General features: G+C 37.2%; 2 pseudogenes; both read right to left on the reverse strand.

Annotated features, from left to right (window-relative positions):
- Nucleotides 1-37,266: 37,266 nt before the first annotated feature.
- On the reverse strand, nucleotides 37,267-38,735 carry LOC132229633 (prothymosin alpha-like; annotated as a pseudogene).
- Nucleotides 38,736-39,175: 440 nt separating this feature from the next.
- LOC132229634 (protein BEX4-like) lies at nucleotides 39,176-45,729 on the reverse strand (annotated as a pseudogene).
- Between the last annotated feature and the right edge of the window lie 26,360 nt (nucleotides 45,730-72,089).

Here is a 72,089-nt window from a genome sequence, read left to right on the forward strand (position 1 = left end):
ACTTAAAGTCACCAGCTACATCAATCCCTACCACAGAGTCAGCCTGTCCTTTGAAACTTTGAAGCTAGATATACTCCTTTCTAGCTATGAAAGCCTTAAATGGTATCTCCAGTATAATGCTGTTTCATCTACATTGACAATTTGTTGTTTAGTATAGCCACTTTCAATAAGTATCTTAACTAGATCTTCTGGATAACTTGCTGCAGCTTCTTCCTCAGTACTTGCTATACCTTGTACTTTTGTTATAGGCATGGCTTTTTCCCTTAAACCTCATGAACCAACTTCTGCTAGCTTCAAACCTCTCTCTTTCTTTTGCAGCTTCCTCACCTCTCTCAGCCTCCAAAGAATTGAAGAGACTTAGGACCTTTCTCTGGATTATCCTTTGGCATAAGAAGATGTTACGGTGGGCTTGATCTCTCCAGAACACTAAAACTTTCTCCATATAAGCAATAAGGTTGTTTTGCTTTCTTATCATTTCTGTGTTCACTGGAGTAGCACTTTTCCTTTTCCTAAGGAGTGTTTCTTTGCTTTCAGAACTTGGATAACTGTTTGGCATAAGAGATCCAGCTTTCAGCCTATCTCAGCTTTCAACATTCCCTACACACTAAGCTTAATCATTTTTAACTGTTGATTTAAATTGAGAGACATGCAACTCCTCCTTTTAGTTAAACACTTAGAGGCCATTGTACAGTTATTAATTGGTCTAATTTCAATATTGTTGTGTTTCAGGGAATAAAGAGGCCTGAAGAGTGGAAGAGAGATTGGGGAACAGCAGGTTAGTAGAGCTGTCAGAATACATACAACATTTTCCCATTGCATTCGCCCTCCTATAGAGTCATGGCTCATGGAAACTCAAAACAATTACTATAGTAACATCAAAGATCACTTATAACAGATAACCATAAAAATAATAAGGAAATAATAATAATAATGAAAAAAACAAATAATAATTTTAAAAAACAAGTACTATTTTAAAAATTTAAAATATTGAGAGAATTACTAGAATGTGACACAGAGAATGAAGTGAGAAAATGCTGTTGGGAAAATGATGCTGATGGACTTGCTCAACAAGGGTTGTCTCAAACCTTTAATTTGTATTAAACACAGTGTCTACAAAGCACAATAAAGCAAAGCGCAATAAAATGAAGCATGCCTGTGTAAGAAACCTGAATTTTCTGTAGGCATCAATTAATTCTTGTGGACTGGACGCTCTTATAATTTATTCACATGTGCAAATCTCAATTTGCTTTTGGTGATACAAAACCAAGCAAATGGAATTCTGTTTGAGTCATACTGGAATCAGTCATTAGGGCTGGTGAAAAGTTCATTTTTGAATCTGGCTGTGTGGGGGAGAGGTGGCCACAGCCCCTGTGATATGCTTTGGGGTAAGCTCACAATTGTGAATATCTGTGTAATAACCTTAGTTTTCCAAGAAACAATATTTTCATGAAATTTTGGCATTTCAAGCTATTATATCTTGTCTCTTTCTACAGTGTAGTTTCAATCCCATAGCTAAGAATGTCATTCTAGATAGTGAGAATTTTATGAGACTTCCTGTATCTTTTTGGACCAATTTTAGGAGCTGCCAAAGCAGACAATCCACCCTGTATTTAACCCCCAAAGGGCAGAAAGGTGGAAACATGTTTTATAACACGCTCAGCTCTTTTTAAGTTGGAGGCATGCTGACTTTCTGGCCTTGTTCCCACAGATAGAGACAAATGAGATGAAGCCTACTTTTATTCCTGTTCCCAATGCTCCCCCATCTAAGAATCACAAAAAAAGTAAACTATCCTGTTGGAAAGAGGCCCTGCTTCTTTCACCAGGTCAGAAGTTTAAAGGGAAATAATTGGATGCAGTCCTTAAACTGAGCATTTGCTTAAGAACAATGTGGCTGGTATTTATAATAAGAAAATAAGGAATTTGTGGTGGGGTTTAAAACATTTAATTAAAAAAGAAACTTTTGAAAGTTTGTATTGTTTGTTTTTCTATATCATTAACACATTATAGTGCAAATAGTAAAATAGTTAAATGAAGTATAAAGCATTTTCACCTTTTATGTGTTTGAAGTATTTGGCATGGACCTCCCTGTTGGCCTCCAAAAGTTACTCTTCAGTTTCAGAAATTAAAGGAAATTAGGCACATGGTAAAGTTAATTCTGTGAAGTATGGATGGAATGGTATTCTCTAAAGCTAACATGTGTATAAATTTTTGTGAGGAGTTATTCTGCCTCAAGAGTAATAATTTTGGGTTTGTTATCATGATAAGAAACAAGTAAAGTCAGGTAGAAATGCTTAATTTATTGGTGCCTCTTCAATAGATTCTATTTGCCTCTGGGGATTAATTGAATCTTGCACATTGGAGTCCAAATTAGAGTAGACATAGAGACTGCTCAAAAGTTGGATGAAGAAAACTCTTTCATTGGTTTATTTCCATTTAAAAGAATTCTGAGTAGATTGATTCTTTTTTTTTAACCTCTAATAATATTGATATTTTATTTTTCAAAGCAGTGTAAGGTTTATAGCAAACTAGAGGGAAAGAGAGAGATTTTTCATTTAGCCCCTGCCCTACATATACATAGGCTCCCTTATTATTAATATCCCCCGCAAAAGTGGTACACTTATTACAATTGATAAATCTACATTGACACATCGTAATCATCCAATGTTCATAGCTTACATTAAAGTTTATGCTTGGTGTTTTACATTGTATGGGTTTGGACAAATGTATAGTGACTTGTAGCCGTCATTATTGAGTCACTCAGCATATTTCCCCTTTCCTAAAAATCATCTGTTTGCCACCTATTTATCTCTTCTCCAACTCCAACCCAAATTGGTTCCTTTCTAAGTATTAATTTTGATTCTGTTGGGAGAGATTAAAAAAAAATCTCTATTGGGACACTGACTCAGTATGCCAGGCATGGCAGTATAGATTCCCAAAAGTATAAAACAACCCTAATGCCATTTGACCCAGATGATAGTCTTTCTTCACACCCTGAAGTAGAAAGACTTTTCATTCATTCAGTCCCCACTATGCTTGTGCCTCCCAATTATTCATCTCTCAAATCATCTGGATTTTTTTCCAAGGGCAAATCAAGTACAGTATACCTAAATTTATTTCTTATTTTCCCCCACTTTTCATAATAACCCCTGTCTACAACCACATGCCACAAACAAGATAAGATTAAAATGTCAGGTAATATCTTTTTTACATTTTTTTAATTTAAAATTTTTTAATTACAGTTTACATTTGATATTACTGTATTTTTATTAATTTTAGGTGTACAGCATTATATATTTTACAATGTGTTCCCCTTGATACTCCCAGTACCCAACTGGCACCATACATAGTTATTACAATATTATTGACTACATTTCCTATGCTATACTTTACATCCCCATCACTAATTTGTAACTATCAATCTGTACTTCTCAATTCCTTCACCTTTGTCACCAAGTCCCCAAACCCCGTCCCCTCTGGCAGCCCTCAGTCTGTTGACAGTATACATTTTTTAAATCTGATATTATGCTTTAATGTTTTATGAAGAGTCTGTCAGATATTACAAAAAGGCAGTGATGATATTAAGTAATTTTGGAGTTTTATAATAAAATTAAATTACTCAGGGGAGATGATGTCACATTTTCAGAAACTTTGATCATGACACAATTTGAAATGTAATATGCTGAAATAATTTTTAATATCACCTTTCAATTATATTATTATGATTTTTATTACTTTGGTATTAACAAATGCAGCTTGTACTAGTATATCCAGAATATTTATAAAATAATGCTTATTAATAAACTCACCACAATGAATTTTTTACTATGTCAAAATAAAAGGAAACAGAAAAATAAAGAAATGTTTCCAATTTCAATGACTTTGTTGAGAGAAAGTAAAAATAATTTTATGAAATGAAAATTATTTTCATCTCTCTATACCAAGTCGGATACAGAGAGAGGTTTTGTCATTTTTGCTTTGTATATTTATACACTTGCTTAAATAACTGTTCTGTATTTTAGACATAATTAGTTGGTCACTGGTTTTCTTATCATAGTGACTGCCCATTGAGCTTCTGGAATAACTACTGACCCTGGATCCCAAAGCAAAATTTTGAGTGACTCCATAATTCTATATGTAACAGTAATGATTCATTTAGCCACATATAATACTTCATACTGATGATAATAATAAGTTATTACTACATGACAATTTTAAAATTTGAAATCACAAGGAAAAGAATGACACTCCTGGCTTCATCACTCCTACCTGTGAATGATTTGATAAGTCATTTAAACTTTTCATTTACAACATTGGCTTTTTCAAAATATTCTTCTATTTTAATTATCTGTGTATAAGTATAAAATATTAGTATGAAAATATCAAATAAATCACCAACATTAATTTGTTCTTGAAATTTTGATAATTTAAATGAGTACCAATGATGATCTGCAATTCCTTCCTCTAATCAAAAAACAAACCAAACATGTCATGTTTTCTCTCAGCATATCAAGAAAGTGAAACAAATTTTTAAATACCTCCCAACCTGACCAAGAGTGTTTTTATATGAGAAATGTTATAATAAATAATTCTTCACAGAATTTTTAAGATGATGACATTAGCCTTATATATATCCAATTACAAAATACTTTCAAAACTTTTCCATTAAAAATATCAAAAAATCTATTTTAATTTGCCAGTTATACAAAAGTCTTCCAAATTCCTTTTGTTAATTGTAAGATAAATGGAGCAATAAATACATGAGAGATGTTATTTTAAAAATATTATGCAATTTAAATTTGAGAAGAATAGTATAATTAATATTCAAATGTACTTTTGTAAAGTATGAGAATATTATGAAATCTTTTTTTCTGATTGATATAAAATTTTTTAATTATAAAAGTCCCAATAACTTAATAAGACTCATAAAAAATTATATGCACACATAAAAAACACAATTTTGTTTTGTTTTTTTTTTAGAGGTGATCTTTATCATGGACCAGATCTTAAATAAACGTGCAAACTTATTCTTGGTATGTCTTCTTTGAAGTGAAATAACTATAAAGTTACTGAAGGTAAACACTAATCATGCCATAGTGTGTCAGTTTTGGTGCACTATGTGAGTCACTATTGTGTGTACTCTGTGTGTGTGTGTGTGTGTGTGTGTGTGTGTGTGTGTGTGTACAGGAGGGGGGGGGTGAGCAAATGAAAGGTTAACAAAAAAAGGTTCTTTGGGATATTATTTTAGCAATATTGGTACATTATTATAAAGGCCACACTTTATTCAGATTTCCCTTGTTTTTACCTAGTGTCCTTTATCTGTTCCAGAAGCCCATCCTAAATACTGTGTTACATTTAGTCATCATGTCACATCTCCTCAGGCTTCTTTTGGCTGTGACATTTTCTCAGACTTTATTTTTGATTACCTTATTTTTAGGAGTCCTGGTCAGTTATTTTGCAAAATATCCCTCAATGGGAATTTGTCTTATTTTTTCCTCAAGATTGTACTGGGATTAAATGTTTTGGGAAGAAAAATAACCGAGATACATTCTCATCACATTGTATTAAGGGAATATACTACCAGTATGACATATCTATGGATTTTAATTTTGACTACCTGGATATAAAGTCCTCCCCCCCCACAACTTTTCTTACTGTACTTTTTTTGAAGAAAGTCACTGTGTGCAGATCATATTTAGGGAATGAGAACTTCTGCTCTATGCCTTCAGGGGAAAAGTATGTATATAGTATTTTTGGAATTTTTCTGCCCAAGAAATTTGTTTATTCTATCCCCAATTATTTATTTATATTTTTAACTAGAGGCCCGGTGCAGGAAATTTGTGCACTGGAGGATAGGGTTCCCTCAGCCAAGCCTGCCCCTCAGTACAGGAGCCCTCAGTGAATGTCCTACTGATGGCCACAGTCTGGCAGCAGAGGCTCTGAGCAGGCGTCGTGTGTGTGTGTGTGTGTGTGTGTGTGTGTGTGTGTGTCTGTTGGGGCCTGCCCCCAGCCGCACATAGGCTCCGAGCAGTTGCCCTGTGTGTGTGTCCCCACTAGTGGTCTGCTCCCAGCCACATTGGAGGCTCAGAGCAGGCACTGTGTGTGTGTGTGTCTGCTGAGGGCCTGCCCCCAGCCACACCATGGAGGCTTGGAGCAGATGCCCCTCTCTGTTGATCTCTCAGGCTCCTGGCCTCCAATGCATGTTGTACTCTCCCTTGAGATGTGGCCAGGGTGGGGCACCTTTTTCTGCTGTGGGATTGCCGGGGCGACTCAGGGACAGGCATACAGGGGGGCTGGCTACAGGCCACCCTATCCTGCTGTGGGATCACATCAGTGATCCCATGGGCAGGCAGGTGCACACAGGGGCTGGCTGCAGGCCACCCTTTCCTGCTCTGGGATTGCCAGGGTGATCCCACTGGCAGGAGCACACAGGGGCTGGCTGCAGGCTGCCCTTTCCTGCTGTGGGATCTCTGGTTGCTTATCTAGGGCAGGGGTGGCCAGGGAAGAGGCAGGGGCCTGCCTCTTCCCTGCCCCTTCTCCAGCTTCTCTGATCACCGACAGGGGGGCCGGCAAAGGCGGCCCAGTTCTCTGATCCAGGGCCAGGGGCAGTGCCTCCCGGCTCTTGCCTGCCGCCTGTGTTTCCAATCACCATCCTTCCCCTATGGCCTCCCATCATTGTGCCTATGTATGCAAATGTATGGTTAACCGCCATCTTTCTTGGCAGTTAATTTGCATATCACCCTGATTAGCCAATGGGAAGCATAGCGGAGGTACGGTTAATTACCCTTTTTTTCTTTTATTAGATAGGATAATTTATGTTTATCAGTAGTGGTGACTCATGGAAATTTATTTTATACTTTAGATTATAGTCTAATATTACCTCATTTTGTTGCTCAAATGCTCCAGGTTTAGTATTTGGAGTTTTTTCAGTAGGCTCATTTCGACATGCATTGCAGATTTTCTTTTCTGAGCACTTCCTTATTTTCTGGCACTATACAATGCTTTAGGATCACCTGTGTATTGCCTGCCCCAATTCTTAAATCAGTCATTTCTCTAGGGAGCACTGTTTTATTTAATTGGAGAATGGTATTAGAAACTAAGATCTGATCTCTGGGTATACTCATTGTTCCTGGGATGTCATTAATTCTTGGCCTCCTCAGCTGACAGAAAAAGTACATATATAAGAACTCATGTTTATGCACATATCTATAAATATTTTAGGATGTAACTATCCCTATCTGTATTAAGCTAAGCATGAATTTATACTGATGATTCCATCTCTCTTCCATTGCCACATGGATCATTCTGTCCTCCTCTTGCTTATCTGTAACCTCCTACTCTAGCAGTGAGAAACCTGGCTCCCATCACGGCCTATTCATTTACTTAATGATTCAATTCCAGCATATGTGTACAGTTGTTTTAAAAATTGTTAAACGATAAGAGTGCACAAATTTGTGTTGTTTCATTTGCCTTTAGTCTTACAGATTTCACTTATTTCCAGAGTTACTGAGGTCAACACCTTTTCCCCATCCCCTTCAGAGAAGTCATTTAATACATATGTAATGCAGTTGGATTCTTTTGTCACATTCTGCATGCCATCCTACAGAGTTTCCCACGCTTCCATACAATTTTTTAAAAAATTTGTATACATTAAAATTTGCACTTTGTTCTTTAAAGTCTTAACAAGAACATAGTGTCATATATCTAGCATTGGAGTGCAATTCAGAATAGATACAGGACACTAAAAAACCCCTAGTCAATGTGCCCCGCCCCCAACCCCAGACTCCTAAAAAACACTGCTCTGTTTACCGTCTCTATAATTGTGCCTTTTCCAGATTATCATACAAGTAGATTCAGATATTATGTAGGCTTTCAGACTGGCTTCTTTATCTTAGCCGGGTGCTTTTTAAATGTATCCACCCACGTGTGACTTGATGGTTTGTTTTTTATTGTGGGATAGTATCTCATTGTATATATAAATGTACCACAGTTTGCCTATACATTCACTTATTGAAAGACATCTTCATTGCTTCCACTTTAGGAAATTATGAAATTGTGAACAAAGCTGATATGAACATTTGTGTGTAGGTTTTCATGTAAACATAAGTTTATAAATCTGTGTATTTTCATCTGATAAAAGGTAATTTTTATATATGACAAAGTGTTATGAAAATATGCACTGTTGAGTCAATTGTGACAGCAATATTTAAAATGCGTTATCATTTAATAAGTGTTTTATTGATTACTTCCAATCACTCCCAGTCTCTCTATAATATCTAATTTAAAAACTACTAAGTGATATATACAGTAATGTTTTCTAAATAATTTTATTTGATTGCTAATAGAAATATATACATTAATAATTTTGGGCTTGACAATTACATCAGAAACATGAGTTGCTGCTAAGAAATTCTCTTGGTAGGATAATTGTAAGTTTTAATCAGAAGATATATTTAAGATGAGCTTTTGAATATAAATAGCATATTCAAAATAGTTCTTACTGACAAACCTATGAGAAAAGTATCGAAACAGATATTGTTCAATATTTTTATAAGTTAGACAAAGATTTTGGTTTTCAATATGTGTGGAGTGTTAAAAATACTAAAATAAACAAAATGTGACTCCTTCCTTACACAGGTTTGCAATGCCACAGATAGGTCAACAGTTATTTGACAATGAGAGACATGCTGTAATAAAGGTAAGTAGGATATGTTACAGGAGTTTATAAGAAGGAATTAGCACTGGAAGGAATATTTGAATAGCATTCATGTTAATCAGAAGTATATTGGGCAGGGAAATAAAAGAAAAAAATGTGAGGAGTGGTAAAGGCATTCCAAACAGAACTAACATACTTTGAAGTAAATGGTTTATTTGTAGAGTAACTAATCATTTTATATGACTACTAGAGGCCCGGTGCACGAAATTCATGCAGGGGGTGAGGGGGGGAGGGGTGCGTGTGTGTGCCCCTCAGCCCAGCCTGCACTCTCTCCAATCTGGGACCCCTTGAGGGATGTCCAGCCTGTTTAGGCCCGATCCCACAGGAATTGGGACTAAACCGGTAGTAGGATATCCCTCTCACAATCTGGTACTGCTAGCTCCTAACTGCTCACGTGTCTACCTGCCTGATTGCCCCTAACCACTCTGCCTGCCAGCCTGATTGCCCCCAACTGTCCCCCTCCCCCACCAGCCTGGTTGCCTCCTAACCACTTCCCTGCCAGCCTGATCAACACCTAACTGCTCCCCTGCTGGCCCGATTGCCCCTAACTGCCCTCCCCTGTCAGCCTGGTCACCCCCCACAGCCCTACCCTTCAGGCCTGATTGCCCCCAACTTCCCTCCTTTTCAGGCCTGGTCCCTCCCAACTGCTCTCCCCTGCTGGCCTGATCACCCACAACTGCCCTCCCCTGCCAGCCATCTTGTGTCCACATGGGGGTGGCCATCTTGTGTGTTGGAGTGATGGCCAATTTGCATATTACTCTTTTATTAGATAGGATAACACAATGAGGTGAGTGAAGGTAATGAAAGGCCTTGTATAGTTTATGAAGAAACTAGAGGCCCGGTGCGCAAAATTTGTGCACTGGTAGCATCCCTAGGCCTGGCTGATGATCAGGGCCTATTGGGGCCTTCTTCTGCCTGCTGGGGCCTTCCTTCATTCTGTGCTGCCCCATGATGGTGAGCAAACATCATAGCAAGTGGTTGAACTTCTGAGGGGACAATTTGCATATTAGCCTTTTATTATATAGGATGTGTCCTTACTTTGTATTATGAACTATGGTGGAACAATAAATTTTATTTATTTGTTTTTAAATATGAAAGGCTTCACCAATTAATTGGAATGCTGGGACATGCTTTTAGTAATTTTGTTGACATAATGTATCATATTCTGGTTGGAAATTGTGTGGTTTTGCCATTTCTTTAATATTTTTGTTTGCACTATGTTTTATTTTATTTCACCTTTTTCTCATCTTATATAATTCCTGATCTTTCTTTGTCTTTGTTCAGCTGTGCCCAAATTTAATTTTATAAAAAACACACAACAACACTCTTTATAAATAAACAAACACCCTTTCTTGTTGGACAGACATCACATGTGTCATTTTTTCAGGTGAAAGAAATACTTTGTATCTGGAGTCCAAAAACTATATTAATTTATGAATCTTACAGCACAGCCACATTTTTGCATGACCTGAACTCCTCTGATTCTTCTCAGTTATTTCTGGACCAGTTGGACTTGGTCATAATGCCCCTCTTTGTTATGTAGCTTTGGACCTGTGAAGCCACAAAGACTTTCTTATTTTATAGAAAACACAGTGTGAGAGGTGAAAGAGAATCAGTCACCAAATAAATGAGTCATTGATATGTAGCAGACTAAAGTTGCCTCATTGATCCACATCCTTAGCATGGTCTTTCCCAGGAGCGGAGTGGCTGTCCCCTCCATGGCACTGGCCTGAGGTGAAGAATGGTGAGAGGAGCTGTTCCAGAAACTTTGTTTGCTTTGTTAGTTAAAAAGTGCAGAGCAAACAGAGAACATCAGTTATGAGCTATGCACATGTTTTTAGAGTGCTAATTATAAAGCAGGGGGAAGGGAGAGGTGAACAGAATAATAACTCACAGTGAAGACAATGTGGTTTTGGTAAAGATTACTGTATTATAAACAAAGTTATATCTGATGACATGCTTTGCTAAGAAGATTGCTTTGTTTTATAGAGAGATAAATGTTTTTTATCTGTGAATTATGAGTATTAAACATGAATTCTGGAACAGCTGAGCTCTACATTTTGGACAATTTAAGCTCAACAAATATGTGTTGTTGTTTTTTTTTCCCCAAGGAAAAAAAATAAAACATGCCCCCCAAACCAAGCCCTAAACATGTTTGGATAGCAACTGAGAACATAAATAATCTAACTTCAAAAAGTAAATTCCTTCTCACTCAGGATATTATTATTAACAATTGAAACTATGCAGCTCCCCGTGGGTATTATTATAACTTACTTAGAAAGTACATGTGAAATAGATGTTTGCACTCTACAAGTAAGAAGCAATAAATAGATGCCTGATGAGGGTCAATGGGCAATGTATCCACTTCTGAGAGGCAGTAAACACTAAAAAATGGCACAATTAAGAAAAAAGTTTTGTGTTTTTTTTTCTGATCCATGAAATGATTACAAAATATTTTCTGGAAAGGGAAATGGCTTAATTTTAACAACCCTCAAGTAGAAAACAGGGCTTAAGGATGCACTGACTGGATAGAATTACAGGGATAACATTTTCTCAAGAACAAATTGAAGTTTTGTAACTGGCACAAGTAGACAGCTCAGGAGGGGTGTCGTTTTGTTCTTGAGCAGAAATGTGTGTATGTAGCTAGTTTGTAGAAACAGGCTCTGCTGGCATTTACATTTCTTTCTACCTGTGAGAGGTGTCCAAGGGTACACACTGAGTGCGGGATCATGTTTCCTTCCTGCTGGGCTTATTTCATACATAGGGAAGTGCTTTCCACACGCCAGTGCGGGTGGCGGTAAGGAGTGACCTCCTTCCTAGCTTTATTTCGGATTTAGAAAGGAAAGTGATTTTAAGCTTTGGTGTCAAAAAGCATGTGTTTTGTGATAATACTTTACAAAAAAGAATGCCCTACATATATGCTATAACAAGGAAGGATAATCACTTTGTTTCTTGAATACTAACTTTATGTCTTAAGTTTGGAGCTACCTATAAAAGGTTAAAGTACACGCACGCACACGCACGCACACACACATACAGATATATATAGTTTTTTTCTCTTTCATTTACAAAACCACTATTATAGTAATTAAGAAAAACAGGAAAGAATAGACAAATCACCCATAATTCCATTATCCTAAGCCAACAACCTTCATAGACATATACCTTTTATAGCTTAAGACTTAAACCATGAGTGGCAAAGGCATTCCAAACAGAAGTAACATACTTTAAAATAAATGGTTCATCTGGAGATTAACTAATCATTTGATATGACTATAGCACAATGAGGTGAGATTAGAAAAAAAAGAATGAGGGAAGGTAATGAAAGGTCTTCTATATTTACTGTATTTTTAATAAAACTCCACATTTTCAGCTTTCAAAGCATTTCTGCTTTCTTCATGTTACAAAATTGGCATTGTACATATTTTAAATACAAATTTTATTAGTAATTTAATAACTAATTGACTCTTCATTTGCTAAAGTAGATCTATCATTTTAGTTATAGAACTCTGCACTTTAAATAAGATAAATTATCATGTCAGATAAACTCTTTTTCAAAACTAAGAATGGAAGTAAAATTCTAATTCAGTGTATAGCGAGTAATGACTAAACTTAATGAAGGTGCACTGAGGTATAATTACATCTAATTTGTTCAAAGGGCAATGTTATTCTATGAAAGCTATAAACATCAAGGTAATTTTCCCTTTTTATTGATCAAAATTATAAATGTGTTTCCAATAATTTTGGAGCTTTTAAAAATTACATGAGAAAATTTGCTATGTATTATATCTAGGACATTTTGTCAAATTCACAAATCCTTTTAATGACATGTTAACCAAGAGCAAAGCACACAGAATGCATAAAACATATCTTTTGATATTTTTAAATAGAGAGATTATACAAAATGTCCATGAAGCATGGCTGGTTTATGTACTCTAGTCACACAATCTAAAATATCTTTAGTAACTATAATGCAAACATTATACAATTTTGAAAGTACATTTAATGAAGCAAATAGACAACATGTCAAAATTAAAGTGTTTCATTTGTTGTGTTTATTCTATTCTGAGATATTAAAATACCAGTAGAAAGGATTAATGTCTTATTTTATATGATTTTATTTATTATTACTTTTTCTCTTTGTTTCTCTCATCTTCTTCCTCTGCTTCAGGAGTTGATTTTAGTTGCTATCTTGAGACATTTGAAACTTTCTTTAGGCTTCAAATGCAGCAACTTTCATACAATCTTAATTGCCTGCCTTACTATTTAAAGTCTGATTCTAAATACAACTTAAATTGTTTTGCACTGGAATACATTTTCCTTCCTAATAGATTGGTCTGGATGTGTAGCATTGCTATGAGGCATAAATTCTGAACTGAATAGAAAGAACCTATGATAGTTTGAGGCAATGGATTCCCTCTTTCTTTCTTTCTTTCTTTCTTTCTTTCTTTCTTTCTTTCTTTCTTTCTTTCTTTCTTTCTTTCTTTCTTTCTTTCTTTCTTTCTTTCTTTCTTCTTTCCTCTTTCCTTCCATCCTTCCTTCTCTTTCTCTCTCTCTCTCTCTCTCTCTCTCTCTCTCTCTCTCTCTCAAAACACACTGCGATAGGCCTACATCCCACCTCCTCATTAACATCCAATTTTTTAAGAGTATGGGGAACTAGAACACTTGAGGAAATCACTGTGTTTGTTTATTTTTAAGGAAAGTGATATGAATTTGTAGTGAGACATTAAAAGAACAGAGCATATTAGTTTTACCATTCTATTTTATATAACTGTTCTCTTAATCTTTTTAAATGGTAAACTGTATGTGTTTTACCCTCTTTGTACATTCCCATCTTGTGATGAAATATAGGCAAAGTAATTAACATATAAAATTTTCCATCTATTTTTCACACACACACACACACACACACACACACACACACACACACACACCCTGTATAATAAAAGGTAATATGCAAATTAACCTCATGCCCTCACAAGATAACTGCCTACGACCAGGCAGGCAGGGGGGTTAGTGAGGGAAGACCAAACAACTGAACAGTAGGCTGCGTGGTGCAATCAGGCCAATGGCAGGGCCATGAGGGGCAACCAGGATGGCAGGGGGGGACAGTTGGGAGTGACCAGGTCAGCCGGGGGGGGGCGTTGGAGGCAACCAGGCTGGCGGGGGGGGCAGTTAGGGGTGACCAGGCCAGCAGGGGGGGGGGCAGTAAGGAGTGACCAGACAGGCAGGCAGGTGAGCGATTAGGAGCCAATGGTCCAGGATTGTGAGAGGGATGTCTGCAGGTTTAGGATCAGGCCTAAACCAGCAGACGGACATCCCCGAAGGGGTCCCCAATTAGAGAGGTTGCAGTCTGGACTGAGGGCCCCCCCCATACAAATTTTGTGCACTGAGCCTCTAGTATATATAAAACTTGCTAGTTGATAACAATAACATTCTGTTTGATCATTTGAAGCCAGCATGACTATTGATCATGAAAAGATTTACACAAGTCTTTTCTTTAAAAATTGCAGATAGTCTTTACTTGTATCGCATTCTCAACTTCATTATATTAAACCTATTGTATAATTCATAGTGGATAACTATCATATCTTAAATTTTTATTAAAATTGTTCAAGAGATTTGAATAAAACTTTTATATAATATTAATTAAGTTAATCCATATAATAGAATTAGAATTAAAGCACCTGAGAATGTAATTAATAGTTTAACATATTTGAGTCCAAGATCACAGCAAAACATGTATATTTTTGACAATGCTAATTGACAGATATGCATTAAATACTGGTGACTGATTTAGTACTTTTGTTTTGAATTAAAAATCACTGTACTGTATCATTTTAGATCCTTTGTCATTTATGCAATGCCCTATCCTCTCTCCTTCTCTCTCTCATATTTCAGCAAACCCAAACCTCATTAGATTTTGTTAGATTTTCTGATAAATAATACATGACATACATTTTTATCTAAAAATTCACTCTGTGTGAAATTCACTCTGTATCTCTCATTAAATTGTTAAGAATAGATGTCAACTTGCACTTTATAAAAACAATGTTAAATTCTTCTTATTTTATATTTTAATTACAGTCATAAGTGATTAAATATGCTATTTGGAGTGATCCAGACATCTTTTGCTAATGCATCATTGTTTTTTTCTTGTTTGTTTGTTTTCTAACTGTTCTTTGCTCTCCTCTGCCTATCTTCATCACAAATCTCTTCCATAGCTTATATATTTGTTCCAGGTAATTTATGTCAGCACATTAGTTTTGAACATAGCTGTAGATGTGTATGGGTTCTGAAGAATGGTTTTGAGCACATATCATCATCTCCTCTCATTTATTGCCACCCTTTTCTCTGTGAGGTCTGAGGACAGAGCTCTTTGCAGGCCTGTCTCCACATGACTCCTCCACTTGTCCTTTGAGAGTGTGCAACTTGAAAACTTTTGGACATTTAGTCTCCATGTCTCTAAGTAACAAGAATTGCTGGGGATAAGAAGGAAGAAGCCTAAAAATCTTGTATTATTGAATTGAATCTATTTATACTCCACTCTACCAAAAAGAATTTGAAGCCAAGCCCTCAAAGTGGCTTCTTTCTGAAGAGCTAATTCCAAGGACTGAAGGAAGAAACATTTCTGTGGTCAGAAATGTGTGATGGGGAGATCTGTTCAAGCTACTTCAAGAGGGAACAATTTTGACAAAAACAACAACAAAAATACAACACTAAAAACCCATGATTTAGGAAGGAATCTATAAAATACATTTTCTTGCTTCATGAAATTGGAGTTTAATGAATTAGTGAAAATTTATAAAAACTTCTATTAAAATGGAATGGAAAGAAATGATAAAACCTGGCTATTTTAATCCCAATCAAGTCATTATTATATGTTCTCATTCCACTGGGATGTAATAGAATTGTGATGAGTATTTTTATGTATTAACTATTAGGAAAAAACCTAATTGAAATATTGAATTCATGTGACTTCAATTATTGTCTTGGATTTTTCACCAATGTGAATAAATTACTTAACCCTGGAGAACATTACTCTGTGGTGTTTTTTATGTCATCAGTTGATTTATCTATAAATTTCAAAAGTTGGGATATAAGGACACTAATACTCTTTTTAAAAGTTTTTAAATATAAATTTGGATTTTTTAGAATTTTTTTCTTTTCTTCCAATTTTAAGCCATCTTCTTTCATCCTAATGTAGTGATGCTGGATTTCTTCTAGGTGTGGTGCTGGTAAAATCTGTATAATTATGTCAACAAAAGATTTTATTTTAAAAGACCTCCATATTAAAAATTTTAATTTGCTTATAATCAGGTGTTTTATGCACCAAGTTATGCTCCAATTTTTCTTGATGGGAAAGAAATATGTATGTAGGTAATGGGACTGGCCGTATGCATAGGAAGATTTAACAACAGCCTGCAATTTCATTATTAGTGGATCATTCCCCAGTGTTAAGACATTACATATCCATTAAGACTCTTGTTAAAGTGCAGGTGCATTTGGGAGATATTAAATATGGAATAACTAAAGTTTATAATAAATTAATTTACAAGCATAACTAAGGTTCCTAAAGACATGGCCATGGAAGACATAGATTTTAATGTGGGGTTGTCACTTGGGATATACCTGGAGGTGAGATTTAGCTGCATCTGAACACTAGAAGCCAAAAGTATAAAATGTCAACAAAAAGGAGGCTTGCATTAAGGGGAATTTGGTTACCATATCCTGGTATTTGTCATTCCTCTTATTATGTGTACAATTCTCATTAATAATTGTCACTATTCTCATCATCTCACATTTGTATTATTACCCAAGTATCATAATTTGTTATCTGTTCCTAGTCTTGCTTTTCTCCAGTACTTCCTCCCTGCAATTTCCAGAATGTTCTCTCTAAAACACAAATCATATCATATTGTTGGAGATGATCCTCATAGTTCATTCTATATACCAGTACATTCTCTGTCTTGCCATGCTTCCTTCCATGGCAACCATCTTGAATTACTTAAGTATCCTCAAACAAAATGTCCTTCTGGCTGCCTCTGTGACTTTGTCCATTATAGGATAGCTGCCAGAATTACTCTTGCCACACTTTCTTTTCTGACATCCTGAACTCTATGAATGTCTGCAGTCACAGCTGCAATATCTTCTCCTATATAAGGATTCCTTAAATTCGCCAAAATAGAATAATCAGTCTTCCTTTGTCCCATTTTCTCATCTGATACTTACCTCTATTCCTTTATTGCTACACTTCATTGAGAATAGGTAAGTGTCTGCTCCTTGATGGCAGCTCCTGTGTCATATTGGCCTTACCATGCTTAGTTCCTTGCATTATGTGGGGCGTATCATGGGAGCTCAAGGAATCTTTGCCCAATTACAACTTATTTGGTTCTAAAACTAGTGTTTGTCTAATTTTCAGTGGTAAGAGAACTTCTAACTCTTAGTTTAATGCTTAGGAAAAATTGATTAGGAATTCAAATACTTTGATTTATCTTTTTTAAAAATCTCTTGACCTTTAAAATATGATTAAAAATTCAGGCACTTTAGGGTATTCTGAGGTTGACAATTATGCAATTGTTATATTGGTCCAAATGTGTGTCATGGACTGGATTCCCTAGAAAATAAACTTTGAGGTGGAATTTGTATGCAGAATATTTGTTGGAGAATGCTTCTGGCAATAATTCCTGAGAGAGATGAAAGAAGCAGGATTGTCTAGAGAGAGAAGTTGAATTGTAATACAATTTCACCAAAGGCTTTAGCCAGTCTCAAGGGGAGTTTTAGAGCTCTGTATTAACAATCAGAGATGTTTCAGCTAGAAGTAAGGGTGCCAAGCCTCCACATAGATCAGTCCTTTGATACTGGATATTCCAGAGAAGGATGTAATCCTGGGTTGACAGTACCCTTACAGTTAGGGAAATTTCTAGACAGGTCTCAGTTGTGACGTCTCAGGAGTCAACACTAGTAGCAGCTGAAGGAATAATTGCATTAATTGTGGAAGGCAGATCTCTGTAGTAAACCATAGCCTCTCCTACTTTAGTTCTTAGAGATCTTCTCATTAATGAATGTTTTGACTAATCTATTATCTGAGCTTCAGTCTCTCATGAAGTTGATGATTTGGTAGGTAGGTCTATTGGTATCTAGAGCTCATTTCATTCCTTTTACAATGCAATTCTATGCTTTTCTTAACATGCTGTTCATTTCTTTGCTGCTGTATCCACTGGCTTTTATCTTATTTTGATGAGCAGCAGCTTCACAAAAATAATTAGAGTAGGTAATTGTTTAGAACCATACTAAAACAGATAGCTCACAAGTAAGTACAATTAAGCTATTGTGTTTATTTACAGGGCTACTATTAAGATAATTGAAGAGAGAAAGTAATATTGTGTTTATAAAGAAACGGTGGAAGGAAATGGTTGGTCTGGTAGAACAAATTAAGCCACAAGAATATGCTTTACTGTAAATTATGACTCTTATCAGCATAGGTTTTCACTTAATTGCACTAAGGCAATTTTCAATGATAGTGACTCCTTCTGGCTCTTTATATTCATCACCTATCTTGTTCTCATTATAACATTTTTAATAAGCAGACTCTGTTGGATGATGACTTTGGGAAAACCTCATTTGAAAGCCAAGGAGAAGGACACACTGAGGTGAAAGAAATTACCCTAAAGTGACTAAAATTATGAGTTTTGTATTAAAATTTACTATAAGTGGTACATTCGTGACCTCAGGAGTTTTTCATATGAAGGGTCAAATTGCTAACCAAAGGGACATAAAAGGGAAAATTTCCCATAAGAATACTCCCCTCTTTCAAAAGGATAAATGAGATTAAAGGCAAGTTTGATGATATTGTAATAGAAGCTGGGTTTTTTATGATTTGGTTGTTTATTTTGCTCTAGGCATTATTTGTTCCATTTAACCCTTCCATTTCATTAGCAATACTATGCTAACATCCCTGGACTGTCAGCATGAAATCCAATCAGAGAGTATAGCACATCCCCACAGAATTAAGATATATGGTGCCTCTCAGGTTGTTGTTCTAAATGTAAGTCAGTTTTCCTTTTCCCAAAGTCATCACTTTTCATCATAGACAAACTTTGTGTGTATGTCTGCAGTAATGCAATTTAAGCATATATATATATATATATATATATATATATATCAGAAAGAAGGGAGGCCCTGACTGGTAGCTGGCAGCTGCTAGGGACCCTACCCGTGCATGAATTTCATAGACTGGGCCTCTAGTTGCTATTAAATATCTCTGTGTTCTACCCCTATGTTCATAGCAGCACAATTCACCATAGCTAAGATCTGGAAACAGCCTAAGTGCCCATCAGTAGATGAATGGATTAGAAAACTGTGGTACATCTACACGATGGAATACTATGCTGCTGTAAAAAGGAAGGAACTCTTACCATTTGCAACGTCATGGATGGAACTGGAGAGCATTATGCTAAGTGAAATAAGCCAGTCAATAAAGGAAAACTACCACATGATCTCACTCATTCATGGACAATAGAGACCATTATAAACTTTTGAACAATAATAGATACAGAGGCAGAGCTGCCTCAAACAGATTGTCAAACTGCAGCGGGAAGGCCGGGGAGGGTTGGGGGGCAGGAGGTAGGGGGGTAAGAGATCAACTAAAGGACTTGTATGCATGCATATAAGCATAACCAATGGACATAAGACACTGGGTGATAGGGGAGGCTAGGGGACTGTCTAGGGCGGGGGGATAAAATGGATACATATGTAATACCCTTTGTAATACTTTAAGCAATAAAAAAAAAGAAAAAAAAATATCTCTGTGTTCATCTCACCCATATTGCCTCATGAGCTGTCTCAGCAGAGTTTCATCTAAAAAAAGAAAATACAAGTCAAAATTTAAAAATAAAAGGCTTAAAACGAAAGGATATTTTACACAAAAGAGAAAAAATAGAGAAATGTTTTGCATGACACAAAGCAAAATGCCCTCATTTTTCCTTCTTATATGAGTTCCCCAAACCTCATTTGTCACTGAAGAAGCTTGTCAAGTAAATGTCAATTCCCCTTTCTTAATGTCTTCCCCATTATAGTGTCTGCTGGCTCTCCTGTCTCTTCTCACTCCTCACTCTTAATTGTAGGCTCTGTTCCATTTTGATGTACATATGCCATGCAATTTAGCCTCTCTCTGTTGCAACTCTCTCCATCAAGCAGTATAATGAAAGGCAAAGATGCCTGTTAATGAAATCCACATTGTGGGGGGCCACTAGCAGGCACAACCGGCGTTCTTAAAAATATTGTCAACTGAACCCAGGGTGCAGGCAGAGCCACGCCCTGGGGGCGGTCCTAGCCCAAAGATAAGGACGCCACTCAGTCTGACCTTTCCAGCCCAGGTGCTAGGGGGATGGATCCCATTATGTCGCCAGGAACTCAAGGCCCACCCAGTTGTGATGTAACTTCCTGGTATTTGGGTATAAATTAAACATGTGGTTCCAGTGCTGGGCCCCCTGTCTGTCCCTCCATCAGAGGGCAGAAGCCCACCCGGCCCCAGCTTCTTCTATTTCCGTGTCTTGTCTCCTTATTTCATTTCTCAATCCCAAGCGCCTCTACTCAAAGAACCGGTTCATTTCTCTTTCCGTGCTGGATGCGGAAAAGAGAAACCCCCCGCCATACCACATTTCACCACAAATAGTATACAGGATAGGTTTTTAAATACACAAATACCATCATTTCAGTGTTGGTTATATATAATTTTGTCTATTGTTAGCACCTTACAGTTTTACACTAATCCAATATAAAGGCCAATAATGGAGAATTATACCTTAAAAATACTGCATATGCTAGTAAAAGGATAGTTTTTGAAGACAATTTATTGCTTGGGTACAACATTATAATGTAACATTACATTTCCAGAAGGCACCCATATTAATGAGGATTTCTTAGAGCAGATCTCGGTGGCTTCGTTAATGTGGAAGAGATTGCCACAGTGCTTTTCCATCTGCAAAGACAGTCCTCATAATTGATTCTGCATTCTCTAGAACTAACTTTCCGAAGCTTATTAGTTTAGATGTATGTTTTTAAAATTCACAAAGCACTCACATATAGTTTATATAATTCTTTTAGTAATAGTAGAATAAACTTCTGCCATTTTTGTCTTAGCTGATACCATCTTTTTTCAATTCAAATAATGTCTCATTCGTTTCTTCTGTCATAAAATTCATTTAATTTGTTTCTATCTCAGTGGTCCTTGAAGTGTTATCCTCTCTCATAGATAAGGACAATGAGACACATTGATGAATGTTCACTAGACTAGCTCAGCAAAGTTCTAAATCCCTTCTTTTATCTCCAAGTCTAGTACTATGTTCATTATACTCAGAACCCCATTTAAAAGGGCATAACTGAGACATAGGCTATAAGCACAAACTTTTTAAAAAATGAAAAGCCTTATTTAAAAAAACACACATGTATATTGCATATCTCCATGCAGCAGGGATGATACTCAAGGTGTAGATGGCTTTGAATATAAAAGAAAAAGAAAGTTTATATAACAAATTTATTTCTAATGTATCAACACTGTGGTTTAAAGACAGATGGGTGGAGGGTGAGAGTTCATGCAATCCAATACTGCTGGTCTAGTCATGACTATGAAGCAGATATGTTCTCATATTTTCTGCTCTGAAAATTGTGTCTAGTTGTGTAATGAGAATTTTGGAACCATACACATATGCTATTGAATGATGTTTGTATCTCAATTTGTTTATATCTAATGTCCTTACATTTGCTTTTATCTAGGAAAGGTATCTCAAAAATATTTGTCTCCATTCCATTCCATTCCTTCAGTTCATTTACATTAATTGTCCTTTCTTTCCATGGTGTGTTTCCACGAGATGGGATCAAATGTCTTTTCCTTTATTGTTCTTGCCATCTGGAAGTAACTTCTTTCATTGTTCTGTTTCATTGACTCTATTTATTCTACTTTTCATATAGTTCTTGAAAGTCTCTTTTCCTTTGCCTAAAGCTCTCTTAATTTTCTTTTCCCTTTGTGCTTATTTAACTGTGTAATTGTATTACTTAACTTTATAAATAATTTTGAGATTCTGTGTATGTAAGTCACAGTGTGAATAAAGTGCTCCTTGAATTGGGTTTGTGAGTTCAGTGGAAAGTCTTACTTAAATAGCAGTTGCAATAAGTTTGAGTTTTCCCTGACCTTGACTTTTTGCAATTTAAGCCAGTATGACACAGGAAAGAGAAACTTGCTCCTCTATGACCAACCTAAGCTTCTTTATTTTGCATATGAATTTTGCCAAGGATGTACCTCAGCTGACAGCCTTCAGATATCAGATACCATCCCTTTAACGCTGGGTGAATGCGTGCCACAGTCCTGAAGAAGGGTGTGCACTGGCGGACATAGAGAGGCTGTGTCCAAACTCCCCTTTAGGAAGCATCTGTTTCTCAGCTTCTGGGAATCTATTCAGCAGATAGTCATCATGGAAAAGCTCCTTCAGGTGTAAAGGACTTCCTTGGACAAATTCAAGGGGTCTCCACCCAGGCACTTACCAAGGTGGGATACAAAATCCTATCAATTGGGCCCAAAGCATAAAAACTCCCAGGGACATTTCAGCTCCAGAGCGCCCCACAGAGTGACTGAGGCTGTTCAGGCTTGCATAGTAGCTTGGCCTCTGCTCTTGCCCGAGCCTACTTCCTCATCCTCCTTCCCACCAGTGTGAACCCTAAGGGCATTCCCTGAGAAGCATTCTGAACACTAAACTCAGTTTCAGAATGTGCTCTCTGGAGAGCAAATCCTGCAAACTCAATTAACTTTCAACTTATTTTACTGTTTGGATCTACTTCATATAATAGGAAGTTATGAAAATAACTTCTGCAGAGATTCTGGTGAGCTCTTTTATTAAAACAAACAAAAATACCCCCCCCCCCAAAAAAAAAAACCTTACAAAAAAAGTTAGTGGAAGGAATGGGAGTTCTATTTCTGAACTGATTTGGGGGTTGCCATTGATTCTGATCTTCTGCCTCCTCTATGCCCCATTCTAGGTTTCCCTCACCTCATGATCAATTCTGTTGGTCTAGGCAGCGGACTTGTTGGGTGATCCAGGGTAATGGGTACTGATAAACAGGTTCTCTCTAAACACTCTGATGTCTAGCACTTTCCAATTTCTATAATGTAAATATTTTCACCTTTGCTAATTTCAAGCTACCAATGTGAGTGCTATCACTCCACACGGAGTTTAGAAGAGTTGTACAAAAATGGTTCTCAGCTCATAAGCCAGTATGAACTGGCTTTAGTATACCACTGTTCCAGACCCTCAGGCCTAGGTAGTCTGAATACCTGGTAAGCATGTGTTTTGTTCACCATGGCTGTTTCACTCACCTACTTACCATCAAAATTGCAATATCAAATATCCCAGTGGACCAGAAAACTCCCTGCACACTCTGTGTAGAGCATCCTGCCTCTTGCTAATGACCAGAGTCAATTTTCATTGACATGATTGTGACTCTTTTTCTTTTTTCTTTCTTTTAATGTTTTTTAAACGTTTTTATTGATTTCAGAAAAAGGAAGGGAGAAGGAGAGAGAGATAGAAACATTATGATGAGAGAGAATCATCAATCAGCTGCCTTCTGCATGCCCTCTACTTAGGATTGACCCTGAAACCCAGGCATGTGCCCTCTCTGGGATTTGAACAGTGACCTCCTGGTTCATAGGTCTATGTTCAATCACAGAACTACACTGGCTGGGTGTGACTCCTTTTCTTGACTCTTTAATGGAACGCTCACCCTGATTCCTAGTGAAACTGTTTCCCATTGGCTAATTTTATTTATATACAAAATGGATAAGCAGTTGTATTGCCTAAGGTTCTTCCCATTGGGAGGAGTTCCAATCCCCCCTTATTCATGTCTTCCACAGAGATTCTTGGTGAGACTTTAGTATAGTAGCAACATATTATATTTTGGGGTTATGTACTGAGCCAATCCACTAATGCAGTTCTCTCTATCAGTGAGTTATAAACCCCCCCTCCCCACATGTGAGCAGTGAATTAAAGGAGAGGCCTCAATAAAGCAAAGATGGATGATATAAAACATTATTAGGTCATTTACTTGTGCTGTTAGTTGGAACCTCTGGTGTACCACTTCCATCCTACAGCATGGATTGCTGTTGAACTTATTATGACTTGTATCTGACAGAAGCTGGCTCTTAGCAGGCACTTCTGAACACAGTTAATCATCATCTCATGGTCAGGTACTTTATATCAGGACCCAGTAGCAGATTACCTGCTCCACATGATGTGGCTTTCATCCAGAAAACTAGGAGTGTAAGTTATGAATCTCCTAGTATAGTTTGTTATAAACTCTGCACAGCATTTTTCCAGTTGCCAGTTCTCTGATAAAATAGGATCAGAAGTAACTGTTGCATTGCACCCTAATCCTGCTGCAGAGCCTTTTTTCCCCCTCTGGGTCCCATTCAAAGCTGGTAGCCTTTTGTATTACTTGGTATTGGGATGAAACAACAATATTTCCCATAGTTGGAATATACTGCCTACAGAACCCAGGTGGACCTAATAGGCATTGTGGTTTTTTTAGTATGGAAGGTGCCAGTGGCAATAATTTGCCTTTTCCTTTGTTCTGAAGTACCCAGGAGCACTGGACTCATACTAACTACACTCTTTTCCTTCAATCAGTGGTCCGATGTTCTTAGAACTGGTTCAGTATCAGAAACTGGGCAAGGGGTTATGGCTTCTTTGAGAGATGAAATGCTTAACCTTCTGATTATCTATTCTTGACTTATTTTATACATTGAGCAATATCCTTTTTGATTGCTTATCTATCATAACCAAGGGGTACAGGTTCTGTTAGTTATCCCCATAGCTTTTTTGGATCAAAGACCCCATGGGTGCGGGTCTAAAGAGTTCCAGGTGTTCTGTTCCAGTGCTTTGCATGAACCATCCTAGACATACTCAATTCCAAATTTCTGGGTCTCACACCTTTCTCACCAGGGACATGATCTTGACATAGTATACTTGCTGGGGCAGGGATTTCAACTTTCCCTGGAGTTCTGCAACTCTTATAATTAAGTCCTGGGGACTGGCCCTCACCTTTGTCAGCCTTCTGTTGTGGAAAATAAGTGTTCCATAATGTTACTGAAGAAATACTCTGACTTTCACACTTTTTTACTTCACATTCACTTGGTGTTCAACAACCTAAACATTTCAGTCTTTTTCTATATACCCAGTCATTCAACAAGACCATCAGAGTCTTGTTAACCTTTATAATTAATATATTTTATTTTCTCTTAAAGGCCTAAGATATTGTACATACTAGTCCGATTCCCTTCTACCAGTATCCCACCCCAATTTAACACTTGTGAAGATCCTGACAATTGAACTCCTACAACATCCCAAAAGCAATTAGTGCCCCACTTACACTAAAGATGGATCTTCTTGCCCCATTGCTGGCTCCAAACTGCATTTTCTCAGACCACTCCTAACATCAAACTTCCTAGTTTTATTTAACAAACAACAACTCTGTGATGGAAATTTATGTGCAGGAAGTTTATCAGAAGAACCATAGAAAATGAAAACAGTTGAGGAATAAAGGATATTATGGTTTGGAAAAGGGAAGAGTCACAGTGCATATCAGTTGCAACATAGAGAGGAGTTGCATTCAGTACAAATCCTTTTTGGGCTTCAACCAAATTCCCAGGAAGCTCTGGACTTCCTGGTACAGTGCTTCACAGTTTTTATTTTTTTCCTTGTGACAATAGAGACAGGGTTATATTCACTTATAACAATTAGCCATTGGATGTGGATTGCCTCTGGGGAAGGGGTATGGTCTCATATCCAAGAGGTCTCTTCAGAGAAAAGACCTAGTAAGGGAAATTCTAAGAGAGGGACCCAGCCAAGAGTTACTGGTCATCACCCCTCTAAGCAACTGAGGGAAAGCATGCCTGGTGGGTGATGGAGGGACGGGGCCATAGCATTCATTGCATTCAGTCTCTTAAATCAAGTTTCTTAAATCAAGTAATTTGACTTATTCATCTTCACACACTCAGAGCTGACAGTAATGCCTGACATTTAGTAGATCAACAACTTCTGCTGAGTGAATAAACAAACCTATATTATCAAACTACTGCAATTATCTGTTAGTCAAAGATATGAAATAGCAATTTACATTTTTTTATTTAAATAGAATAAAATATTAAGACTTTTTCCTTTAGGTTCATTTATTCATTATTCATTATTATATCTGTTGAATGCTTTAACATGTGCTAGGCATTAAGTAACACATTAAGGCAAATTATTACTTTTAATGGAACATATATTTTAGCCTTCTCATTTTGTTAAGGAAAAGAGCTAGCTCCCATTTCTTTTTTATAGCCTTGTTTGAAAAGGCAACATGGAAATTGATGTTATCTTATGCCCTTTGGGTTTCTCCTGGCCATTATGATACTCTTCTCTGCTCTTAAATGGCTACCATTTCCTGTTTGGAAGAACATGATGATAAGAACAAGTTGCAGTAGCCACTCCCATTACAACTGTGTACTGACTAGTAGAGCACTCATTCTACTTAGAGTTGAATACAAACTAGAGATAGAAATAACAGCAATCTTAAACAGACAATCCTTTAAATTAAGACTTATTGATTATATTTCCTCAGTTTTGGCATGTGCTGATATAAGTATATATATCTTTCTTCTGAGAAATGAAATTCCTTTTCATAACCTGTTTTCCATGTTATAACAAAGCTACTACTTTTGTGGATATTTGTTAACCCATGTCTCCTGCAGAGTTCTATAGCACAGTGTTGGACTGACTGACAATTGGTTAGAAATTATATGATGACTTAGTATTTCTCAATGGTTTATCACTCATTGCCTAGATTGAATAGATATGCCATGCAGTTACTTAAATGTAAAACTGTTTTTAAATATGCTTATTTTTCCCTCCACAATAAACTATTGCTTCAGCAAACAGGTAACCCACTAGCTTCCTATAAAAGACTAGAGGCCCGGTGCACAAAATTCGTGCACTGGATGGGGGGAGGGTGTACCTCAGCCCAGCCTGCACCCTCTCCAATATGGGACCCCTTGGGGGATGTCCAACAGCCTGACATCCCTCTCACAATCTGGGACTGCTGGCTCCCAACCTCTCACCTGCCTGCCTGCCTGATTGCCCCTAACCACTTCTGCCTGCCAGCCTGATCACCCATAACCACTCCCCTGCCAGCCTGATCAATGCCTAACTGCTCCCCTGCTGGCCCAATTGCCCCCAACTGACCTCTCCTGCCAGCCCAATCACCCCCAACTGCCCTCCCCTGCCATCCCAATAGAACCCAACTTCCCTCCCGTGGAGGCATGGTTCCCCCCATCTGCCCTCCTCTGCAGGCCTGGTCCCCCCTAACTGCCCTCCCCTGCTGGCCTGATTGCCCCCAAATTCCCTCCCCTGCCGGCTGTCTTGTGGCTGGCTGCTATCTTGGACCACATGGGGGCAGTCATCTTGGACCACATGGTGGTAGCCATCATGTGAGGGTGTGATGGTCAATTTGCATATTGCCTCTTTATTATATAGGATGTTTCCTAGAGCAAATTCAGTTAAAATAAACAAATCTAATACCATCTGAACATATATCTTTCACTATTTTTCTTTATTCATCTGAAACCTGTTAAAAGACTAATTAACACTTTGATCCATTATAAATACCCATGTGACTTTGATTCATACCAATATGGTAGAAAGGAAATAAGGTATTTCTTTGACCAACCACTATTTATGTTTGTGTTGACAAAACCACTTGAGTCAGAGTATTCATGTCTAAAGCATTCTCCATTTATAAGAGCATGACATAAAAATTTATTATTTTAGAAATGAAAACTTGTCAAAGGTATCTTTTTTTTTTTTTATATTTCAGTTTCCCAAACTATTTCTTTTCACTTTCACATATAATCTTATTCTGGAGTTGACATTTTTCATTTTTTCAGTAACTTAAATTATCACTGTGTTTCTGGGAACCTCTATAACAACTGAGCATTAAAAAATGAAAACTCAATTTTGTTAACATAGATATTTCTGCTTTAGAGAAGACTAGAGTTTTGTTTTGCCAAAATTAATAACAAAATCAGCTATAAAACTAACCACAAAATAATCTAAATCACTTATATTTGATGTCCAGGTTAGGTTGTCTCTTTTTAATTGATATTATTATATCTTAAAAAATATTAGCAATAAAGGAGAATCTATCTGATTGTGGACATTTGAAGTAATTTTCCATTGTTATCTATATAAATATTTGACCTAGTTCAGTGATTTTTTCAACATTAATGTGAATGGGAATCATCTAGGAATCTTGTTAAATTGCAGATTCTGATTCAGGAGGTCTGGGACAGGGCCTAAGGATCTGTATTTACAACAAGTTTCCAGATGATATTGATGCTGCTGATCTATGGAACATATTTTGTTAGCAAAGGTCCAATTGATATGTCCTCCCACTGAAAAATAATAATTATGGAAACATAATTTGATGGTGGGACATTAAATAATTACTAATATACCACTCATGCCTAGTAAAGAAGATTGAAGTAGAACAATCCAAGATATTTCATGCAGAATATGTGTGAGAAAATGTGCAAATTGAGAGGAAAATATGAGGGAAAATAACTCCAAGAGAAAATAAATTTCAATATTAGTAAAAGTTTTAGTCAAGCTCTAGTTCCATGTGAGCTCAATCTTGAAACTGGTTTGGTTCTTGGAAATGGTGAGTGTGAACATCTTCATTTTAACATTTTTCTGAAATGCTTAATGATAGCTAGAAGTATTTCATAGAAACAGTAATTTGTTAAATAGGGAGATTTGAAGCAAAGCTTTCTGTTTTGAGGGATATTTTATGTTTGAACAAAGCTAAGTAAAGCTCTTATTTAATCTCTGCTACAAATATACGTATCCCTAAGGAAAACAATTCATCTTTATGGATAATATATTCTAACTTTAAATATGGAAGTGTTGTATTAGATATTCTCAAAATCCCTTCCCACTTTAATAGTCTATGATGTTATGATTCTGTTATATGGTAATGGAGCCATTTAATAACCTATTTCCTCAACCCTCACAAAAATTTTTCTTTTAAGCTGTGGAGATTGATGCTAGCCAATATCAGCATATGGCAAAATATTTTCATATCTTTCTCTTTCCCATTTCTTTCAAATTCTAAAACCACATTTTTATTCTTCAATAAATAACCAATTCTCTTTATCTTTTCCCTTCCAATATCACCCATGTAATAAATCCCAAATTGCTTGATCTGACATACTAGTTTTATGCTAATACTTAAGGTCAGCCTGAATTTAAACTTCCCAAGTTCACTCCCAAATGGCTGGATATAATCATGAAGCACTGACCATTTATTAGAGTTTCTTAGAATTAAACAATCAGGATAACAAATATTTTAGGTTTGAAACAAGTGCAACAAAGGTAGTAAGAATAACCTAACATAAATGAAAAATATAGATATAATTTAAAATTCCTCAACTCCATTACAAACTAGTAAATTAAGAAACATTAAAAAATGATTAAATTCACAAACACACACAAAAGTACTTTCTGGCTTTAAAGTATAGGAATTCATTTAAAATATAATTGAATCTCAAAAGACTGGCTGACAATGGAAGTTTCAAAAACACATCATTATATAAAGTAAAACAACATTTGCATAATAAAAGAAAGACTACCTTCCTTAGAGGTATAGATAAGTAATGAAAGCTCCTGGATTCATGGAAGATACAAAGGAATATGCTGAAGCTTGGCAGTTATGAATTAAGACACTGACGATTATGCTATTTACCAAAAATCAGATATCAAATAAGCTAATGAATAAATTAAATTTTACTATAATTTTAACTTTGATTTTTTTCTATTTCTATTTATTTTGTTTATTTATTTTTCTTATTTTTCATTTATTTTTTCATCAATATTTATCCCCTCTTTGCCCTCTCTACCTCCACCCACCCCTTCCCCCCTGCAATCCTGCAATTATGTCCATAAATTCTCTATTTTTTGCTCAATCCCTCCATCCCCTCCTATTATCGCCCGCTCCCCTCCTCGCCCCCACCCCCAAGCTCTCGCTCTCAATCCATGAGTCTGTCTCTATTTTGCTTAGTAGTTCGGTTTGTTCATTAAATTCCACATATTTGAGAATTATTTAAAATAAAACTAATATGGGATGCATTGTGATGGGACAATGGTAATAAGCCACAAATCCCACTCGGGATATCATTTAAATTTACGTTTGATAAAGCCAAGGCTGAAACACTAACAACTATTGCTCTGCTCAAAGTAAGTTATTTTATTTATAATTTACAAATTTTTATATTCCAGATAAATGGTTACATTTAAAAGCCAGAAACCAGTAATAATGTTAGCAACATGGCCAAATAAGATGTCCTTCACTCATAAACACCCTCACTCAAAAACAAATATTTGGCATCCGCTCATGGACAAATGTTCCTTTCTGGGGGCTGTGGGGTCCAGCATCATACGCCAAGGGGCTCATGAGGAATCTCATCCTCCATGTGTTATGTGGCTGTATGTATAGACCTTGGTCCTAACTGTAGAGGCCCATGAACTGGCTCCAACCCTTCTTGGCCGTGGTCAGGGAACCTCTGGAACACTCTGTCACAGACAATTGCCCAGAGACAAAAGTCTTTGTGGAAATCCAGGTTTCCAGTGACGTTCCTGCTCATAGTCTTAAAGACGGAAGCCTATGTCAGTCCTGTTCCTCATTGGTCTTTGAGGTCTGTCTCTTTACTGCCTGCATCAAATCTGTGGTCCTTACGTCAGTGATGGTCAATACTATCCACCAAAATGTTTAAGCTGAAACTTGTCTTTCCAGGATGATTTCTTCTCCCTCTCCTCCACCCAGTTAGTACTTGAGTCTTATTGATTCCACTTCCTAAATATTTTTTATATCTGTCTGTTGTTTTCCATCTTCTGTCCTAATTCAGTTTCTCATCAATGCTTAGTTAAAACTTTATAGTATTATTTTGGGTGTCACAAGAGTGGCCTTTTCAATAAGAAAACCTAATAGTGTTACTTTCCTCCTCTGAATAATTTGTGGTCACCCATTGCCTCTTTGTTTATATTATGTCCTTCTTGCCTTTTAGACTCCAGCCATATTAAATTCCTTAGCGGCTACATGCTTATTCATACCTTCTTGCCTTTGCATGATGTTTTCATTGTCTGAAATCACAGTTTAAATTTTTACACTTGGCAAATTCCTACACATGATTTAGGTCTTAGCTCATATTTACTTCTGAGAAGCCTTCTCAAACTCCCATAGGAAAACTAGGTTGCTTCTTTTTTTTTATGCTGTCACTTCTACTTCCATCAAACCTGCCATTTTATTTATTATGGGTTTATTTCCTTTCCAACTTCCTATAAAAATTCCAAGTTTAGAGGGACTTAGAGAGATTAAGTAATTTTACCATGGCCACCTAGCTTGCTAGTTACAGAGCAAGAGTTGGAATCCAGATGGTCTGACTTCAACAATCAGGAATTTAACCCACTAGTTATGCCAACTACAGTCATTCATTATAGACATGATTGATTAGCTAATGCCAGCTAATCTGCTGTGTCTGGGCAGGTGGGCTAATCTTTTTCTGGCTTTGACAATAAGAAGTTATATATTGGATTAAAAAGGGCTTTCTACCAGGCTTAAATTATCTATCTGTTTTAAGAGCATTTACTGAATTTCCCCTAATAACTCAACTATCTTACCAAGTCTTTGGGGCTTTAGCCTCTATATTCAGACATCATCAACCACCTCAAAATTCTTTCCTCTCTCAATGATCTCCCCTTACTCTTCCCCTAACTAAAAAGTAAGTAAGTAAGTAAATAAGTAAATAAATAAATAAATAAATAAATAAATAAATAAATAAATAAATAAATAAAAATTCTGAGCTTTATTTCCATCAATCTTACGCAAACGACTCTGCCAACTAATTGTAAAGAGAATTTAATAAACCTGCAGTGTCAGTTAGCTAGAATTGACATTAAAATAGGAAGCCCTTGAAAATAGAAACCCTTAAAATGCAGAAGTATAGGTCTCTTGTGGAATGACAGATTGTGCATGTTGAAAAGAACATTCTGTCCAGAACTTGTCTCAAATCACAATGATTAGATAAACGTCTCAATGATTGGAGCTGGCTCTGTTTAGAAATTATCTTTTAACCCTGAACACCTTGCTAACAAAACACAACAATAAAAACACAAGATTTTCTTCTAATATTTAATTCCTCCTAAGTATAGTTCATAGGTATATGAGTTTGCTAGTAAGTTGCTTCTACTTGAGAGACAAGAGGAAACAAAAATAATACACTCCAAATTTAACACAGTGGTCGATCAGTCTTTTAATTGATAGAAAATATTCACTTTATCTGCATATTAAACAGATTTAAAATAGTAAAGTAAAGTGAAGAAAAATTATTTCTGCAATTTTTAGAAATCTAATACTATTTAGAGGGACATAACACAACAAGTTCTTCCCAAACTATGACACATGGATAAAAACTTGCCACCAAAGTTACACATTCTGGAGCTATGAAATGTTTCCCTGTTCATAATGGCTCACAAGAACACTATTCAAAGTTAACCCTAATAACAATCTAATAACTTTTAATAGTTCAATTGAGAAAGTGTAAATATTAAGGATTACCTATTTTTTAAGATGAAAATTAGCCAATCTAAGCATTTGATCTTTGTTGGTAGGTCACAGGAATTTTAGAGGTAATGCATTGTTTGATTTTTATGTCAGAGGGAGCTGAGGATATAGATGAGTGAGAGAAGATAGAACAAAATTGCATTTACAAAAGCAAATCCCTTTCCCCCCGATGGGCTGCGTGAAATTGGTTGAAATTTCCCGTGTAATCTTTGCTATAATCATTAAGTTGAAACATTAACCTCTCTCTGGGACATCAGCAGATGGAGCCAAAGTGGCCATATTTCATGATGCAAACATTGATCTGGGAGAGGAGATGTCACTTATGAGGAGAATGACATTTCCCTTCAAGTAGGTTGTAGGATTGAAAAATCAGATTGCTGCTGAAAGACTAGTGTTAATACCAACAGGTATTATTGGTATACAACTACTCATTGTTACTCAAGTATGCACCACAATTTTTAAATCTTTTTATGACTGTGCTTTTTCCTTTCTCTAGGATGAGATTCCTCAGCCACTTTCCTTAATTAATTCTTTTATAATCATCCTTCAAGACTCTGATTTAAAATATCTGCAAAGATTTATAATAATGTATTTCCCATTACATTGTGCACGTTGTTTCCTTTATATAATAAAGTGTAAGTTATTGAGGATTATGGTTTTTTTTCACCTTTATATTTAATGAATGTATTCTATCAATATTTATCTAATGTCTATATTCTCAGAACTTGTACATATTTTTGGTTTGCTGAAAATTAGTTTTATCACTTCTAACAAAATGTTCAAGTTACCTGTCTGTGACTTTGACCTAAGTAATCTGAACAATTTCTCTTGAAGCAATTATTTTATATTTATTTAAATGCTGCTTAATCTAATATTGCATTTTCTATTCCCCCTTTTTTTTATTCTTATTCCCTCTATTTTCTTTGTTTTACTTAACAAAGAACCAGCTCACTTCAAACTGCCAATTTTCTGCTCAACTTTGGATCATTTCAGGAGTTAAAAAAATCTTATAAAAATAGTCTTTATTGCATAATAGGGAGAAGAACATGATGTGGTCTCTGTTTTTCATGCAATTAGCAGTTTCTGATTTCCTAAAAGCTATGCTTATTTTTATTTTTGCAATTTACAAGCTGCACTGTTCAAGTTTAACCATGACTTCTCTGTGCATACATAAAACAGCATATTCTGTTCAGTAAAAACTCTCCTGGAATTTACTCTATGTTTGTGGGGCTGTTGTAAAATGTTATTGAAGTTCCTAATGAAAGAGAGAGACAGAGAGACAGGGACCTGGAAGACACAGTGATACCTACACTAAACGTCTTTCTCAACCTTCATATTTCTTCTTGAATGGTGCTGATTACTGGGTGAGAAAGTCAAATCTTAAATTTGGTAGTGAGATGCAGCAATAGAATATATTTACTTATTTATAAGCCTAAGCTCTGAAATGGTTTTATGCCCACAAAGTAGATATACATATAAAACAATTAAAAATAGGTCACATGAGCTTTATTTAGCCGATATTTAGATCTTTTAATGTAAGTCTAGCTTGGTAACGTAACATAGTCATCTACTACTGCCAGGCATTAGTCCAGTTTGTTCACCCCTCAAAAGACTATCCAGTTAGAGCCCGTCCGAAGAGCTCACCTTTATGATAATGGCAGCATCCACTTTCAAAGAGTGAGATTCTCTGGAATGGATGTATTGGGGGCTTGAGAAATTACTTTAGTTTCTCTGATTGCTCAGCTGTTTGAATAAAAGCATATAGAGATTAGACGTTCCATACTGAAAGTCGGAGGGAGCTGGTGTGCCATAATCTTTAAAGTCTGATTTTAAAGGATCACAATTTCTGTAGGGATAGAGATCATCTCCTTACTAGTCAACGTATTATCTTTAGCATTTAGCACAATATGTACAAAGGTGAAATAATGAAAATAGAAAAAGTTTAATGCAATTTATTTTGTTTAATTGCACAATTTCCTTAAGCAAAGAAGAGTTTTACATATTCTGTCTAATGTAAGCTTGAAACAATTCTGTAAGTTAGGTTTTATTATTCTTACAGATGAGCATAATAGGTTTACAGAGATTGAGCAATTGTCTAATGTTAAACTTAAAGTACCTGTCAGATCTGCTTGACCCCAAGAACCAGTATATTAAACCAGTTCATTGTAGTACGTCTTCCATATCTTTTCACTAATTCTGGAAATTGTTTGGCCAAATGCAATTAACTCTCCCTTTCCCCTTTCTTTTCTACTCCCTTTTCCCTTTTTCCATTCAGCTTTATGTGTTCTTTTTTTCTTTTTTGTTAATTGAGATATAATTAGCCTATAACATTATATTAGTTTCATATGTATGATACCATGAATTAATATTTATATAAATTGCAAAATAATCATCACAGTAAATCTAGTTAACACCCATTACCATACATAGTTAACTTTTTCTTATAATGAGAACTACTAAAGTCTACTCTCTTAGCAACTTTTGAAGCTGCAATATACATGTTAATGCATATAGCTTTGTTTATTTTACCAGGTGTACAGGATTCTAATATAAAATAGAGCTCAGTTTACTTTCAGTCTCTTTTAGATTGATTACATTTTGTTTAGCCAATAAAAATTAAGGCTTCAGCTCATCTGGTGTGACTCAGTGGTTGAGCGTCGACTTATGAACCAGTAGGTCCCTGTTTGATTCCTGGTCAGGGCACCTGCCCAGGTTGTGGGTTCAATCCCCAGTAGGGGGTATGCAGGAGGTAGCTGATCAATGATTCTCATCATTGATGTTTCTATCTCTCTCTCCTCCCTTTCTCTCTGAAATCAATAAACATATTTTAAAAAATTACTATTTCCGTGAATATCTTCTGCTTATTTTCTGTGCACTGTGTGAGAGTTTCACAAGGATCTACACCACATGTTAAGTTTCTGGTCTTGTTTATGTACATCTACTAGATGTTACCACATTACTATTTAAAGGTTGTGCAGCAATTAATACTAGAACTAGGGAAACCTGAAAGTTCACATTTTTATCCTTTGTCAATATCTGACATTATCAAATATAAGTTATCTTGCCAATCTGTTAAGTGCTAAAAAGTGTTTGCTAGTTGTTTTAATTTACATGTCCTTAAAGAAATTTGAGCATAATTTTATGTTTATTGGTCAGTATAATTTCCTTTTCTGTGAATTGTGAATTTTCCCATTTATTTTTCTATTTGTTCACATTTTAAAAATTTAAACTGCATCTTTATATATTCTGGGTACTAATTGTTAAAGTATTCTCTTCAAAACTGTCTTGAATTTTCAGTTTTTTAGTGGTAACTTTTATTATATATCTTCTGTTATATCTGATATTTATATATATGTGTACATATACACATATAGTCACATGTACATTCTGTTTATTTTATGACCTGTGGCTTTGTGTTAGACTTATAAATTTCTTTTTATCCTGAGACCCTAAATGTGTGCTATATACTCTTCTAAAATATTTTTAAATGTCTGTTCAATTTGGGGCCTTTTATACTAGTGTAATTTATTCTTAGGTGTGCAATGAGGTAAATAACTGATTTTCTTTCCTTGTAAATGAATATGAGTTGTCTCACTCTGTTTTCTAAACTGATTGAGCACTTTGGCTCTAGGATAACTTGGCTTCTCTCCATTGCCCTCTGCCTCCTTCTTCCCTCCATCTAGTCAGCTTCTCTTCCAAATTCAAATAAAAAACATGGCATTCAAACCCACATTTCAAGGATGGGATTCTCTAGACTCAATGACATTTCTAAAATTAATAGTTTTCTTATTTCAGCCATGGACAAAGAGCAAATGGCCCTGAGGAGAGGATATCAGACCTCCAATTTGGATAATAACGTAAAGTCACTTCATCTCTAAGGTTCAGATTTTTAAACCTTAAGTGTGGCAGCTGAACTGATTGAACTTTATTTTCTATTTGGTTTTCTAAAAACTAGGTCTGAAACCCTGCAAAAGGAGAGTTGATGTACTGCCCCAAATCTCTTTTCTCCATTTCCCCCATTAGTTCTCTTAGAACTTTCCTCCCTTTAAAGCAGTAGGTATTCTTAGCCAAGGCTGGTTCAAAATCACCTGACCAACTTCTTAAAATTTGCTAACTGGACCCCACCCAGATTAAACTGAGATTACAGGGTAAGTGGAAGAGTGTTATACAGTTTGAGCTTTTTGGTGGTGGTGTTAGAAAAACTCAGCAAAATAAAATTCCGGTTTATGGTTGGACAACATTGTTTCACATGCACATCAAACAAGCCAATAAATAAGTAAACAAACAGCAACTTCATAGAAAAAAAAAGGGGGAGGAGAAACCTTTTATCTGTTTCTTTGGCCTTATACTAACTACTATGGTAGAGCTAACTACATACACAAAAAAGTTACTGGAGTTTTCAGAATAAGATTGTCTTTGTTGTTGTTTTGGCTTCTTCTTCGTCTTCTTCTTCTTCTTCTTCTTCTTCTTTTTTTTTTTTTACAAGGTTTTGGGCTTTTTTTCTTAGAGATTACAATGAACACAGTCACAGCCAAGTGAAGACAGAAGTAGGACAGAGAACACTCCAAAGGCTGATTTGGTCATCCCGAGATCTCGAAAATTGATTGATCCCTATCAATATGTAGAAAAATATACAATGCAAATTTTAAAATGTATATTTTCCTTTTTAAGGAAAAAAAAGCAGGGCCTTGGTTTGGGTTCTTTTTTCCTCCCCTTTTACAAATTCACCTTGTGATTTTGGTGGAGAGTGCCTGTCACCTGTGGGTGGTGCTCTCTGCGGTGGGCCCATGGGACTCTCTACTTGAAGGACACAGGAAGTGGAAGGTGAATGAGTCATGAAAGGCTTCTTTTTAGTTTAACTTTTCCCTTTTTGCTGTGTAGTCATCTTCATTGGTCTACTGTTTCATGATGTCAACATCCTCATCCTCATCATCATTAGCTGCCTTTTGCCTGCTGCCTCAGCCTCCTAACCTTCATCTCCATTCTCTTTCCATCACCACCCTCCACCTCCTCTTCAACCCCTCTTTCTTCTTCTTCAGGTATCTCATTGTCAGCCTTACGTTCCCCATTTTTCTCACTAGTGTCCCCATTAGCAAGTGCATCTCTTCCATTCTTTGCCCCCTCCTCATCTACCTTCTTCTTTAAGTCCTTGGTGTTGATCTCGGAGCTGGTGTCCAACTCAGCATCTGACGTGGTGTGGCACGTGGGTGATCCAATGCAGTGGGTTTCTTTTAAGGCAAGAAAGTTCAAGGAGCCTGGTGGACAAGCTGGCAGTCCTGGCTGTGTGGCTGTGGAGGGGGAGCACAGCGGAGGTGGCTGCTAACCTGGAGCCGAACACTGGAACAACGCAAAGATGGCTTTCAGAGCTGCCAGTCTAAGCTTTTATTATTATTATTATTATTGTTATTATTATTCAATTATTTCTGATGCATTGAGAAAATTGAAAAGCATTGATTTACAAAGCTCTGTTTTTTTTTCTCTCTGTTCTCTGTGTTGGCTTTTGGAAAAATTAGAAAACAAAAATGCTGAACCAATTTGCAACATTAATCTCTCTCTCCTCCCCCTACACACAGTGATTCACAGTTTATGAATTTTCACATTTGGTTCAAAAACCACTCTTTTCACTAAATACTGTAAATTCTGTTTCTGATCTCTTCTGTTTCTCTTGCTATTATCTTTAATTTCCCCTTTTGAAGTAAGGCAGTTTCTCTTGATTTTCTTTAAAGAAGGACTTCATGATTTATGAGCTCTTTAGTCACCACACAGATGTTTGAGTGTTACATATATAAGGGAGAAAAATAATTTTTCCTCTCCCCTTCTGAGTTCTTGGATGACATGCCTATAATAAAATAAACAGATTATTAACAGGGAAAAAAACAAGTTTATTAACATGTATAACATGTATACTTCATGTACACATGGGAGACTCCCAGGAATAAATGAGTAACTCCCAAGGTGGCCTAGAATTTGGGATTAAATACTAAGTTAACAGGGAATGGGGAACAGGGATGGAGCCCTCTTAGAGGAGAATAAATGATTCTTAGGAAAATAAATGGACTCTTAGACAAACAGATAGGAGTTATGATAGTTTGTAATAAAGTCTGGTGTGGTGTGGATATTTAGGTTTCTCTCCTGTGGTGAAACTCCCCTGTTAGGAGATTTATGACAGTTGAGTTTCGTTTTTGAGGATCTATCTTTAGGTGGGCAAGGGAAGTTCAGAGAAAGCCTCTCTCTGCATTTGCAAGAACCTGCAGCTCAAAATACTTACTCTAACAAAGTGGCATATTTTGGGTGGCACGTCCTCAATGTCTATGGACATTCTTGGAGCAGGTATATTCTGCTATCTTTCAATACCCATCACAAACATACACCTACATCACGCTTTTAAAACGTCACTTAGCACACTAAGCTCCCACACTCATATTTTTCAAGTTTACAAAATAGTCCACAGATAACTGAGATTCTTATCCTCTTAAACATGTCAAGCAATTTTTAGCTTATTTTATTTGAGGAGTAATTTGAAATGTCTTTTTTTTTCTTTTTAAACTGCTTTATTAATTTCACATCATGAAAAAATATTTTTCTGAAAACTGGGTAAAATTTCCCTCTTGGACAGAAAAAATTAGACTCAGACAAAAACAATATTTAATTAGAAACTGGAAAGCGATAACACCAAAAGGTTTATAAAAAAGCAAGTCACAAAACTAAAAACGTGTAGTGCAGAAGCCACATTATTCACCTCAGAGAAAACCTTGGGACTCAAGGAATAAGGTAAAAGTCATCATGACTATCAGGTTCAGGCGTTTTGACGAGCGTATGATGTCTCATTCGCTGCTCCTCATCGTTCTCCTGATTTCCATTTGCTGCACTATGATCTTTTCCACATTATCTCCCACTTCATTGTGATCAGGCCTGTTAGGCATGGCCCATTGAAAAGTTGGGACAAGTCGTCTAACCCTTCCCAGCCTGGCATTTCCTCCGGGCTTCTGGGCTTCAAGCCCTCCCAAATGGTGCGGTTCCCCTTCACTCTGCACAGGAGCCCGGTTCCCTCCTTTTTCCTGTTGGGCATTTTTCATGTTGAGACTCTTTACTGCTTGTTCCTCTTTGCTGTTTCCTCTTCATCCTGATTCTCAATTCTCCCAGTGGATGCACTGCCACAACAGTTGGACCTGCAGAACCGCTTCCTGTCTGCCTTCATTCCTACTCTTAGGGCCACCCCTGGCTTCAGGGAGTGAAAACAGAGAAAGGATCAAGCCACAGACAGGTCAGAAAAGACTTCTGATGAAAGTCAAAGAAGAAAGCAGGATTGTATTTGAACACCAAGAAAACAAAAATCATGACTACACAAAAATACACAACTTTGAGACAGACAATGTAGACATCCAAATTGTTAAAGATTTTGCTTACTTTGTTTCAGTCGTCAATTCTAATGGAAACTATAGTCAAGAAATCAAGAGAAGCCTGAGACTTGAAAGGGCAGCCATGGGAGAATTGGGAAAGAGCGGTGTGAGCAAAGAAATGGCACTGGAAACCAAGGCTGTGGTTATGCACACCCTCGTATTTCCAATAGCCATGAAAAGATGTGAAAGTTGGACAGTGGGAAGGGCTGATGGAAAAAAAAAATGAATCATTTGAAATATGGTGTTGAAGGTGAAGTATATGGATACCCTGGACCTCCAGAAAGAAAAACAAATGGTCCTAGAGCAAATTAGGCCTGAAACATCACTGGAGGCAAAAATTATGAAACTGAAGCTATTCTACTGTGGGCACATCTACAGAAGGCAAGGTTCTTTGGAAAAGACAATAATGCTGAGAAAACTAGAAGGCAACAGGAAAAGAGGAAGACCAAGTTTAAGATGGATTGACTCCATAAAAGAAACAATAGGAGTGAATCTAGAGCTGAGCAGGGCTCTTAAGGACAGGACACCTACCTCAGACATCACTCATTCAGAGAGTTATCAGAAATTGGGACAGACTCAACAACATGTAACAATAACATAGTAGAAATAATTGTTCTAGAGAAGAGAGATTGGCAAGAAGACCACTTGTTTTTCCTCTTCATCAGTTTTCTCCTTGGCTTTTCAAATTCGATTCAAGAGGCCATCCTCCCAAGGGCGATAAATGTCTGCCATGTTGGTTCATCTTGCTGTCTCTGGTGAGTGCAATGAAGCATAAAATAATTTTATGATTCCTAGTCATTAATCCCACCTCCTGACTCATGGATAGTTTTTTACTGTCCTTTGTTTAAAATTTCCAAAAGTATTGTTTAAGGAATAATCCAACTGGAATAGGACATACAGTTTGCATTTCAGATGAGGCACCTTCTGCGTGAGTTTGAGGCCTCTCTTTCCTACCACCGTTCCTCCACCAGAGATTTGGCAGTTGATTAGCAGCTCCTCATCTTGTGTTCTGCCTCATAGCCGGCTGTCTGTTTGGCTTTTCCTTCTGCTCAGACACATCAGCAGAGACAATGGCCTAGCAGATGCTGATATTCATCCTGGATCAGCCTATGTTGATTTTCTGCTTATTAGTCTGAGCTAGTCACAGGCAGCTGGTTTCTGTTTGCCTTGACTAAGCAGTAGAAATATACACAACTGCAATGGAGCCTTGGGTACATATTCACCCAGGTGCTGGCTGCCATAACAATTTTTCCCATAGTATGAGGAGATATTTTTGATTACTAATGTTTTGAGGTTTTTATTTATTTTTATTTTTTTGTTTATTTTTTTATTATTGGGCCATGCACAGAGAGGGACTAGAAAGGATGCAGTTTATAAGACAACAAATTAAAAAGAGTCCTGGTATTTCACTCTGTAGTAACTTGAGAAAAAAAAAAAAAGCTAAAGTTTAACTTTGCTTATTAGTTTCCTCCTAATAGCAATGAGAAGCCAGTACAGATTTTTAAAGACCCATAAGCAAGCTGCCTTGAAGGTATAGCAGATGAAATGTTTCCTGGGCAGCAGGTATCACAGTGGCTAGTGCTTCAATATTCACAGCTTACTCTTTTATGGGTCCCAGGAGTGAAATGTTTTGAACTGGGGCTTGCTGTGACCTGCTCCACTTCAGAACCAGAAGCTGCTGACTGCTTTAGGCATTGTCCTACCAAACAGTAAAAGAAAAAAAAAGGAAAATCCTTTTAAGAATTGCAATTTAGTTTTTCTGCTCTAGCTGACGTTCTTGCTTTGATTTGTAAAATACTTCAACATTTTTTTAAAGTTTTAAAATAGTTTACCTAGCCTATAATATAATCTCTCTTTCTCCTGTCACTGTCTGGCATTAGCAATTTTTTTTCTAATACCATTCTCCCCTTAATATCTTAACTGTACTTCCTTTTACCCCTTTATATTGAGTAAACAATAGTATTTTCCAACATAAGTGTATGTAATTATTCTCCTCACACTTATATTTCCATGAAATCATATTAAAAAGGAAATTGGAGTGGCTGGAGATATGACTTGTTTATTAGACCTGTCCCTAGATTGCTATTGCATATACCCTAGATGGAATAATATTTGTTTTCAGTTCCAGTTTAAGAAAAATGTGAGATATACCAGTATATTATTAAAGTATTAAAATATTCTTATTCTACATTTAATAGATGATTGGATAAAGATACAGTTGTTGGGCTTATCAAATTTGTGCATCATATGTAACAGTAAATATATTTAATGTCAGAACCAAGGCTTGAGAATAGGTATACTAGAATGATGAACTCAAAATAATAATTAAATGCCTAATGAATGTGAAATTTCTCAAGTGGATTAAAAAAACACACTATTGTGTAATTTCAGTATTGGAATGATTTTGGGTTAAGAGGACATTAGATTAAAAATAACACATATGTGGTAAGTGTAGACTACTTCACATTCCTTACCCAAGGCGGACATTTCTGATAGTCATCACTCTTTCCCTTGGATCCAGGATAAAATTTTAGATCTTGACCAACAGAATGCCTAGCAATTTATTAGAGTTGGCACAGGAGTTTAGGGCCTTGCAGATTTTGGATTTAGGGCCTGATCCTGGCCAAACAATGACTAAAAAGTTAAGCTATGTGACCTTAGAGCCAGGGGTGGGCAAACTTTTTGACTCGAGGGCCACAATGGGTTCTTAAACTGGACTGGAGTGCCGGAACAAAGGCATGGATGGAGTGTTTGTGTGAGCTAATATAAATTCAGAGTAAACATCATTACATAAAAGGGTACGGTCTTTTTTTTTTTTTAGTTTCATTCATTTCAAACGGGCCGGATCCGGCCCGCAGGCCGTAGTTCGCCCACGGCTGCTTAGACAAATTCTCCCTCTTCTGTAGTACTCAGTTTTTATTTCCTCATTTTTAAAAAATGGGATTTAAACCACTTAATTTCTAAAACCTTGTTAACCCTGATACTCTTTTATTCTATCTTTTTATGAGAAAATAAAAATATAAAAATGTCATGCTCTAGATTTAGAATAATTAATGCTTGAACTGAATTAAATCAAAGGGAACAGGATTTCTAATATGAAATGATAAGTGTATATAACTGGATTTTTATATAATTTCCTAAATGTAATATTTGAAGAATGATTGATATCAGTGAGTTGTAGTTATATACATAATTTGAAAAAAAATGACATGTGAAGAAACTTGGTATGTTTCATCCCACACACAAAAAAGGAGTGGATATGAGCACTGCTTTCTAATTATGAATAGCTATTAAGTAAAATCAGCACTAAATTTCTTCCTTTGAAAATATAAATAGGAGCAAAGTTTCAGAAGGCAGGTTTGATTCAATATAAGGAATAATTTTCCATATTAAAAACTGTACCACAAAGAATTGAACAATCTTTTGAGCACTCAAAGTACACTCCTAATAATGACTAAAGATTTTGGAGACTACACTATGCGCCAGGCACTGGCCTAAGTACTTTACTAATTTAACACTGTTATTGACCCAATGAAGTAAGAACCCTTATGTTCTCCGTTTTTAAAATGAGGTAATAGTGAGCCAGAGAACTTGAGTAGTTTGTCCTGTATTCCAAGTACAGATTTAGTAAATTGTCCAAGGTTATCCAAGCTGGAAAAGGCAGGACTGGCCACAAAGCCTCTGTGCAGAACCAAGGTTGTTACCCATTAGGCTCTCCTGTTCACACTAAAAGCATGATTCTCATCCTCTAAAGATATTTAAGAAGAAAATGGGAAACTGAAATGTAAACTACCTAAGGCCCCTTCTCACTCTATGATTAATACTGAAGTGGAATTGTCTATATTTCTCATTTGAGTTCATGTTATATAGAGATTGGAAAGACTATTTAAACATTTTTACTTTCTTGACAGTGTACTTTAGTTTTATTGGTACAGTTACTGAAAAACACTTGAAAAATTTAAATAGTGGTAATGTTAACCTCATATGAGTAAAATTATCTAAATTTATCTAATTTTTATACATATTTTCTCTTGTCTGATTACTTTTGATAACCTTAACTAGGAAATTCAATTTAGGAAAGTACACAATATAGATTGAAAAAAAGTAAAGATTATATATATATATATATATATGTATATATATATATATATATATATATCCCTTCTTGGAGCAGTCTAGCATATAATATACCTCTCCAGTAAAAAAAAAAAAATCATCTCTATTGCTCAATTGGTGGCACTTATACTCATCACAATGACTATTACTAAAAGTCATGCTTACTTCTTTATTGCTTATCTCAAGAGCTATAACACTGAATAATAACCCATAAATATTATAGAAAATCAAACCAATGAAGACACGAAGATTCTAGAACATTGGTTCTCAACCCTCCTAATGCCGCGACCCTTACAGTTCCTCATGTTGTGGTGACCCCCAACCATAAAATTATTTTTGTTGCTACTTCATAACTGTAATTTTGCTACTGTTATGAATCATAATGTAAATATCTGATAGGCAGGATGTATTTAGGCGACCCCTGTGAAAGGGTCATTCGACCCACAAAGGGGTCATGACCCACAGGTTGAGAACCGCTGTTCTAGAACAAATATAAGACCAGAGCCTGCTATTTTTCCAGGCAAAAGTATAGCCTGTCCCTCTCCTTAGATACTTAGCCCTTCATTAGTTCCCCTAAATTTCCTAGGACTTTCATGATTAAGCAATTCAAGACAGGAAAGCTACCTAGGACATTTTGGCTTTCATGGAGGCTCTGCCCAAGGAAATGAAATTGTATTAACTGATTCCTCTACATCTTTCATAATTATAGGTATTTCATTGTTTTTCTTTTATATACAATTTAATCAATAAGTTAATAATATTAAGTAAGGCTCTTATAGCTATAATTCCATAGGTAATCCACAGAATGATAAAGACTTCCGTTCTGTAGTCAGATTGAGTCTGTCAGTATCGGTGCTGTAGCTCTTTTCCCCAACCCTGTTATCCCTCCCGGATCATCAATAAGCCTCAGTGACTCTGTGGATGAAGCTAGCACCAGGGCATCATTCATCAAGCTGCTTCATCTGTTGCTACTCAGAGACACAGAGTAGTTCTCTGGCATCTTTCCAAGAGAAGACAAGCCCGTGTTATGCTATGATATTTATTTTTATAATACTGCTCTTGCTTTGTGATGGTTTTTTATTCTTTGTTCTCTGATTTTCTAACTCCTCATGGGCACATTATCTCTTGGGCTTTATTTTTATATCCATTTATCTATTTATTTCACATGTACATTCAAGTGTCTTTTGCTCACAAATTAAAATGTATTGTTTATTATTTGTATTAGTAGGTATAACTCACCAGCATTTCCTCTCCTAACAATTGATCAGTAAGAGGTGAAGGATATGTGGTTTCTCCTCAGTCAAAATAACATTAAACTTGATTGATATATAAGTTTTGATGATAACATTGGCCTGAAAGATTGTTGAGAGAAGTGAGTGGCAAACACAATATAAAAGAATGCTTCCTGAGAAGAAGTATATTATAACATACTAGGGGCCCAGTGCACAAATTCTTGCACCTTGAAAGGAACTGTGGGCAGTGAGGCTGCGGTGGGCACCAGGGCGGTCTCAGCAGCCCTGCTTCCGCTGCCACCGCTCCCACACGCTGACGGCGGCAGCACGGTTCGCACCTGCTGACTGCTCCAAGCGATCTGTACTGGTACTGAGCGCCGGCAGTGGGTGTGAGCACTGAGCATATTGTAGCACATGGGAGCAAAGAATTTTCAGTAACCACCAGAGGCTCACCCCAATGGCACCCTGCCTTGGTCTGGAACCCCTGCTCACCTGCTGCACCATCCCACCTCAGCCGACGCCTGCCATGTTCCGCGCTCTGCCACCTGCTGCCAACACTCGCCATGTTCTGCGTGCGCCCCCTGGTGGTCAGTGCACATCATAGCGACCGGTTGTTCGGTTGTTCCGCTGTTCGGTCTCTTTGCATATTAGGGTTTTATATGTATAAATTGTTTATTAAGGAAAAAATGTTTATTATTAGAAAAAAGAGCTAAAATAATTTAGTTTCTCTGAAAGATTCATACTTTTTTTTTTAATATATTTTATTGATTTTTTACAGAGAGGAAGAGAGAGAGATAGAGAGTTAGAAACATCGATGAGAGAGAATCATCGATCAGCTGCCTCCTGCACATCTCCTACTGGGGATATGCCCGCAACCCAGGTACATGCCCTTGACCGGAATCGAACCTGGGACCTTTCAGTCCGCAGGCCGACGCTCTATCCACTGAGCCAAACCGGTTTCGGCAAGATTCATACTTTATATATTAAAGTTAAATACTTAAATCCTTGAAGTCAAGGATTATGTAATTTGTAGCTGAGTCCCTCTCAATCCTTGCATAGTTACTAGCAACTAGTAAGTGCTCATTAAATTAGTAGAATGAATAAATGAATAACTAAATGAGTTTATAAGGTATACAAAGTCATAGCATGGCTATTCTTATGCCCTTATGTCCTTATGTTGGTATGTAATATCAATTATTGTGCCTGAATAATAAGAAAACCAGTCAGGAAAAACACATGATAGGTGGTTTTAGTTAGCTATCCTAATGCAAATTATAAATATGCTTTATTATACGTTTTTTTAAAAAGGTTTTGTTCACCATAGTTCTTAGACAAGTGTATTTGCACATGAAGAAAATACTTACCTTTAGTGCGGTGTATAGTCGTATTTACTGCTCATTGTTCTTATTCATAAGTGTCATGGGATACACTGGACTCTATGGTCTTTAATTTAATTTGAACATGAAATACCTGGTAATTTTATGATATAAATTTTTCCAGTGGGAAAGATATAAACAATGTTTATGAAAGGTTTGAAAATCTCAATCATATAAAGTCAAGGGAAGTTAGACCTTTACTATATTTTAGTGTCCGTGGTGTTCAAATCCTTCAATCATTGAGTAGGAAAGTAAGGTTCCTGTGAACTCAGTACAAGGCTGGAGAGCGACAGAGTGAGATAGTGGTAGAACTTCATTTTTTTAATACTGGGATTGTTTTTATTATTTTTAATTAGCTTTGTTCTTCCCATAGAAATTCCACTGACTCTTACAAATTTATTTCAGAAGACTGACCTAGTTTTTGTTTGTTTGTTTGTGTGTTTGTTTATGGTGTGTGTGTGTGTGTGTGTGTGTGTGTGTGTGTGTGTGTCTTTTTCCATCAGCCAGAAATACCTTGCATTGGTCCAAAGTAGCCAGTAAATTTGAGTTTAGTAGCTCCTGGCTTGGGCAATGGCTGTAGCATGTCAGGAGTGGGGTATAGTAAATCTATCACGGCTTTGCATCTCTACTGTCCCTTCAAGGTGCCCTCTACTAGTTTTGGATTTCCTGATAACATTAAGGTTACCCCTAATCGATGTTTGTGTGAAAGTGCTTATTATTATACCTATGAAGCCTATTTCCTACTAAATTTTCAGCAGCTAATTAGGAGATGTTAGAACAAAAGCTGATCTGTGGCTCTGGACTGGAACACATCTTAATGGCCTTTTCACCCTTTTGACTTTTGATCAGTCAACCAAAACAGTCACAAATACCTGCTCTAAATTCATTCTGGAGGTTTCAGAGCCCTAGGAAAAAGAAAAAAAATTGTTTAGTTGCTTGTAAAGAAAAGAGAATCCCTGGTAAATATTTGACATTTTGCTACTTTATTTCTTAGTGAGTGAAAGAACAAATGTTTAAGTATATTAAGTCTCTTTATGCCCCAACATTTTCTTCAATTTTCTTGAGTTGTAATGCTCAGCTATGTAAAATCACTCTACTTTTACTCAGATGTACATGTGTGTCCTTCAGGAGTTGTGGGTTGTTTCCTTCTTTGTTTTTAGCCAATCTTAATCTCATTTCCTGAGCAAATTCTCTTAATTTTAATATTATTTCTATTTAATTTTTCTATTTCCAGTATTTTTATGAGACAGATTTGACATGCTTCTTCTTTCCTATGTATCTATTTTAGTTTTGGAATTGGTACTTAACACTTGACACCATATCCTTTAGGATCCTAGATGTAGAGTTTCAACATCAGAATCTAATTTGGAATGCGTTGTAAGAGACCATTGGTAGTACCAAGCTTTTGTACAGGACAAAATAAGCTGTTGTTGATGTTGTTTTTAAACAATGACTTATTTGCTTTAGGTTTGCATGAGCACATATCAATTTATATTCATTGAGAAATTTGTGAGAGAATATGAAATATTTCTATGAAATTTGAGGATAAAGAATTGAGTCCTAGCAATTAGAAAGTACCAAACCACACACACACACACACACACACACACACACACACACACACACACACCCACACACACTACCGCCACCACTATTACTATCACTGCTGGCTTCAAAAGATTTCCCAGGTCATTTTTCTTTTTTGTACCCATTTCCTCCTGGAGCTCTCTCAGTTCTATGCTAGTTCTCTAAATCTTGTCTACTCCAACTCTGGGTATCTGGGAGTAGAAGCAGCTTTTTAGTGGTTGAAGGAAGCGATAACATATAAAATGCATTATTTTTGGTAACGTATCTTACAGGCTGCTGGAAATTTTATCAGGGATTGAATAGTGCAAATTCAACTGGAACAGCTGAAAAAAAATTTTTTTAAAAGGAGTGAAAAACTGAAGAATTTAGAGAACCAAGAAAGAAGTCTTATGAATATTGTTGAAGAGATCATTAGCAAGTAAACTGGAAATTGATGCAGATTAAGCCCAGAATTCTGCTAAAGGTCGGTTAGTCAGATGGTACATTAAGTCTGGTGACTCTTCAAGGAGAACTTGCAAATAGTGTATTTATCATATAGTAACTTTAAATAAACATCACAGAGGAAAAAATTAAAACCACATAACCTCAGCGAACTTGGCATAATTTTACTAATTAATACTTCATGATAAATCTGGATGCTCTTGAGATGACTCTTATGTTCAAAGAAAGACAACCAGGAAATAAAATTAACCTGATTTTTCAGCTATGGGATCTGAGGTGCGTGATTCGCCAGGTGCAAGGAAACAGGTTTCACTGCACTCAATTCTCTCATTAACCAAAACATTAAACCACTGCAAGAACGTTTCTCTCTGTTTATTGTTTTCCGTTTTGGGTTTGTTGTGTTTTTTTGCTTGTTATTTCTCCCAGCCTCTTTGCATCTGTCTAATATATTTTAGCTTCCACTCATCCTTATGAAATACGTTGGATAATTTGAGGGAAGTCCTGGAACCAGGGTTAAAAGCAAAAATAAATAAATAAATAAATAAATAAATAAATAATGTATTTATGAGCTAGGTGTTGATTTTGTCACTGTCTTACTCTGAACTTTAATGAGTTACATCTTTTTCACTTTCCTCTCTACTTATAAAAGTTTGGAAAAGTACTCAAACAAAATGGCAGTAATAGCTTTTATAAATATACATAACACATATGCGTTGCCTATACAATATTTGCTATTTGCTTAATTTTTCTTTTTGTCATCTCATTAGTTATATTCCTTTATATTTTGCTTACATCCTCTAAGTATTAGCATATTACTTGCCTTTGTCTGATCCTATCCAATTTGAGAAGCTATACATTTTACAACTTTATCATTAATTTCCTTCTCAGTCTTTCAGCCTAGCCATTTTTGGTACATTATCTCAGTGCTGTTATTAATTTAAATACACATTTCCATTAAAGTGCATGTTATTATCAGGAGTCTTCATGCACCATAGACTTGCAAAAAAGAGCCCATTACTGGAACCAGTGATGCTAACCATGCTAAAGAAGCAAACCACGATGCTGCCTATTTGATGTGCTTTGAACAGTCCAGAAAAATCCAGCTCCTTTCAGAATATCACTCAGTATGTGCATTGCCATAGTCAAAATAGTTTAAATCCACTTGGAGTCTCATTTATATTGCCACAAATATAACAAATATAGCAAACAAGAAGCCGATGAAAAAATGCATCAATCATTAAAAAACAGAGATTTTTAATACAAAGTAAATATTCAAACATATAACAAGAGCAGGTCATTAAAAAAAAATGTCCAGGTAGAAAATAAACATCTGGTAACATGAATAGTAACAGGAATACGTTCTCTAGTAGTTAAAGACTTGCAAATTAAAACAATAAAAAGGTACATTTAAAACCTATTAAATTAATGAACATAATACCCAATGCTAATGAGGTTGGGGTAAACTGGTACATTCATGCATCAACTGGTAGCATTGTAAATTGTTACAAAGCTTTTCAAAAGCAGTATCGCCATTCTGAAGACATTGAAAATTAATTCTACATGTTGATCTCTTAAACCCATTTTTAAATTAAGAAATACAAAAGCAAAGCAAAACATATCTCTAAGGTGTTATTTGCAGCTTTTTTTTAAGAAAAATACCTAGACAGTGGAAATAATTTAATGATCAAAGGCTGACAATTTAATAATAAATCAGAAAAAAAGTAGAGTCCAAAATTGTTATATGTATGTGGTCAAAAACTAAAAGACACACAGTTTACAAAAGCAACTCTTCGCCTACTGTACTGTGATTATTATTTACTCGGTTTTACTTTTAAAATTCTCTTTGATTATATTGTTTTAATGATAGTTTAAAACTTAGACACAATTTAATTTCATTTTAAAGAGGGAAAAATGGAACCCTTTGCAATGGTCAGTAAACAAGACCTCTCAGGAAAACAGATAATTCTATACCTTCCTCCCACCCCCCCAAAATTGTAGAGTAGTTCCAGGTTAATATCTCTCTTCTCTGCATTGTTCTTGACAAAATAAGATTTTAAGTATTCTCTCTCTTTGCTCTTACATTTATCTATAATTTTTTTCACCCAGTAAATGTAAAGATCCATTTCTGTTAGCTTTAGTATCAAAGATAATTTACATTGGATATTTGTTTAAAACAGCAAGACAGATTTTATTTAAGCTATTGCTGTAGGAGAGAGAGACTTCAATATAGAACTGAACTCAACTCCTAGTACAACAAAGACTGCTGGGAATTTATAATCAATGTACAGAGTGGGGGAGTCAAAAGATGAAACATTACTAAGAAGAAATAGATGAAATATTGGGGGTGGCTCAGGAGGACAGAAGGAGACCTAGTGAAGATGAGGACTGAAAGGAACCTGACTTAATTTTGTTAAGGAAGGAATCTGTTATCAGGTAACCTTCATTATTTTTGTGTTAGTTTGGGGCGACAGTCCTGACATTAGGTACTCATTTGCTGTTAAAGCTGGAAAGGGCTTCAATGATCATCTCTCACTCTATGGATGAGAGAACTGAGAGCCACAAAGGTTAAGCAATCTGCACAAAATTACAGCCTTACTGAACATAGGTCCCTGGAACCTAAGCAGAGGGAGATCTTTTCTTAGGTGTTCTTTCTTACCTATTATGGTAGAAATTTTCCCTTTTTTATTTTAATAAACAACAAACTTTTCCTTTAATAAAAACTCTTCTTTTTCACAGAAAGAGTTATGTATATGCCATCTCAAGTCAATAAACCAAATCTGTCTATGTTGACTTCTAAGTATCCCACAAATATTAAAGTGCCACTACACAATTCTAAATACAAACACAAGTATTACATGAGGTAAATGAATGAGTGAATAACTTTCTCCCAAACTATTCTAAGACATAAAAAATACATTATTCTTTTGTTTAAATGTTATTTATTTATTTATCTTTAAATATATTTTTATTGATTTCAGAGAGGAAGGGAAAAGGAGAGAGAGATAGAAACATGAATGATGAGAGAGAATCATTGATTGGTTGCCTCCTGCATTCCCCCTACTGGGGATCAAACCTACAACCCAGGCATGTGCCCTTGACTGGAATCAAACCCAGAACACGTCAGTCTGCAGGCTGATACTCTATCCACTGAGTCAAACCAGCTAGGGCTAAATTTTATTTTTTAATTATAGTTTACATTCACTATTATTTTGCATTGGTTTGAGGTGTGGTTAGGCATTTACATTCTTTACAAAGTGTTCCCCCTAATATTTTTAGTACCTACCTGGCACCATACATAGTTATCACAATACTACAGGCCCAGAGCACAAAATTGGTGCATGGGTAGGGTCCCTCGGCCTGGCCAGTGATCGGGCCGATCGGGCCTTCCCCCTGCCGGGCCATCGCCTTCGTTTCCTGGCTGCTGGCTGCTGGCCTGGGCCTTTCTTCGTTCGGCACCGCCCCCTGGTGGTCAGCGCACATCCTGAGGGGACACTTCGCATATTAGCCTTTTATATATATACTAGAGGCCTGGTGCACAAAATTTGTGCAGCGGCGGGGGGGGGGGGTGTCTCTCAGCCCGGCCTGTGCCCTCTCACAGTCCATGAGCCTCATGATCAATCGCCCCAAAGAGATAGGCCCCACCCACCCAGCCAGGGCTCCATGATGGATCGCCCCCGCAGAGGGAGACCCCACCCACCTGCTAACGTCCACCAGTCAGTGGCCTGGGCCTCCATCTTTGAGGCAATCATGGAGCCCCCCCCCCCCCCCGATTGGTCGATCACCCCACCAGCTGGTAGCCTGAGCTTTCCTCTGCAGGGCAATAATGGGGCAATGGCTGGGCCCCCGACCAATTGCATTGCACCTTCCTTGGCTGGCCTGGTGCCAGTGGGTGTCATAGTGTGGTCGTCCGGAAGGACGTCTGGAAGGATGTCCGGAAGGTCTTTTGGCTGTCTGGTCTAATTAGCATATTATGCTTTTATTATTATAGATAGATTACTGACCATATTTTCTATGCTATACTTTACATCCCTATTACAGTTTTGTAACTACCAAGTTATACTTCTTATTCCCTTCTCCTTTTACATTCAGTTCCACAACCCTGCTCCTCTCTGACAACCATCAGTCTGTTCTCTGTATCTGTTACAATTTTGTTTGTGCATTTATTTTGTTCTTTTAGATTCCACATAGAGTGAAATCATATGATATTTGTCTTTCTTTGACTGTGTCGACTTAGCATAATATCCTCTAGGTCCATCCATACTGTCTCAGATAATACATTTTCATTCTTTAAAAAATACATTATTCTTTTATGAGTTCATTTTCAGTTACACATATCTCCTCATAAGCCTAGAGTAGGTTCACTTTAAACTTAATTAAAATGTTTATATTGTGAATTTTAGAGCCCATTATCATTTTATATAAGAAGATACTTTCCCAAAGATTCCCCTTATCAGAGATACGGTTGCTTTACCCAGGTGAACTAGGTTGTTCCTATATATGTACAAATTGTTCATCTCTGAAATCATTACGTGTGCTATTTCTTTACTTGAAATTCTTCATGTTTCAAAACACAGTCCTCTCATTTTGTATCTTTTATCTCTTAGTCTTACAGCCTTGATCTGCTTTGATTTTTCTTGCCATCACAACCATGACAAAAAAGAAAAAAAGAAGGCATTACACACACACACACACACACACACACACACACACATTTATTTATTTTTGGTCACTTTCTCATCTCACTCTGTTTAAGACCATGGCATCTGAAGTCCAGTTCCAAGCTGGTCCAACTTACTTGCCTTGATTAAACAGTTTAACATTTGTATTCCTCACTTACTCATATCTGTAAAGGAGATGATAATAGATTCTATCTCATAGAATTTTGGGAATGTTATTTCATAAGAAATGCTTAAATTGGAGCCCAGCACACACTGACTTATTCCAGAAATGATATTTTGTATTCAATTCCAAGTAAATTACCTTTTTGAAAGATTGGGGACTATGTTCAATTGTATTCGTATAATATTTTACAAAATTAGTGCTCATAAAAGTTTTCCATTAAAAACTATTTGAAGCAATATTGTTTCCATTTCAAATTCATACTGTTTTCATTCTTTACTCAAACCCAGGAAAACATCTGCCTGTCTCCTGTGGATTTCCTATCATAGTTCTCACAGTGGCTGTTCCAATACTTCCTAAGACTTCTCCCACTATCTAATCACAGCACTTCACTGTCATTACGTTCACCTTATTCTTTGAATTATTTATATATCAAAATTGTCTTGACCTACTCACTTCTTTTTGATTCATAAAAAAATGTTCCTCTGCTCTTGCAAGTCTACCCCATGTACCAACCTTCTTTAACTGCTCACTTTCCATCCACAGTGTTTGAGGCATCTAATAAATTCATTTGCATCTTCAAGCTCTCCTGTCCTGGCTGGAATATTTTTATTTATTCACAAGATTTCAGATTCTCCTGGCCTTGAAGTGACCCTTTCTTCCATCACCCCCTTTTTCTTCTATTTCTTAGAGGCGTCTTTTTCTGCTCCCCTGCTTGACTGAAACTGTTCTCTTGGAATTTATGGGTATTAATTAACAAATCCTTTCAGTTCCAAAATGTATTCATGTTAACAGCCCAATATTTTAACCTTTCTTTCTTTCTTTCTTTCTTTCTTTCTTTCTTTCTTTCTTTCTTTCTTTCTTTCTTTCTTCCTTCCTTCCTTCCTTTCTTTCTTTCTTTCTTTCTTTCTTTCTTTCTTTCTTTCTTTCTTTCTTTCTTTCTTTCTTTCTTTCTTTCTTTCTTTCTTTCTTTCTTTCTTTCTTTCTTCTCTCTTTCTTCCTTCTTTCATTTTTCCTCTCAAAAATCATTTTTTAAAAAACAGACAGGTACTAGTTTCTATAATCAAGAAGGCACGATTATTTGTAACATACGATCCCTGACACTCAAGGATTCCCTATCTAGAAGGTGAGATATATGATTGATTTTACTATAATACAAGAGTAAAGTGATCATTCCCCTGAAGGTAATATAAGAACATTTTCTTTCCTTGCCATAGTAAACTTTATACCTTTCTTTTCAAGATTGTTATTTGAGAGCTGTACTAGATGATGGTCCTTTTATTTTGGCTGCAGTTGCAATGTGACCAAGTTATTTTACCTTAGAAAGTGTTAATCACCTCTGCATAATGATTATTGGTTGCATTGTGCTCAGGAGTAAAGGACACCTTTGAGAATCCACATATGTGGGTGTATTCAAAGCGGCATGGATGCTTTAGGATTTAGGATGCGTTGTGTGTGTTAATGTGTACAGATAGGAAACATATGTTTACATTGTAACTCAAGGCAGGAACTAGTTTATTGGAGAGAGCATTGGCCAGAGATTAAAGCGATTACATTTCTAATCCTGGCCCTGGAGATCATTAGCTGAACTAACGGGAATCTCTTAATTAGTCTAGGCTTCAATTTTCTCATCAAAATAAATTAGCTCAGAACTTGCACATTTTCTCTTCTTTGTTTACATTTTTGTCCTAGATGATCTCATCCAGTCATACGGTTTTAAATACCATAATTGCACTGACTACTTTCAAATGTAAAAACCCAACACAGGGGCCTTTTTTCTCCTGAAATCCACTTCTGTGTATTTAACCTACTCTTTTTTTTTTTACTCGATTGCCAATGTGGCTCATGGCAAAAAAAAAGTTTTATTAACCTCCAGTTTTTTTGTGTGTGTGTTTTTTGTTGTTGTTGTTTTGTTTTGTTTTGTTTTTTACATTTTCCCTGCTTCTATCAACACTAATAAAAGAGAAAAATGGTAATTGGCGTACGAGCTACCCTTTTCATTGGCTAATCAGGGCTATATGCAAATTAACTGCCAACTAAGATTAGCAGTTAACTGCCAACAAGATGGAGGTTAATTTGCATATGTAGGCACATTGCAGGGAGGCGAAAGGGAAAGCAGGAAGAAGCCCCGTGCCACTGACAGTGATCGGAAACCCAGGGGGGAGCTAAGAGCTGGGGGGCAGGGCAAAGGCGGCCCATGATCAGAGAATCACGTGCCTTTGCTGCCCTGGCCAGTGATAGCAGGAAGTAGGGGTGGAGCCAGCAATGGGAGCTGGGCACGGTCGAAGCTGGCAGTCCCGGGAGCTAGGGGTCCCTTGCCTGGGCCTAAAGCGAAGCCCACGATCGCAGGGCCGCTGCAGCTGCGGGTCCCCACTGCCCGGGCCGGACGCCTAGGCCAGAGGCGTCAGGCCTGGGCAAGGGGCCGATCCTGAGATTGGAGGGTGATGGGGGTCAACGCCTGAGGGCTCCCAGTATGTGAGAGGGGGCAGGCTGGGCTGAGGGACACTCCCCCCCACACATACCCAGTGCACGAATTTCATGCACCGGGCCCCTAGTTATATATATTTTTAAATTCTTCATTGTTGAAAGTATTACGTTTCCTTTTTCCCCCATTGACCTCTCTCTGCCTGCTCCCCCACAGCACATGTCCCCAACCCCCTAATGTCTGTGTCCTTCGGTTATTCTTACTAGTATAGGCATGCATACAAATTCTTTGGTTGATCTCTTACACGCTCCGCCCACCCTCCCCTGCCTCTCCTCTGAGGCTCCACGGTCTGTTCAATGCTTCTATGTCTCTGGATTTATTTTAGTTCATCCGTTATATTGTTCATTATATTCTACAAATGAGTGAGATCATGTGATATTTATCTTGCTCTGACTGGCTTATTTATCTTAGCATAATGCCCTCTAGGTCCATCCATGCTGTTGCAAATGGTAAGAGTTCTTTCTTTTTTTTACAGCTGTGTAGAATTCCATTGTGTAGATGTTGCTCCAACTGAATATCTGTTAGAATTTCAGAACTCCTGGTAACCCTGAAGTCTTCCCCACGTTGGCAAATAGCAACTCTAAGCTGTCTGAAGCAATCAATGTCTACTCTAAACCCAACTCTTGCTTTATTCTAGCTCAGCAAAATGTGTATCTACCTCCCATGTAATCCCTGTCAAAGAAAATGGCAACTCTGTGTTTTCAGAAGTATAGACCAAAAAACATGGAGATATCCTTGATACCTTATATATTCTTATAACTCATATCTAGTCTGAGAGCACATACTCTCTATTCTATTTTTGAAATAAATCTAGAACCTGACCTCTTGTTACCACTTGCTAAAAACAGACAAAGCTGCCATTATTTCTTATCAAAACTCTTGCAAGGAAATTCTATCTGGTTTCCCTAATTCAGTTTTCACATTCCTCACCAACCAATGTTTATGCAAAACAACTTTAGTGATCCTTTAAAAATGCAGGTGTGATCATGTCATTCTGCTGTATTCAGAATTAACTTATATTCACAATAAAAACCTAAATCATAAATCACACCTACAAGACTATAAATAATCTGAGCCTTTACTACCTTTTCAAGTTATCTTTAACCATTCTTGCCCTCATTCACTTTCACTGGCCTCCTTGCTATCCTCCTGCATGCCAGATATATTCCCTGTCCAGTTGAGGTAATTCACCTTTGTTTCCTCCTCTAGCATATACTTTTTCCACTTTAGCACTTGGCCTTTTTCAATCTTCCCCTAGGTCTATCCTCAAATACCACTATCACAGAATACTTCCCTAACACTCTCTAGGACTCTATATAGCTTTTTTTTGTATTATATAGAATGCTGATCACTGTGTATTTATACATATATAGACAGTGATATATATTAAAAAGCTTAATATGCTAATTAGACCTGATGATCTCTCTGATGAAGCCAGGGCTGCCTGGGTCCCAGGTGCCTGCTGCTGGCCAGAGGGAAGCCTGGGTCCCGGGTGCCTGCCAGCGGTCAGAGAGAAACCCAGATTCCAGATGCTGGAGGGAAGCCTGGGTCCCAGGGAAGCCCGGGTCCCAGGGAAGCCCGGGTCCCAGGTGCTGGAGAAAGCTGGTGCCGGCAGCTGGGGGAAAGAAGGCCTACTCTTGCATGAATGTCGTGCATCGGGCCTCTAATATATATATATATATATATATATATATATATATATATATATATATATATATATATATATATATATATATATATATATTTGAAAGCAGTACGGAAACAGCATTATGGAAGCAGCATTATCTCTTTGTTTACTGCCAGGACAGAAACATAACAGTATTCAACATTAATAAATATTAATGCTTAACTCACAACTCAAGGAAATCAGAAAGGCTTTCACAAGGAAGGTGGTCTTATACTTAAAGCTTGTGTTTACCAGATAGGAAGGGGGTCATTATAAGAGGAAGGAACAGCAGAGAATAATAGTACTCCTATTTAGTTCCATATTTAATTTGGAATAGAATATATAATATAATATTGTCACAATAGATACATATAACAATAGAACATTCATTATTACTGGATTTCTTTAAAGCTTTATGAAGGCAATAGCCACAGGAGAAATACCCTGGGTTTAAGTATAACATCATTTCAAAGACCTTCTTTTTTCTTTTACTCCAAAGAGTAATCAAGATAATTTTCTTCCAGAATAATAATACCTAGTAATATGTGAGAAAATTCTCTTTTTGTTATAGAATTAAGTGTAACTAGCAGAGTTTTAGTATACACAGGTGGTGAGATAGAGTCATGCTTAGCCACTTCAACATGTCTAGTCTCCAACAAGCAATTCTCAGTAATAAACAATATGATGTCTTCCATTCATAGAGCTCTCTATATTTTTCAAAATATATTCAAGTCCATTATCTCATTTTACATTCCAACAGTCTATTACTGAGTATCATAGAGGTTGTGTGTGTGTGTGTGTGTGTGTGTGTGTGTGTGTGTGTGTGTGTATGTCAAGGGAAAGCAGTGGATAAAATAGTTCATTAATGAGACAATAAAAAATGTGAAAGGAGTTATAAGTGAGATGCTACTAGAAAGCAGATGGACCAAAGGCTATTAGAATGCCCTAGAAAAGGTTGAAAATATGTTTAATCAGAATTGCCTTTGAAGGATTTTTTTTCCTTAACAAGGCTATCTGACTGAGAAGATTAGAAATGGGTAGGAAATTTATATTATTGTCCATCATGACTGACATTTCTTTCATCGTTGATGTTTCTCTCTCTCTCTCTCCCTTCCTCTCTGAAATCAACAAAAGTATATTTTAAAAACTTTCTAAGGATGTTGGGAACGCATGTTAAAGTCTGGAGTTGACATGATTTAGGATAGGTCAATGTTAAGGTGTGTTTAAACATTCATTAAAAAAACATAGAAGACATGAGATAAATCATTTCTTTTCAGATATTGACAATAAATAAAATAATAGTTGCAATTTGTTGAGCATTTACTATGTGTCAGAAACTATACTAAGAATATTATAAACATTATTTTATAACCAACCTACAGGTAGGCACTGTTATTTTCACATTTAATGGAACTAGGACTTAGAAAGATTAAGAAGCCTATTCAAAGTCGCAGAATTCAAACAAAAATCAACATAAATAGAGTCCAAACTCTTAGCTATGACATTATTTAATCTCTTGATACCCTAGGTGGTAGATAGAATACTGCCTCCTCCTCCCAATTATATCTATATTTTAATCTCTACAATATTTATTTGCTCACAGTTCTGAAGTCTAGAGTTCAAGATCAAGTTGTTGTTGGCAGAGGATTGGGTTGGTGGGATTCCTCTGTTGCTAGTGGGTGTGGGGTTCTTATGATATCTTTAGAAAATGAATTTTCTAAGACTCCCATGGGAGAAAGAATGGTTTTTATTGGTGTGGAATTATATTCCCCGATTTGTAAAGTTCCATTGTCTTTAAACCAGTCCCAGAAAATGTGCTGCTAGGGCTCTCATAGAGCCAAAAGCAGGGCCAGTATCCAGAGCGTCCATTCCATGGTGGAGCTGGGTCCAATGTAGTATCAGGCTAGTTAAAAGACCATTAGTCCATTGTGTGGGTCCACATGGCTGTGAGCTGCATAGGGGAATGCAGAGGAGCACACCCCTTGCAACAAGAGTCCCAAGAGAGCAAGAAGGCCAAGAGCACAAGAGAGCAAGAGCTAGAGCAAGAGCTTTCTTGTTCAGGACTTAAGTACCTCAGATTTCTTGCCTTTGCAGTGGCCACTGACTCTCTCCCAGGTGTGACTGAAGTTAAGCATCTTCCTGGGTCACCCAGATCTTAGTGGGCATGCGACTATTGTCCAGTCCCTTCCCCCAGTGATCTGGGGGGAACAGACTTGGAGAATATTAACTGCAGCTTTCTGGCAAATTGTATAAATAGCATGCCTATATTATCTAGTCTCCCCTTTACTCCTTTCCTGTTAATAATAACCAGGTTATTAATGGTAGCAGTGTCAGTAGGTTTGTTTTTTCTGGAGGCTTCTTCTTGGCTTTCAGATGGTTTCCTTCTCTCTGTATCCTTACATGGTCTTTTCTCTGTGTGTGTGCACCCCTACTATCTCTTTGGGTGGCCAAACTTCCACTTTTTATAAGAAGACCAGTCAGATTGGATTATGCCCACCAAAATGGTCAAAAAAAGGTAAGAAAAAAGTGTTACACAGGTATTTTAGGTGAGAAGTTGGTACAAATGTAGTGGAGTTTTTTGTTTGTTTGAGGGGAAATTTTGTGATGTTTATGGTGTGTGAAAGTTTTTAAAACATTATATGTTAGCATTCTTTTTTTCTCATTAATAAATATTTATTTTTAATATAATTTGCATTTCTGTGTGTGTTTCCTTGAGAAAGGCACCCTAAACTATATGAGCTTTAAGCACTATAAAACCTGCATATTTTCATTGCCTATGAGGAAAGCAAGAATCATAAAATCAGGGAATTTCCTATATTTAATCCAGAGGCATTTTAAAGGAATAGTGGGGAAAAAAGTAATTTGGTTTGACTGTGTCACAAATCAAACCTGTTAAACACACTGCTATTCTCACGTTAGTGCTACTTCTCTCTGAGCATCTTCTCAGGGTTGATTTGAAACAGGTCTCATAGGCCCAATAGCTTGGAGTTTCACTTGGGGTAGAAATTAGTCTACTGCAACTCTATGTCATGACAAAAACATATCTAGCTCCGACGGAAACTGCCCAAACTGAGTTATTTCCCTCCCCCTTTTAATACATAGTCTATGTGTTTTTAACAACTTTTGAAAATGCCACCAAGGAGTATATCATTTAATTCAAAATCTAGACTACTCCTGAAATCTGGCAGGTGATTTTTTTTTTCTGTTAAGTCATTTATTTGTTAAAATTAGAAGGAGGTAAGTTGATCACCAGGTAATTTCAATCACAAAGAAAGAAAATGATTGCCTCATTACTCAAGCACAAATCTATTGATTTTCATAAATTCAAGAATTCAATGTAAATTTAAGAATTTAGAAGAGTGTGGTGGTTTCCCATCTTGTAGAGACAGGATATGCTTTTGTAAATCATTATCACACCATCTGAACTTGTTTGTCTTTCCAAATATGTACTTCTTGTTACAGGGTAGGACAAAACTATTTAACATTAGGTTGTTTCACATACTTCTGACAATATTAACAGAAAAATTAAAAAAAAATTTCTGTATTTCAAAGATATGTCCGAGCTATTTAAAAAGATGGAAAGTTGGATGTGGAATTCTAGCTATTAGGTGAAAATTAGGCCACAGATTATTTTTGAAATCTTGATGAAAACATACCCTATTTTCACTGTGTATGTTAGCACAATAAATTCATTAATCTGGTCAAAATGAGAAAAAAAGTTAGGTATTAAATTATTTAAAAGACTTTTTTTCCCCAAGACAAATTTATTGATTTATTTTACTACTAGAGACTCGGTACACAAATTCATGCACCAGTGGTGTCCCTCCACCTGGCCTGAAGGATCAGGTCAAAACCGGCTCTCTGACATCCCCTGAGGGGTCCCGGATTGCGAGAAGACACAGGCCAGGCCGAGGAACCCCGCTGGAGCATGATCGGGGCTGGGGAGGGACATGGGAGGTTGTCCAGCCAGGGAGGGACCATAGGAGGGCTTCAGGGCATGTCCAGCCAGTCTTGCTCAGTCCCGATCAGCAAGCTAACCTACTGGTGGTCAGTTCATGTCATAGCGACTGTTCTACCTGTCGACTATTTGCCTCCTGGTGGTCAATACACATCATAGAAACTGGTCAACCAGCCGACTGTCTACCCCCTGGTGGTCAGTGCACATTGTAGCAAGCGGTTGAGCAGCCTTAGCATATCATTAGCATATTACGCTTTGATTGGTTTAACAGCCGGCCAGTCGACTGGACACTTAGCATATTAGGCTTTTATTATATAGGACTAGTGGCCCGGTGCACGAAATTCGTGCATGGGGGGAGTGTCCCTCAGCCCGGCTTGCACCCTCTCCAATTTGGGACCCCTCAAAGGATGTCCTATGCCGGTTTACAGGGATCGGGCCTAAACCGGCAGTCGGACATCCCTCTCACAATCCACTACTGCTGGCTCCTAACCACTCACCTGCCTGCCTGCCTGCCTGCCTGCCTGATTGCCCCTAACCACTCTGCCTGCCGGCCTGCTCACCCCCAATTGCCCCCTGCCACCAGCCTGCTTACCCCCAAATGATCACCCCCAACTGCCTCCCATGCCAGTGTGCTCACCCCCAACTGCCCTTCCTGCCAGCCTGCTCACACCCAACTGCCTCCCCTGCTGGCCTGCTCACTCCCACCTTCCCTCCGCATTGGCCTGCTCTCCCCCAACTGCCCCCCTGCTGGCCTGCTCACTCCAAATCCCCCCCCCCTGCTGTCCTGATCACCTATAACTGACCCCCACTGATGGCCTGCTTGCCCTCAACTGGCCCCCCTGCTGGTCTGCTTACCCCCAATGGTCCCGCCCCCCATCAGCCTGATTACCCACAACTGCCGTCCCATCCTGGCCTGATCACCCACAACTTCCCTCCCCTCTTGGCCTCTAATCACCTCTACTTCGGCCCCGCCACCATGGCTTTGTCCAGAAGATCGTCAGGAAGGTCTCCCAGTCTAATTAGCATATTACCCTTTCATTAGTATAGATAGAGGCCTGGTACATGGGTCGGGGCTGGCTGGTTTGCCCTGAAGGGTGTCCTGTATCAGGGTGGGGGTCCCACTGGGGTGCCTGGCCAGCCTGGGTGAGGGGCTGAAGGCCATTTTCAGGCTGGCCACACCCCCTTCAGGGTGAGGGTTCCCACTGGGTTGCCTGGCCAGCCTGGGTGAGGGGCTGATGGCTCTTTTCAGGCTGGCCAAGCCCCCCAGTGAGGACCCTCACACCAAGGGGGTGTTGCCAGCCTGGGTGAGGGGCTGAGGGCTGTTTTCAGGCTGGCCACATCCTGTTTAGGGTGAGGGTCCATACTGGAGTGCCTGGCCAGCCTGGGTGAGGGGCTGATGGCTCTTTTCAGGCTGGCCACGCCCCCCGGTGACCCAAGCTCCAAGCCTTTCCTTTTTTTCTTTTTCTTTTTTTAGTGCCTCCTTGAGTGAAGGCCAGGGCAGGCTGGAAGCAGGTATCTGGGATTTATTTATCTTCTATAATTGAAACTTTGTAGCCTTGAATGGAACCCAGGGCTGGCCAGGGCAGGTGGAAAGCTTGGCTTCCTCCATCGCCAGTGACAACCCAAGCCTCCTGCTCATTCCAGCTCCATGGCCGCGCCATCTTAGTTGGGTTAATTTGCATACTTGCTCCTGATTGGCTGGTGGGTGTAGCAGAGTGGCAGAGTGGTGGAGTGATGGTTAATTTGCATGTTTTTCTTTTATTACTGTAGATTACTGATATGCTAGAACTTGCTCTTCAAAGAGGAATAATGCATTTACAATAGTGATACACCCAATAATCTAAATTGTGTTAGAAAAGTGCTCTTATTTTCCATTACTTAACTTAAATTTACCTTGAAATCTTGCCTAGCTTGTGTGGCTCAGTGGTTGAGCATCGACACAGGAACCAAGAGGTCATTGGTAGGATTCCCAGTTAGGATACATGCCTGGGTTGGAGGTTTGATCCCCAGTAGGGGGAATGCAGAAGGCAACCAATTAATGTTTCACCCTCATTATTGCTTCTATCTCTCTATCCCTCTCCCTTTTCTCTGAAATCAATAAAATAAATATATAAATAACATCTTAAAATCTGTTTTTATGAAACACTTGGTGCTGCTGAAATTTGCTTGAAGATCACATTTATTCACAAACCTGTTAGGGGAATAGTTGAGAGGGCAGGTTTGGGAGCTAGGCATAAATAGCTTGGATTACTGACTCTATTTATTACCAAGTCACTTAGCCTTTTTGAGCTTCCATTTTAACATTAGGAAATGAGGACTATGAAAACTACCATATTCCACTATTATCAGGATTAAATGCCATGGAAAATATGCAAAACTAGGGGCCCGGTGCATGAAGATTCATGCACGGGGTTTGGGTCCCTGAGCCTGACATGCACTCTCTCTAATCTGGGAGCTCTCAGGGGAGCCTTCTCCAATCTGGGAGTTTCTGTCTGTCTGCAATCATATGAGCGAATTGTCTGAGACCCCAACCCAGTTTGGTTTTGTGCTCACGGAATAGTAGAGGTCTTTTATTTTCTTTGCTCCATTGGTGGAGGTTTCTTAGAAGTTGCAGGATATCTTCCTTTTAATTTTTCTTTGACACTCTGACTTTACTTATGTCTCTCACCTTTGCTTTCCCTCCATCCCCCACCCACAACAGTAACTTGCTCCAGGCTCACTTTGCTCTAGTGTCTGGGAGAACTATCTGCCACCAGAACTACGATTCCCAGCATTCCTGGTGCTCCCCGAATAATTGTTTTTTGCTTCTGGTCCAGGGGCTGCAGAAAACAAAAGGACTAGGAACTTCAGCCGCCCCCAGAACGGGCTGACAGGACCAGACACTCCAGTGGTGTCCCTGGGACACAGGCCACTTGGCGCCCGTGTGGGTAGGCCCAGAGTGGCATTCCAGGACCCCAGGCCTCTGGGCCTATGTGCAGGCCTACAGGTTCAGAGTAGCCTGGCTCCCAAGGACATCCATCCATCGGACCCAGGCCGATTGGCGCTGGTATAAGCACAAGTGGCTGCACCACCCTCAGCTACTTGGTGCCTGCATATGCAAATTAACCTGCCATCTTTGCTGGGTTAATTTGCATACTCATTCCTGATTGGCTGGTGTGTGTTGCAGAGGGATGGTCAATTTGCATCTTTCTCTTTTATTAGTGTAGATGTTAGAAGTAGCTGTCATGCAATAAGCACTAATTACATAAGAGCTACTGTTTTTCTTCTCACTTTGTTACTCTTTTCTCACGTATTTTAAACCCAACTGTATGTGCATTTCTGGGGACAATGTTTGCATGATTTAATGCTGCATGAAAGAGTGTGTGCTTCAAAGTACCCCTTAAAAATTGAGTATTTTAATATAACTAATTTTAAATCTGTGAAGAAATTATTGCACATTTCTCTTTAAAACCACTATAATATGTTGGCATTCAAGTTCCCCAATTCTCCAGGTTCTTTTTGTTTGTTTGCTTGTTTGTTTTTTGGTGGAATTTGCCCTACATTGCCCTAGGTTGCTATTTTAAGAAAGATTGTCTCTTTGGCAGAAAGTATAGGCCAATCTCATATCTTTATTTGGAGATAATAAAAGTAACAAATGAGTGAACTTAAATCATGCAAAATGTGCATGGTGAGAAAAAATAATTGAGGTTATCTTAGCCTTTAACACAAAGGTCAGTGATAGGTCAAAAAGTGTTTTTTCTCCCCACACCACTCCTATCCTGTGTCATGTTGTAGAAGTTAATGGATTTTTAGATGTGAACTGGACTCTCTAGGCTGAAGGGAAGAGGAGACAGAGGAAGAACAGAGGGATATATTAAATATTCAGTATTTTAATGGACAAATGGAACGCATTTACTGTAAGAGAGAGCTAAGATTCAGTAAAGTGATCCTTAAAGTATCAGATTCTCTCTATGATTTAGATATTATATATAAATAAACTGTCTTTATATGTAAAGCAATATTGAAAAGTACAGTCATTCTAAATGTAATTATGGAAATAGACATTTAAATAATCTTATTTTGCTTTTGGCATACATAAAATGTTTAAGGGTAAAACTTACAGCTTGTATTACAACGTTTTTTAAATGGATTTTAGGTTTTTATACGAAATTTAAATTTTTACAAAAATAATCAAGCCTCTACTTTCTGTACTCTGCTTTTTAGCTACAATTTTAACACTGTTTTATGTCTTGGTTATTCACTATAATTCTCTATTGTTTCTGGATATTCTTTCTTCTTTTTCCATTAGAATTTGGACATTTGATATGTAAGAAAATGGATATAAGATTCTATCTACAAGGTCACTTCACTGATCAGAGATGATGAAAGTCTAGGGCCCTATGTATAGCTCATTAGGCTACTCTCTTAGCCAGACTACGGACAGACTGAATGCCTATGTTGTATTTTCTTCACAGATCATGAGTTACTAAGTGTTTTTGTTCCCACTTGAGTCTGGATTTGCATCCAATGTTCTGAGTGAGATGATTACAGAATGCTGATCTGCCAGTTAATAATAACAGTTGAAAGGCTTTTGAGATTTAAAAGGATTTAGAAAATGTATCTTTAAAATTAAGCTGATTGTTTTTAAATCCTTAAAAAAAGATGGAATCTCAATTCTTGAATACTGGTAAGATAAAGTTAAATACTATCTATGAAAAATGGTAAATCGAATTGTAGATGTTCTGGATTTCTGAGAGGAATCATATTACAAAGGAATTTGTTTTAACAAACATCTTTTATTATATATTTCTAAAGAAAAAAACACTTGTTAAGAAAAACAGAAACTACCAAGAAACCTTTTATTTTAAAATCATAACAAGATTATTCTCTCTTATTATCTTGTTATGATTTTAAACATTGAGATCATAGCAACATTGTTAGTTGCTGAATTACAATTAAGGCCCAAAGCTGAACACTGAAGGTGCTAAATATCCAATATTCTAAGTTAACAGAGACTGCAGTAGTTGAGGCCAATTTTCTCTTTCCTTTTGGACTCAAGAGGTGCCAGAAATGGTCATACAACCCTCAACAGCCCCTCCAAATCAAATCAATAGGAAAGGAGAACTAGAAAGAGAGGAAATGGCAGTCTTTGAGGTGTAGTCAAGGTAACAGCACAGGAAAGAAGACCTCAAGGGACTTATCTGTTTGGCCAGCAAGCTTGCTGACCGGCTCCTGCATTAGTTAAGCAGAGGAAAAGGACTAGAAAAGAGATAGTGGAGTCAAGAGCAAAGAAGGCTATGCTCCTCTTAAGAATTGCTGTTTAAACTTGGATACATGAGGAGTTTTCCTGAGTCAAGTACCATTGAAGATAGCTGGGCTCTTGCTGTCCCAATTTTCCACCCAATGAGGATAGCCACTGATTCAAGACACCCAAGCAACAAGAAATGGTGGCATAGAGTGCTTCATGACTGCAGTAGGGAGGCCCTTTATCATGCTCTCCAAAGAAATCCACACATTTCCCCTAATAGTCAGGGCTTGGATGGCTGCCACACATAGCCATTCCTCTGTTGTTTGAATGTCCTGAAGTGTGCTGCCAGCTTCAAAAAGTGACTTTCATTTTATTTCTTAACTTTTGGTGTAAATTGAAACTAAAGTAGAAATAGAAGTGTTAGCAGAGAGATGTTTGAAAGCTCACTGGTCATCACACCAAAAGACTGATGATCACACCGGGAGAACGCCAGTATAAGAGTGGGTAGGAGCGGGAAGAGGTGCAAAACAGTGTCTTCCTGAGGAGAACTACTTAGGGAAATCCAAATAGGAGGGGAGACAAAAGCAAGAACACCAGAATTTGAAACTCTGGTATCCATAGCTAGAGCACTCAGTAAATGCAGCCCAGCTCCCCTAGCTGGTTTAAAGCAAACCTTACCCAAATTCCTATTTAATTCAATCCGTATACTGAAAACAAGACATCTGGTTTTCAACAACAACAACAAAATTACTAAGTGTGACTCAAGGCCAAACTTCTATGTGTGATATTTTGGGTTCAGCCAGAGGCAATTAGAAGCTTTGCATATAAGATTGGTGGGGTCAAGAGGCTGCCCTCCCAACACAAAACTTGGGTGCACAGCCAGCGAATTGCATTTCTCTGGGAAGAGTTGCAATCATGTACTGAAAAATCCCCTCCCTGAGTCATATCTGCATCCCTAGCCCAGGCACCTCCAGTTTGACACCTCCTTATTGGAGGCTTTGCGGATGCATTTCCCAGGTGCCTTCTCTAAGACCTCCTTATCTCACCACCTTGGGTGAGGCACTATTTCCCTCTCTCAGAATTAAGGTAATCCTTCTCCTTCACGCTCTCCTTCCTCCCACCTCCCAGTTTCATAAAAAAAGGGCTCCTTGACAATGAGAGGATTCCCCTACCTGAGCTGTATACCCTCGTACCATCACTCAGTGTCATTTCATGGGGAATATTGGAACACTATGGAGCCAGCATTTATTTTTGACTCTTGGTTACACTCTGGAAGTAAGTGAATAAAGCTTTTAAAAAATTAAAATAATTGAAATCATATAAACTATGTTCTCAGACCACAATGCAATTAAAGTAGAAATCAACAACAGAAAGGTAATTGAAAAATATCCAATATTTGGAAATTAAACAATACTTTTTAAAATAACATATGAGTCAAAGGAGAAGTCTCAGAAATTAATAATAATTTTGAATTAAATGAAAGTTAAAGGCAACAAATCAAACTTTTTAGAATTGGGTAAAAGCAGTGCTTAGAGAAAAATGTATAGCATTAAGCCTGCATATAAGGAAAGGAAAAATACCCCAAATTAATAACTTGGCCCTGGCTGATGTGCCTAAGTGGTTAGAGTGTCGTTCTGTGGACTGACAGGTCACAGGTTCAATTCCTGGTTAAGGGCACTCACGTGGCTTGCTGGTTCCCTTCCTGGTTGGTCGGGTCTGAGCATGTGCAAGAGACAACTGATTGAGGTGTCTCTCTCACATTGATGTTTCTTTCTTTCTATCTCCCTCTTTCCCTCCCTTCCACTTCTCTAAAAACCAATAGGAAAAATATCCTCCGGTGAGGATTAACAACAACAAAAACTAATAACCTAAGCTTCCACATCAGGAAACTAGAGAAAGAAAAGCAGTTTAAGTTTATCTAAAGGGAGCAGATAAAAAGAAAATAATATTTAGAGCAAAAATCAAAGAACTTAAAAACAGGAAAACAAAGAGAAAAAACAAAACAGAGGCTAGTTCTTTAAAAAAGATAAAATTTACAAACCTATAGCTAGGCTACCAAGAATAAAATAGAAAAGATAGAAATTAATAAAATCAGAAGTGAGAAAGGTCATTACTAATGATCTCATGAACATAAAAAGGATTATAAAGTGCGTTATAAACAACTCTATGCCCACTAGTTTGATAACTTAGATGAAATGAATCAATTCCTTAAAAGACACAAACTGTTCATATAAAGAGAAATAGAAAATCTGAATAGGCCTATCTTCAATGCATTGAATTAATAATTAATAACTGTTAAAAAAAAACAAAAAACCACTAAGTCCATTTCACAGTATTTTACTGGGGAAGTCTGCCAAATACTTACAATGGAAAGGATGCCAATTCTCCAAAATACCTCCCAGAAAACAAAAGCATAGTATAATTTATAACTTATTTTGTGAGGTCAGTATTACTCTTATAATAAAACCAGATCAAGATGTTATAAGAAAGAATAACTATGGTTTAATATCTAATAATATCTCTAATTAAATATCTTTAAATATTAGCAAATCCTATAGTGTATAAAAAGACCAAGTGGGACTTATCCCAGGTATGCAAGTCTGGTTTAACATTAGAAAAATAAATAAATATAATGCACCATATTGATAAGATAAAGAAGAAAATCATGTCAATTGGTGAAGAAAAAGAATTTGGCAAAATTGACTTACCTATTATTTATGATAAAACCTCTCAACATCTCCTGTAGCCCATATGGTTCAGTTGTTTAGAGCATTGTCCCATATGCCAGAAGGTGGTAGATTTGATTCCTAGTTAGGACACATGCCCAGGTTGTGTGTTCTATCCCCCATATGATTCCTGGGTAGAGGTGTGTACGTGAGGCAACTGATTGATGTTACTCTCTCTCTCAAATCAACAACAACAACAAAAACAACACTCAATGACTTAGAAATAGAGAGAAGTGTTCTCAAATTTATAGTAAAGATTTACAAAAGGGCACAACTAACATTGTTCTTAATTAATGGGGAGATGTTGGGCACATGTCCCCTAAGATCAGGAAGAAGGAAAGGTGTCCTTCCAACTCAATGTTATACTAAACTTTCTAGCTATTGCATCAAGATATGGAAGTCAACTGAAACCATGGCCACAGCTGGAACAATTTTAATAATAAAATAATATAACATTTCACAAAATAAATATGTATGAGGTAAAACTGATATAAATAATTTGATTAAATTCATAAATAAATGGAGGAGAACAGACAACATCCTGTATAGAAGAATCCCATCCACGCCCCCATGTAGATATTCTACTCTAAAGGAGTTTGCACTTAAATCCCACTAAAGTGTGTGTAGTTTATAATGACTTCCTTGCAAAGAGCACAGTATGTAAAAGGGCATACTTAAAAGGGCATTGTAAAGAACAACTTTACAGTGGAGAAACCCAAGAAACACTGCTGTAGCTGGGTGATTAACTTTAATATCAACCATAATAAGTAATATTAAAAATAAGTATCCGTGACATGATGTAATGAGAATGGCACTTCACCTCTTTTTTCTTCTTCCTAAAGCACATAAATGCAGTTTAAACAAAAAAGACACATCAGTCAAATCCCAACTGAGGGACGTGCTACAAAATATCTGACCAGTCCTACTCACAACTGTGAAGGTCAGCAAAATAAGACTATCATAGCCAAATGAACTTAAGGAGACACGAGAAATAAATGTATTGTGACACCCAGAATGTATTCCTAGAAAAGGAAAAGAACACGAACATGAAGTAAAAACTAAGGATCTATGAACAAAGTACAAATATATAGTCTTTAGTTGATAATAATGTATCAATATTGGTTACTTAATGTAACAAATGTACCATAATGATATAAGATGCTGATAATAATGGAAGTTGTGTGACACTTTCTGCAATATGTTCAACATTTTTTTGTAAATAGTCAACTTTAATAAAATAAAACATTAATTTTTTAATGTAGAAAAAAATCAGTAAGAAAATGACTACGAAAAGATGTGGAATGCAAGCCATATCCCTTTCATAGCACAATCCAGAAGTTGCTCAAATCATTTCAGCTAATATTTTATTTTCTGGATTTTTGTCATTCAGCCTTACCTAACTGCAAGTTTAGGCTATGAACCTACTTGAAAATGATGGACTATATTGAAGGGGGAAATAAGAGGAAAAAGAAGAGAGGAGAGGAGAGGAGAGGAGAGGAGAGGAGAGGAGAGGAGAGGAGAGGAGAGGAGAGGAGAGGAGAGGAGAGGAGAGGAGAGGAGAAGAGTGGGGAGGGTAGGGTAGGGGAGGGGAAAATAGATTTTGAAGATATTCTAAGTCTATTCCAGAACCTCATGAGATTATTATTTTTCAGAATAAATGTAAGATGAAAAATCCACAAAAGGAGAACAGAATTTTGGAGGATAAGAAATGCTTTATAAAACTCATAAAGAATACTCTCAATAAGGGATATGTTTAATTACCTAGACTGGAAACTAGGTCATTGCTACCATGTTTGAGAACAATAAATCTAGATAATAAAAGAGGATTACTTTAGATTCTAAATGAGAATAATAGCAGCTCATCATAGGTAGATGTGTATTTCTGTGTGGTGTGGAGAAGATACGGAAATCAGTGGACCATAGAATCACAACCCTTAGAAGCAAAGTCTAGCTGAGGCACCTGGACTATTTAGAATTGATGACAGAGATTGTTCACTGCATTAAACCTAATTGAAGCAATCTCAATTAGGTAAAATGTATAATTGCTCTCAATTATATTTAGATTGGATCTCATAATTCCCTTCTATTGTAATGGCTCCCTTCCCATCTCATACTCACACACATACACATACACACATGCATAGATGTTCACACACAAATATACACTCACACACATATGCACACACTGAATGAAGGTAAATTTGGGGCAGTTGTTTTTATGAGGAAATGGACTCTAAACCCAAGCTATGCTAAAAGTAGGCGACAGTTAAGACCATGATCATTAACTAGCACTTTGGTTAGTTTAATAAAGGTCAGGCGAATATTGGCTTACAGAGCAGATTAAGAAGCCAACTGAAACAAGTGTGATACAAGTCAGGGCAATAGACTGGTATCAGGGACTGATGAAGTCCTGAAGATAAGTGAAAGGAAAGTAGAGATAATCAAATTTTTCTCAGGGGAAATGGTTGGCTTGTAGTGTTTAGAGTGTCAGGAAAGAAGCTGATGGGACTCAATGCCTCCCACTTTTACTCAACTAGGAAAGCTTTATTTAATTTTAAATATTGGGGTTACCTTTAAGGTTTCTCTTGAGGAATATGGCTCACTTGCTTTTTAAAAGGCT

This window comes from Myotis daubentonii, chromosome 3, assembly GCF_963259705.1.
Source record: "Myotis daubentonii chromosome 3, mMyoDau2.1, whole genome shotgun sequence".
Taxonomy (NCBI): domain Eukaryota; kingdom Metazoa; phylum Chordata; class Mammalia; order Chiroptera; family Vespertilionidae; genus Myotis; species Myotis daubentonii.